We start from the raw sequence: 72,089 nt of genomic DNA on the forward strand, positions 1-72,089 counted from the left end.
CACCAAGCTGCTTACATAGAAGCCTGGCTCTAAGTATGAACTGGTATCAAAAATTTCTTTCCAAACTTGGCAAACCACTTCAGCCTTCTGTTTCTGTTGAACTATATTAAGTTAGAATATTTGGATGGGTATCCAAGTGTACTCTTAATTGCTTCCAAGAGCTCTCAACCAATAGGACACAAATGTCAGGTTGTACTTGGAGAGGAACAAAGCTAAAGCCATGAGGCTAAAGTTTAGGGAAAATGGACTTTTTTGCAACTCCCAGGCTCACTGTTCTGAGCGATGAGCTCATTCTAACATTAGTTAGTCCTAGAATTCATCACCTTCCAAATGCTAAAATAAATCAGGGAAATGTCATCAAGTTGTTAACCATTATTATCTATAAAGTAGCACTGCCGAAGATGGGAAATCGCCTAATAAAACCAATCTTTCTTCTTATATCACCTAGAACTGTCAGGACTCCAATAGATTATAACGGGCCCAACTTAAAACCAATGACCTGCATATTATACATGGAAAATCCCTCTTATCTAGCAAGTTATCAACACCAGGCTTGTCAATTAGGATAGAAGAATGTCAAGTTTAAATGTTTCTCAAAGCTTCTGATGTCTACCTTTCAAGGTGGAACCACTTGAGATACCTGTTTATTGACTCTTGGCAAAGACATTGCTCTATTTCCAGGGGAAAAAAGATGGATTTGATAGAGCTCTTAGAGAATATAGCAGTGCAGTGTTATTAGGTTAAATGATTTATAAACTGAAGCATATTAGGGAAAATAAATCCTTTCTAGAGGCTCCAAAGTGACCCCATTTTTTTTGGCACTCAGTTTCTTTTTTATTTTATTTTATTTTATTTTTTTACTTTACAATATTGTATTGGTTTTGCCATACATCAACATGCATCCGCCACAGGTGTACACGTGTTCCCCATCCTGAACCCCCTCCCACCTCCTCCCCATACCCTCCCTCTGGGTCATCCCAGTGCACCAGCCCCAAGCTTCCTGTATCTGCATCGAACCTGGACTGGCGATTTGTTTCCTATATTATACATGTTTTAATGCCATTCTCCAAATCATACCCCCCCTCTCCCACAGAGTCCAAAAGTGACCCCATTTTAAGGAGTGAAATCTCTGGCAATTTTCCTCTCCAAGTCTGTTACTTTGTCTCAAAAATATGGATAATAATAATTTTCAGAAATTATTATATTGAAATTAAATTGAGGTAATATATATTAAAGTATCTGAAAATAACAAATGATGAATAAATCAAAGATATTATTGGTAATATTATTTTGTTGTTATTGTTTATCCACTAGGTTGCATCTAACTCTCTTTGTGACTCCATGGACTGTAGCCCTCCAGGCTCCTCTGTCCATGGATTTCCCAGGCAAAAATGCTAGAGTGGGTTGCCATTTCCTTCTCGAGAGTATCTTCTCAACCCAGAGATCGCAACCCACCTGTCCTGAGCCTCCTGCACTGGCAGGCAGATTCTTTACCACTGAGCCGCCAGGAAGGCCCAGTATTATTTTACACAATTCATTAATTTATTTAACACATATTTAGTGAAGAGTGATTTTACATGGGCTTTAAGGTAGATGTTGGGAATTTAATGATAAAGAGGACTGTTCTTACTCTGAAGGAATCTGCTGTTAGGTGGTAAGTAGAGACAACTGAACAGGAAATTATAATAGTGTTATTTTATAGGAGAAATATGAGGTTTAATGGATGTACAAGCAGAGACACCTAATATGCAGTGGTCTGCTAGGTTTGAAAATTCAGGGAAGGCTACCTAAAGGAATGAACTCCAAAATGACATTTTGAATTTCTGCTAATCAGCAGAAATAAACTGAGCTAAATGGTGATGGAAAATGGTCACAGCAGGGGGCAGAGAGAGTGCAAAATCGTGGGGAAAGGAAAACATGGTGCCTATTGACACCTTAGAATAATTCACAATGGGTGGAACCTCGGGCTGGAGGAAACAGTGAGGGTAGCCTTTCTTGTCTGCATCTGGTTATATTCCTGGAAAGCTTCGGTTGGGAGCAACGTGGAGAAGCAGAGAGGACCCTATTGCCTTTTGTGCTCAAGCTGTCTCCAGAAAATGTTACATCAAGGGCATCGAGCAGTGCACTTGCTGTCTTTGGTAGTTGAAATGGGAAAATTTAACAACGGATTAAAGAGAAAAATACAGCAGTTTGGGGACTGTAGTAAAGACCTGAAATATGTGAAAGGAGCAGTAGAAGCTCAATCACATTTCAAACTAAAGACCCATCTGCTGTCTTTGCTCATGCCCAGGATACCCTGCCCCCTTCTTCCTTCCAGTGGACTCATACTGATAGCTGGACGTGGCATAAAAGAGGAGTCCTTATTGAAGCTTTCTCACCGCTAGCAAGCAGAGCTACTCTCCCTTCCAGTCCGTTTCCATAGAAAACTATTATCTTAGTTGAAGTACTTTCCTTTTATTTTATTATTATCTATTGATATGAATTTCCCCCACAAAATGAGCTTTCTGAGGACAGAATAAAATCATTATTTGCTTATATATCTCTGGCATGATTATGAACGTAGTCTTTGGTAATATTAACTTAATAACATGCTCTTGGATTCCCACCTATGGTCAGCACAACACGGTATTAGCAGACTTCCCCTTTTGTCTATATTGATCAGATTTCAGAGTTGGAATGAGCACGTTTCCTGACTCAAAAGATAGGAAGCATGGTGCTCTCCGTGACATGACAAATGGATGGAATGTTTAAAACTCAGGGATTTTCTGTTTGCAGTGAATCTTCAGAAAAGGTGCCAGGATAGGGAATGAGATGGAGAAAGGTGATAAAAGCAGGAGGAAAAGTGGCAGGGCCCACACTACGGGATGAGAACGCCTGCTGTGTCAGAGCCCAGCCTAACAGGTTGCTCACGTTTGAGGAAGGTTTGTCCCCAGGGTGGAAATGACAACTGTGCCTTCCAGCAGAGGGAGCAGCCTTCTAGGCATTGGTACCCAGACCTTACAGCCGTTGGCTTCCCTGGGCAGACAGCTCCCTTTGTCCCTTGGCAGCCATAGTGGGGGCTCCAATGATGACACCTGGGAGCTTCTATGTAAGGTGCAGAAATGGCACCAGCTATTTGTCTACATAAGTAGAAAGCTTTGTGACATCACAGACTGTAGCCCACCAGTCTTCTCTGTCCATGGAATTCTCCAGGCAACAATACTGGATTGGTTGCCATTTCCTTCTCCAGGGGAGCGTCCCCATCCAGGGATTAAACTCAGGTCTCCCTAAGTTCAGGCAATTTCTTTACCATGTGAGCCACCAGGGAAGCCCAGAAAACTCACAAAAGAAGTATTATTGAGAGCATCTAACATTTCTTTAAATATGTTCCTAATTATTTTCTCTCTTGAATTTGAAAATATGTTTACTTCTTTCATTTTATATTTCTTTTTTTCCAGGTAACTCTCTCCCACAGGACATCTGCTGTATGGCAGCTGATGGGAGATTAGTCTTTGCTGCTTATGGGAATGTTTTCTCTGCATTCGCCCGTAATAAAGAGGTTTGTATCATTGAACTGTTTTGTCTTTTGCAGTCAGTGATTGATTGTCATGGTAGTGAGAGGGAACTTTAATGTTGCTCTTCATCTGAGACACTCTCGACGTATTTTTTTTGTTTTTTTAATGTATATTCACTTTGCTGGAGGAAGAGAAAGTTGATTTCATCAAATTTTCATAACCAGTTAAAAGTGATGCTTTGGTTTGGTTTTCTTTGCCTGGGATCAACCTTAGAATCATCTGGGCAGCTAGCTGCTACAGCTTGTTTGTTTCCAACCAGGTCCCATCTCTGGAGTTTTCTACTTTATTTGGTTGGGGTAGGATTCAGTCAAGAGTATTTTGAAAATATTTTCCTAAGAGATTCACATCTGTCCCACTGCTTTATGTGGATTGATTTTTTCGTTACGAACATCGTAGCCCATGACTCATTTTCTAAGACCCAGGTGCTTGTTGCCTACATAGAAAAAGCTAGATCTTCTGCTCTCTCTACTAAGGGAGGATCTTTTCTTGTCTTAATCTACTCGTATGTTTCTAAGTTTGTCCTGAGATGACTAATTTGAGAGATGACTGGCACTAGTGGTCCAGAATGAAAGGGAATGTAGCCATGGGGATGGCTAGATAGCCAGGTGATGGAATTACTGTACTTCTCAAAGTCTGACTCAGGCTACGGATGTTTGTTCCCAGTGTTTTCCATCATCTCTACCGTGGCAGAGGAAGGCAACTTAAAGTTCTTTAATGGGAGTTTTTGTTTTGAGAGGCAGTAAAAGTTTTTTTTTTCTTTTTAGAGAGTCAGGGTCCTTTTTTTGTTCAAAATATTGCAGTTTGTGGTTTTTCCTGAGAGATAAATGTACAGATGAGGAGTAGAAAGCTATCAGAGACTATGAACTGTAGGAAACTGTTACCATCCATAGGGCCTGAGGGAGAAGGAGAAGAAATAGCCCTCCTGGAGCCTGGTGAGAACTGAAACCGTGGGGGAGGGACTGTAATGAGTGAGGTGCAGGGACTGCTGTCAGGGTCAGAATGTCTGTGTCCAGCAGAAAGCTGGAGGGAAGAAGTGTCCTATATCGCCCTCCCTTGTCTTCTGTGGAAGCCAGCTGGTGGTGGCTATAGAGGTCAGCCTTCTGGAACATCCCACTTTTCCAGAATGCATGGAGTTGTGCTGGTTGGCTTGGCTGAGGGACCCAGCTCTTTGCATGCCTTCTCCCTAAGCTTAGTTGAAAAGCTGAGCCTCAAAGATCTCATTTCCATGTTCCTAGCCCATGTTTCCTAATTGGACTCGCTGGGGAAGCAGGTGAAAATGTGTGATTCCTTGCTGTTTGTTGATCTAACCTTGGGTAATTGAAAGTTGGGCATTCTTAATGTGAGCATCTTCAGGATTTGTGTGGTTTTTTTGGTTAATATGAATAATACTACATGATGAATGAATAACATGAAATTCTTTAATTTTGACGTTGCAGGTAGTGCATACCTTTAAGGGTCATAAGGCAGAAATCCATCTTTTGCAGCCCTTTGGGGACCACGTTATCTCTGTTGATACTGACAGCGTTCTTATTATTTGGCACATATATTCAGAAGGTAAGAATTAACCCATTTACTGCTTTATTTTGGAATAGTATGTGTCTAGCTAAAATATCTCTGTAAGGATGACTTCTATACCAGAGGTTTCACATGTAGGCAGTAAAAAAGTTTTTAAGGAATCCTTTAATGTGTATAAGGCAAAAGGGCTTCTAAAGGTAAAGAAAAATTTGCTAAAGGCAGGTTTTAAGTTAGCTGTTGAACTGTTCATAATGGCTTTGGCATTATAGTTCTTCCACAGTTTAATGACGTGATATTTTCCTCTGTGGGGAGAATTTTGGTGTAACTTACACCTGAGTAATACATTGGTTTGCTTTTTCAATTGTTCGTAACGTGAGATTGTATATAACTTTAAGATCCAGTCATCTGAAGGAAAATAAATACCGCTTTTTTCTAAAGAATATGATCAGTGGTCACTTTAAAATTGGTGAGTTTTCTTAAACAGTGTCACTCGTGCTATGTTTATAGTGGTCATGTTATCTACCAAAAGGTTAGGAATTTATCACCAGAATACCCGCAGGCTTTCGTCAGGTAAAAGACTCTGGGGTCTGACATGAATTAAAGCTTTTAAGTTTTTTGATCTGTGTGCATTTTTAGTGTTTGTTACCTCTTGATAACTCATTTTTTGAGGTAGTATGTTTATTTTTTAGTAGAAGTCTTAGGGAGTTGCCCTCCTGGCAGTCATTCCATGTTCTTGTTCAGGTTAGCCACTCTTGTTTTTTCTTTGCTCAAGTGGAGGGACAGAATTTCAACCATAGTCCATATGCAGATGACTATTAAAAGGCCTTTATGAAGTTAGAGAATCTGACTCTTAAGTTCAGCCAGCTTTCTTTTGATACTGGTACCTAGCTTTTTGTTCCTCTTGCAGCAGCATGGTGTCTTCAGGGAGCTCTTTGTAGTGATCTTAAGTAAGACTGCTAGTTACAAATAGAGGCGAGGATCTTTTAAAGTAATATTTAAGTAAAGGATTTTATAATTCTTGTCTGTTATCTATGCTCCTTAAACTGCGATACACATACTCCTGGAGTATGCAGCAGCCAGATAGAATGAAACTAAAGTTTAATAGAAGTGTTCGTTCTCTGATACTCAAGTTCATTGGGAAAATTAAGTGAGAAAGTGTTTTCATTATGGATGAACTGTGAAGTAGAAAACTAAATTCAATGTAGGAATTTTAAGCATGTGATGTTTCAAAAAATGTTTTGAGCTTGCAGCCAGAAGACAGCAGGCTGTGCCATTTTCCACTCAGGGCTGCAAGTTCTTTCCTCTCCTCCGTTTGAGGATCTCCTGTGTAACTGTGAGAAGGCTTGTTTCTGATTTCATTTAAGTTTGCCTCTGACTTTTTACATGTTTGAGGAGCTAATCAAAACTCTTTAGATATTTGCTCCTTCCCTCCCATGCACTTGATTCGGAACCTTAGCTGCCTCTTGATCAAATTATAAAACTACTAAGTCTGATTCCCTTAGTGTCTTTTTTTTTTTTGAACTCTTATTTTCATCCCGTAAACCAGTTTGGCAGTGAGTCAAATTTTAAGTAGGGATTGACATTAGAACTTTTAGAAAATTCTTGACAATCTAAGTAAATTTGCAAGTTGCCCCTATCACATTTGTTTAATTTCTCAGGGAATGTTTATAAGTTAGTATATGTCTTTGATTTATATTAGTACATAAATCTTTGATATGGTAGATTTTAAGTGCTAAATATATGGGTGTATGAAAAATATTTTAAACTGTTTTATGTATTATTTATAACCTTTACTTTTGTAGAAGAATACCTGCAATTGCCTTTCGATAAATCAGTATTTAAAATTTCTGCAATTCTGCACCCAAGTACCTACTTGAATAAAATACTTCTTGGCAGTGAACAAGGAAGCCTCCAGTTATGGAATGTAAAATCCAAGTAAGCTCTCTGTTTGCAGCATAAGTGATTCCTACCTTATCCTCATCTATTACTCCCTAAAGCATTCTTGAAGGCTCTCAATTCTTCTTTCCTTTATATCTTTTTTGGAGAGTTTTCAGTAAATATACCTGTTCCTGGGGTTGTTACTCATGGAATCACATATGTGAAAGCTGGAATATGGTCCTGGAACATGGTAGGCAGCTTCATAAATGCTCATTAAAAACTATATTCTAATATCCTTAGGCACTGTAAAGAATTCATAAAACTGTAATGAAGTCTTTAGTACACAAGATCAGAAAAATAATTGAGGTCGTCACTGAACAGCTTCTAGTTCTCAATAAACTAAAACATTAGATGGAGACACAAATCAGTGTTTATTTAGTGCTGGCATTTAGGTATGGTTTTCACAGTAGAAGAATATTCATCTTCAAGCATAAACATGATGAATGTCTGTAATATTGTTAGTATAGCTGCTGCTGGCTAGATAAATGATGGTGAATATCTCTGCCTGTTATTTGTACATTTATCCAGAGAAAAGAGTGGCAGCTCAGTTTTCTTTCTTTTTTTTTTTTTTTTCAGTTTTCTTTATAATCATTAAAAGAGCAGTGAGAAATATTTGATCATCCAGATTTTCCTTTCCAAAGCCCCTACAAATTCAAAAGGGAAAGTAAGATTTTCAGAGGTTTAATGTATATCCTATTAATTATTAGTTTTAAATAAGTGTTTCTGTTCAACTTAACAAATATCATTGAGTACCTATTCTGTAATAGGCTAGGAAATAATGATGGAAATATTCTCTGCCCCAAGGTTATCTCTGTAGGTTTTGTGTGAGAGTGACCTAATCTGTGCCTAAAGAATTTAATATATGAATAAGTATTTTATTGTCATAACAATCTCAGGTATCTCTGCTCTATAAACTACCATTCGTGGCTTGATTCTGAAATGCAGAGCAGCATCACTGCTGTCACATGACAGTCATGTAACATACAAGTAGTGTTGTCAGTTCAGTTCAGTCGCTCAGTCGTGTCCGAGTCTTTGCAACCCCATGAACCTCAGCACACCAGGCCTCCGTGTCCATCACCAAGTAGTGTTCCTTTTTTGTGTTAGGTTTCCGGTATCACATTGCGGTAAAAAGTGAGATCTAAGATTTTATTTTAAATTGTATCTGTCACATAAAATAGTTTTTACTTATGTATTTTTTTTTTCCTTTCTCTTTTAATTTCTCCAAGAGGCTGCATGGTATCGTAGTTCTTAGCAGCTTAGGCTCTGAGTCTGGGCTCTGTCAGTATTAGCCTTGTAATCTTAGCTTAATTTTTTCATGTAATTAAGTTTCTTAGTTTCTTAATCTGAAAAAAGGTGCTATTTACATCATAGCATTATTTTAAGTATTAAATAGATTAATATATCTACTTAGAACAATGTGGGGCAGAGTAAGAACTTAATAAATAGTTACTATATCATTATTTAATATGCAGTTAATTTTGGTTTTTTATCCCCCAAAAAATAGCTTTCAACTATTTTTCCTTTTGTAGTAAACTTCTATATACATTTGCGGGATGGAAAGTTGGAGTGACAGCGCTTCAGCAGGTTAGTATTTTTCTGTTAAGTTAGATAAGAAATGAAGGCAATGGTAGGATCTTTCAGTTTCAGGGGCCAACCATGTATGTGGACCTAAAGACAAAATAATGTGTAGTCTAGTTTTTTATAAATATTACCCTAAAAAACAGTGTTTTGGAAGTAGAATTGAAAACAGTGCCTTTGTCTATAAATATTTGTGGAAACCTTTTTGCTTGGAATTAGTCTCTTAATTCTGTGGTTGGTGTGGCTCCATGTTTACCAATCATTTGATAAACATAGAGAGTCCAGTGCCTTGGTCAGAGTGGAGATGAGGTTTTTTTCAGTGAAGCAAGTGAGTTTGTAGGTCATGCAGAGAACTTTGTCAGTGTGTTGAGATTTGTAGCTTGAGCTAATGGGTCTGTTCAGTTCAGTTCAGTCGCTCAGTTGTGTCCGACTCTTTGTGACCCTGTGGACCACAGCACGCCAGGCCTCCCTGTCCATCATCAACTCCTGGAGTTTACTCAAACTCATCTCCATTGAGTCAGTGATGCCATCCAGCCATCTCATCCTCTGTCATCCCCTTCTCCTCCTACCTTCAATCAGTGTCCAGTATTAATTGTTTGTTAGATGCTGGACCCTTCCGGATAAAACTGCTTTTTGTCTTTGAGTTTGTAGAACTGTATGTCTGAATGGCTGTATTGCTGCAGAGAACCTTACATGTTGGACACGTATACAGGCCATGTACCTTGTCTTTCCAAATATCCATTCCTTACACCTGCTCGGTTTATACACATTCCTCATTGTCTCACTTCCATCACCTTGCTTTGCTTTTACCTACCCAGAATATCCCACAGGTGATGATTAGGTTCTTTGAGAGCCAGCCGTCGTATTTGTTTTAGTATCCTCAGCTTCTACACAGGATCTCATGCATAGTAGTTACTTGATGGCAAATTAATTACATGTTTAGCCTGATTTCATTTTGTAATGGTATTGGACATTGATCTTCTGTTCTTAAATACGGAAACATAGTATAGAGTCTGTATGTAATACTATTGTATAAAATGAAGATTAAAATCATAGACTATTAGAGCTGGAACAGACTAATTGTATAACCTATTTGCCTTTAACATGGGTTATAGGTTTTTCTTGTATTCTTTGGATAGACCACTTCACTTCCTTTGTAGTTGGCCTTTTATGTCGCCATGCATATGGCGAGCCTTTATATGTTTTCTGATGGCTCAGAGGTTAAAGCATCTGCCTCCAATGTGGGAGACCCGGGTTCAATCCTTGGGTTGGGAAGATCCCCTGGAGAAGGAAATGGCAACCCACTCCAGTATTCTTGCCTGGAGAATCCCATGGATGGAAGAGCCTGGTAGGCTATAGTCTGCAGGGTTGCAAAGAGTCGGACACGACTGAGTGACTTCACTTTCACTTTATATGTTTTCTAAGAGTTGTCTTTTTTTATTTTTAATTTTATATTACAGGCAATAATGATCTGTATTGATTTCACGTATCAGCTTCTTTTGTATTATGGCTATTTTCTTAGCAAGTTTACTATGTTTGTGGGTGGGGAAGTGATAATGACTACCAGACTGAAGCTGGGAAGTAATTGGAAAAATCATTCCTAAATACTTCCATGCTGCTACTGCTGCTAAGTTGCTTCAGTCATGTCCAACTCTGTGCGACCCCATAGACAGAAGCCCACCAGATTCCCCCGTCCTTGGGATTCTCCAGGCAAGAACACTGAAGTGGGTTGCCATTTCCTTCTCCAATGCATGAAAGTGAAAAGTGAAAGGGAAGTCGCTCAGTCCTGTCCGACTCTTCACTACCCCATGGACTGCAGCCTACCAGGCTCCTCCATTCATGGAATTTTCCAAGCAAGAGTACTGGAGTGGGGTGCCATTGCCTTTTCCAAAATATTTCCATGCCAGATATCAATTAAAGTATGCCAGAATGACAGTATTCATTGTTTTTGTCATCTCCAGAAATATATTCCATTATTAATACTTATTTTGGTAACATCAGTATTATTAAAGCTATTTGATTAAGAAAATAAGAAGTTGAGTCATTTAATTTTCAGGCACCAGCTGTGGATGTTGTGGCTGTTGGTCTCATGTCGGGTCAGGTTATCATTCACAACATTAAATTTGATGAAACGTTAATGAAGTTTCGTCAAGACTGGGGACCTATTACTTCGATTTCATTTCGCACAGGTAACTCTCAACTTGTTTATGGATGAAAATTAAGAAAACTTCAGGTGTATTACTTTGAAGTTCATAGAAATTTTCTTAATATTTGTTTATAATTTAATCTAACAAATGAATGAAATACTGGAATATAAAGAGCCAAAGGAATATTGGTAGATTATTGGTCTATAGTCTTTTATTTTAAATTTATATTTATGGATTAAAAGAGTGGAGAGAAGCATTGTTAAGTTTAGTTGTTTGATGGTGCATGTTTTTCTTAGTGTATTCTATCTAACAACAGATGGTCACCCAGTAATGGCAGCTGGAAGCCCATGTGGCCATATTGGACTCTGGGATCTAGAAGACAAAAAGTTAATCAATCAAATGAGAAATGCACATTCTACAGCGATTGCCGGACTGACGTTTCTCCACAGAGAGCCGCTTCTGGTCACAAACGGTGCTGACAACGCTCTCAGGGTACTGTGCTTATTACTGCCTTCCTTTGGGTTATTACAAGCCTGCTTTAATGTATCAGCGTGAACCTAGCAGGTGAAAGGAATACGGGATAAGACATTGATACAGATGAAATAAAAGGCATAGCAGATTGCCTGAATTTCATGAAGTGAGAAAGTTGTGCTGTGCTCAGTTGCTCAGTCGTGTTCAACTCTTTGTGACCCTGTGAACTGTCACTCGCCAGGCTATGTCCATGGGATTTTCCAGGCAAGATTATTGGAGTTGGAGAAATTTAGACAGCTTATCTTTTCCCTAACCTGTACTCCAGGATCAGTGGTCTGCAGGCATTACCCAATGCCAGTAGATTTATGTAGAAGATAGTTTGACTGCTTGCAGATCACTTGTGGGAGAGCTTTACTTTTATTCATTTCTTGGCAGATATGGATATTTGATGGTCCCGCAGGTGAAGGCCGGCTTCTGAGATTCAGAATGGGACATAGTGCTCCTCTTACCAGAATAAGATATTATGGGACAAAATGGACAACACATTCTTAGTGCAAGTGAGTTTCTGCTTTGTGCTATTAGTTTAATTCAGCAAGTAATGAAAACAAAGTGTTTTATATCTATTAGGTTTGGTATTTATACATTTTTAGATTCAGATTCCCTTTGAGTGACTGGAAAATCTGGGTAAAATGAGGTGATTGTTTTTGAATACTTCAGGAAACACTAGCTGATATTACTTTTATTTGGAACATCATTCTATTTAGTAATCGTTGGAGTCAGAATGGACAAATTCCAGAAATGTGGCCCTTGCCTATCCAGATAATCTGCTGGAATTTATTAGCACCTCATTTTATCCTTTGTTTTTACAAAATGGCATTCCATGGGCAGTTGAATATTATGAATGAGGTAGTTACAATCAGCTTCCTTTTAAAGTGCTGCCAGCTAACTTCATGCTTTTTATAGAATATAATTTTATAAGCGTCATGATTCAAATGGTCCATTGTTTTGATGAAGCTTGATTAGACATTTTCTGTGTATATCAACAGGTCAGGATGGAACACTTCAGTCATTTTCCACGGTACACGAAAAATTTAACAAGAGCTTGGGACATGGTAGGTCTTTGCAAAATGGAAAAAAAGCTACTGGTCATAAAAAAATTCATCTCAAAGAGTCTGGGAGATAACCAAAGGAGGTTTCATTATTAAATTTCCTCTTTCTTAGGATAAAATGAAATTCCCTTATATGAAAGAGCAGTAATAAGATTTGTAACTCAGTATTGCTGTAGAAGTGGTTCAGGTGCTACTGTAAGATTGAAGAGTTAGGTATCTTAGGTGGGGAAAACATAATGCTACCACTCAAAAGACATTGATAATGCAACTGGAGCCATCTGCTCAGTTCAGTTCAGTTGCTCAGTCGTGTCTGACTCTGCGACCCCACGGATGGCAGCACGCCAGGCCTCCCTGTCCATCACCAACTCCCGCAGTCCACCCAAACCCATGTCCATTGAGTTAGTGATGCCATCCAACCATCTCATCCTCTGTTGTCCCCTTTTTCTCCCACCTTCAGTCTTTCCCAGCATTAGGGTCTTTTCCAATGAGTCAGTTCTTCTCATCAGGTGGCCAAAGTATTGGAGTTTTAGCTTTAACATCAGTCCTTCCAATGAACACTCAGGACTGATCTCCTTTAGGATGGACCGGTTGGATCTCCTTGCAGTCCAAGGGACTCTCAAGAGTCTTCTCCAACACCACAGTTCAAAAGCATCAGTTCTTTGGCACTCAGCTTTCTTTATAGTCCAACTCTCACATCCATACATGAGCACTAGAAAAACCATAGCCTTGACTAGACGGACCTTTGTTGGCAAAATAATGTCTCTTGCTTTTTAATATGCTGTCTAGGTTGGTCATAACTTTGCTTCCAAGGAATAAGCGTCTTTTAATTTCATGGCTGCAGTCACCATCTTCAGTGATTTTGGAGCCCCCCAAAATAAAGTCCTCCACTTTTTCCACTGTTTTCTCATCTATTTGCCATGAAGTGATGGGACCACCTGCCATGATCTTAGTTTTCTGAATGTTGAGCTGTAAGCCAACTTTTCACTCTCCTCTTTGACTTTCATCAAGAGGTTCTTTAATTCTTCTTCACTTTCTGCCATAAGTGTGGTGTCATCTGTGGAATGCAGAATTTAAAGATGGAAAGGAGCTTACAGGAAGCATCCAAGTAAGAAGAGTCCCATCTTTTTGCCAGAAGAGATTTTTTAATTCTCTATTCATGCCCATGGTTTTTATCATATGAAAGATTTGTTTGTTAAACAACAATATTCAGGCTTATTTATAATTAAACTTCTTTGGAAGTTAATATCCTGGCTATTCATACATGTATATACTTCCAGATGAATTTCAGAATCAATTTTAAATCAACATCCACAATTATAATTCTTAGGATCAAATTGGAGAGATTTGATAATCTTTAAGAATTGTCTCATCTAGGAATATGATATATCCCCATTCGAGTTGTCTTTAATGTTCCTCAATGAAGGTTTTTAGTTTTTCTCTTATTGGTCCTGCATATTTAAGATTATTCAGTGGTATTTTATATATTTTAATATAATTTGCTATTTTTTTTGCTAATATTGTAAGTGCAGTCTCTTCATTTATATTATAATGCAATTTTCAATACCACTAAGATAGTGGTAATAACATAATCTTTATATTAAAGATTTTTAAATGGGAATATCTTGAACTTTACATAAAAAGTTCAACGAATTAGCTTTTCTCTTATATACATTTTCATCATACATTCATAGCTATATTCCCCTCTCACCTAACCCCAGGATTAATAAATAAAAAGAGAGTCAAACGTAAAGGACTTCAGAACACCATGTCTGTGAGACTCCCACCCGTCACAGAGTTCGCAGCTGGTAAGAAGCTTCGTGTTGTGTTTCGAGTTCTGCCCTGTCATTTATTTCCTTCTGTGTGTTTCTTATTTTCTCCATTTTAGTAAATGTTTTTACAAATACTAAAAAGCATCTGGAGGGTCACTTGAATATATTTCTTTATTTCTTCCATTTTAATAAATGTTTTGGCAAACAATAGTAAGAATCCAGGATGCATCCCAAATGCATGCAAGTCTTGTGTGAAGACCAAAAATGACTTACTTATAATCGGAACTTGTTATCTATTAATTCTAGGCTTTGTTCTCCCTAAACTATAATAAACATATTTGCTATTCTATTTTGTAAGTCTTCTAATTTATTCTCTCATAAGCCTGGTATAAGAAAGTCACTAATGTAGAAGGTGAGAACTGATAATATGGAGCTTTGGCTAACTTAATTAAGATATGAACACACGGTGGTCTTAGTGAACTGTGTCGTTGGAGCAGTGCATCATTCCAAGAAACAATTTTAAGAAAAATGTAGATAGATGAGAAGACTGTTGAGTGAAAACTGTCATAGAAATAATTGTTTATCACCATTTCCGTTTATAGCAACCTGAGTAATATTTTTTTTTTTTTACTTTAAGTACCTCCTGTCATATGCTCAAAGATCTTAATTACCCCTTAATTACCTTTTTGGATGGAATCTGCTCTTCTTAACATGGCTTTTAAGACTGTTGGTAATGTGGACCAGTGGCTTTGCCCTTCTCCCACCCCTCAGGAAAATACTGCATTTACTTTCTGTGCCTAATTTTGTTCGAGTTACGCTTGGGCCCGTCTGTGTGTGTCTCAATCCACACCCCAATCCATTAATTTCTACCTGTTTTACTTCTTTCAAGGAGCCATTTATTACTCTCCCCAGATCTCTTAGTAAACTCCTCCTGAATACTCTTAAAAAGATACTTAATCTTACTGTAATGTCTTCTAATCAGAATTTCTTGTTCGATTGGAAACTCATTGTTAGCAGGAATTACCTGTTTACCATACTGTGTCTTAATGCTAAATTATAACATAGAGTATTAAATGCTTATTAAATAGGTGAGTGAATGAGCGATTTAAATTATGTTTTAGAGGAAGCTCGTGAAAGTGACTGGGATGGTATCGTTGCTTGCCATCAGGGTAAGCTCTCCTGCTCCACCTGGAACTACCAGAGATCTACCATAGGTGCTCACTTTCTCAGGCCAGCAGGGCTGAAGACAGACAGCACAACTGCGACAGTGAGTGACGTGTTTGCGAGGGCGCTTCCTCCTATAGAACTGTCCTGTGGGTGTCTTATTAAACTCAGTTTTATTACTGGCAATATTCGTTGAAAGAACGAAGAACATGGTTTAACATTTTGAAATTATTCCCTAATAGTGTTAAAGTTTTCCAGCTTGGAGAGAAGCTGGAAATTATATATGAGATTTTATATATATATAAATTTATTATAGATTTTAAGATTTAAAATTATTAGAATTTCAATAAAATTTTATTATTTTATTAAAATCTTTTAAGGTTTTAACTTATATTTTATTTATTTTAAAATAAATGTATTTTATTTAAAACTTATTTTAAAATTTTAAAATCTTTAAGGTTTTAACTTATTATAGATTTAAGTTAAGCTTTGCTAGACTAGATGTAGTATATTGGTCATTTAAATTTTCTGTTTAATATAGGATTACTTAGAATACTCTTTGAGGTGGGTTTCAGCATTTATTAGTATACTTTCTTACCTGAATTATGTTGAGTATATAGTGTTATATTCAATGAATGTGAATCTTAAGGTTTCTTCCTTCCTTTTCTCTTTCAATGTAGGAGTAAGATTCAGGTAAATCTTTAGTTGAGTTAAAGATGTAGAAGTTATTTATTTGTCTGACTGAGTACTGTCTAAGCCTTTTTTAAATATAATTTTCTAAATGCCACTGTTAACTTATAACTTCTTACTCTATTAACATTTTATTTTGTTTTCTTTTGATAATAATGTAAGTCTTCTATTGAGTTCAGATTTTAAGCTATATAGAAATGATGTCAAATTTGGTTTGCAGAATTGTTGCCTCTGCTTTTTCAAAATAAATTTTACTGATATAAAATTACTTACCTTGAAATTCATTCATTTAAAATGTATACTTTAGTGGGTTTTAGTGTATTCATAGAATTTTGCTATTATCACCAAAATCTAATCAGTCTAATTTTAAAACATTCTCATCACTAAAAAAGAAACCCTATACCCACTAACAATAATCCTCATTCTCTCACTTTTCCCCCATCTCCCCAACCCAGGCAACTTCAATACCTATTCTGGGCATTTCACACGGATAGAATCATAATATATGGCCTCCGTGACTGTCTTCCTCACTTAGCATGTTTTAAGGTTCATCCATGTTGTAGGATGTATCAGTACTTTATTCCTTTTATGAATACTATTTTATTCTGTAGATAAAACCACATTTTGTTTAGCCATTGATAGTTGATAGACATTTGTATTGTTTCTAGTTTGGGGGTATTATAAATAATGCTGTACAAGCTTTTGTGTGGACATATGTTTTTGTTCTCTCTGTATTTGTACCTTGTTAGATCACCTAACATAATGTAACTCTGTTTAATGTTTTTAAGGAACTGACAACCTGTTTTCCAAAGTGGCTGCACAATTTTATATTCCCACCAGCAATGTATAAGAGTTTTGTTCCTTTTGATTATTGCTGTCCTTGTTGTTCAGTCATTTAAGTTGTGTCCATCTCTTTGCAACCCCATGGACTGCAGCACGCCAGGCTTCCCCTGTTCATCACCATTTCCCGGAGTTAACTCAAACTCATGTCCATCACGTTGGTGATGCCATCCAACCGTCTCATCCTCGGTCGTCCCTTCTCCTCCTGCCTTCCATCTTTCCCAGCATCAGGGTCTTTTCCAATGAGTCAGCTCTTTACATCCGGGGGCAAAAGTTATTGGAGCTTCAGTTTTGGCATCAGTCCTTCCAGTGAATATTCAGGACTGATTTCCTTTAGGATGGACTGGTTGTATCTCTTTGCAGTTCAAGGAACTCTCAGGAGTCTTCAACACCGCAGTTCAAAAGCGTCAGTTCTTCAGTGCTCAGCTTTCTTTATGGTCCAACTCTCACATCCATACATGACTACTGGAAAACCATAGTTTTGACTATACAGACCTTTTTTGGCAAAGTGATGTCTCTGCTTTTTAATATGCTATCTAGGAAGGAGCAAGCTTCTTAATTTCATGGCTGCAGTCACCATCTGCAGTGATTCTGGAGTTGTCCTAGTAGGTATAAAGTAGTTTATCACTGTGGCTTCTGTTTCATATTTTCCCAGTGATTTAACAGTGTTGAGCATCTTTTCATATGCATTGAGTTGGTGATGCCATCCACCTGTCTCATCCTCTATCACCCCTTTCTCCTCCTGCCCTCAGTCTTTCCCAGCATCAGAGTCTTTTCTCGTACAGTGGCTTACTGGCCACTTCTATGTCTTCGGAGAAATGTCTGTTCATGTTACTTGCCCATTGTCTAATGGAGTTATTTATTTTTTTACTCTTGAATTGTAATAGCTCCTTATATATTTGGGATACAGGTCCCTTATCAGATATACGATTTGCAAATAGTTTTTCCTGTTCTGTGGGCTGATGCTCAGTGGGTAGAGAATCCACCTGAAGTGCAGGGGATGGAGGAGATGTGGGTTCGAACCTTGGGTTAGAAAGATCCCCTGGAGAAGGAAATGGCAACCCACTCCAGTATTCTTGCCTGGAAAATCCCATGGACAGAGAAGCCTGGCAGACTACAGCCCAGAGGGTCGCAAAAAGAGTCGGACATGACTGAGCGACTAAGCACACACGTTCTGTGGGCTCTCATTTCCTTTTCTTCTTGGCGTCATTTCAGCATAAAGGGGTTTTAATTTTGAAGTCTAGCCATTTTTGTGGTTTTTTGAAAAACATTGCCTTACCCAAGGTCATGAAGATTTACTTTTGTAATTTCTTCTGAGCGTTTCATAATTTTAGCTCTTAAATTTAGATCTGTAACCCTTCTAAGGTTAATTTTTGTGTACGATATCATATAGGGGTCCAAGTTCATGCTTTTGCCTTTGGATGTCTAGTTATGTCAGTGTTATTTGCCCAAAGCACTATTCTTTCCACATTGAATGGTCTTGGTACCTTTGCCAAAAATTGTTTGACATGCATGAGGGCTTTTTTCTATTCACAGGTCTCTTCGATTGTTCTGTTGAGTGAGTCTTTGTCTTTTTTATGCCGGTATGACACTGTCTTGAGTATGGTCACTCTGTAGTAAAGTTTTTTAAAATCAGGATAATTGAATCTTCTAATTTTTTGTTCTTCAAGATTGTTTTGGCTATTCTGGTCTATTGAATTTCAGTATGATCAGCTTGTCAGTTTTTGCAAAGAAAGCAGCTGGGATTTTGATAGAGATCTTATTGATTATACACCTCAATTTGAGGAGTGTTACCATCTTAATATTACTTCTGATCCATAAACATGAGATGGCTTTGCATTTAATTAGATTTTTAATTTCTATTACCAGTGTTTTATAGTTGTCAGTGTACCAGTCTCCTACGTTTTTGGTTAAACTTTTCCTAGTATTTTATTCTTTTCAGTGCTACTGTAAATAGATTTCTTAATTTCATTTTGGATTGTTTTTGCTAGTGTATGGAAATATAATTACTTTGATCCTATTTTGTACGGGTTTTTTTGGTCAGTGTGTATGCTCTGTTCTCCATAGTACAAAACTCCACTCTTAAACTTTGATTTCTAAGCCATAGAGATTCTATCTTAAACTTCTCAAGTTTACCTGAACAGTTGAGTAGCTATTAAAATAATAGTAGTGTAAATAACAGTTACAGCTAACATTTTTTGTGTGCTTACTTTGTTCCAGGCTCTCTGCCTGGCACATGCTATTTTATCTTATTCTCACAACAGTCCTATGATGTGGAATATTGTTAGCCTCTTTTTATAGATAGTAAAACGGAGGCTGAGGCTTAATATAATGAGTAATATGCCCAAGATGAGTAAAACTAGTACCGAGTGGTAAACTGGGATTTGAACCTCAGACCACTCCTTCTAGAACCTGTATTTTTAACTCTTAGCCTATAGTGATCACCCACAGGACGTTGTGTGTGTGTGTGTACACACAATATATATTCACAGACACAAGCACAGTGATACTTAGCTGGTGCTGCGTCATTTGTCTGGCAGAGTTAGCTGTCTGGAGCAGAGGCGGTAACCAGTATGCAATAAACCAGTGTTTATTAGACAGCCAGTGCACAGAGTACAGTTTTTCACTCACAGGTAACCCTCACCTTATTCATTTTCCCTTTGTTTTGCTGTCTTAAAAAAATAGGTTAGAAGCCATCCTGTTAACAACAATAAAGCCTATTAAAATAAACTCAGGTTCCAAAAAGTACAGCAGTACCCCCATCCATGGTTTCAGTTATTCAACTTCAGTCTGAAAATTCTGAATAGAAAATTCCAGAAGTACACAATGTATAAATTTTAAATTGTATGCCATCTGAATAGCACTGTCCCAGTCTAATATCATCTTTTTATCTAACATGTCCGTGCTGTATACACTGCTTGCCCATTAGTATAGGGAGAAGCCTGTACGTGTAGGACTTGGTGCTGCCCGCCATTAAAGGCATCCACTGAGGGTCTTGTCACGTATTCTCTGGATATGGGGGACTAGGGTATAATAGTGCCTTCAGGACCGTCATTACTTACAGGCTGTGACTGAAGGGTAAAGAATCCGCCTGCCTGATGCAAGAGACGTGAATTCAGTCCCTGGGTCAAGAAGATCCCCTGGAGAAGGAAATGGCAACCCATCCCAGTGTTCTTGCCTGGAGAATCGCATGGACTGAGGAACCTGGTGGACTGCTGTCTGTGGGGTCGCAAAGAGACACGACATAGCGACTAAACAATCTCAGCAATATAGCCTAGTATCTTCATTAGTTCCTAAGAGCATAACTGTACAACGCAGCATAAATTTCTGAGTTATTCAAAATAGGTAAAATTATGTTAGTTTTCTATTTAGGAAGACAGAATACTTTTTTAAGCTTTTAGTCCATAATTTCTTATATAAAAACATTTTCTAAGAAATACGCTATAATTATCTAGAAAAATATATATAAGTTGAACACAGTTAAATGTGGATGCTATGTAAATATATCTTGACTCAGTGGTGCATCAGTCTTACTGTTTGGAACAGATATCCTGTAGTAAGCATTCTCTTTTGGGTCTTAGAAGTCATCTCTTTCTTTCGGCATAAGCCAGCAGTCTTTGAATGGACTCCCAGGTGGGTGGCATCTGACTAACACACAGTGGTAGGGAAGGCTTTCTCTGGCCGTGACCCCCATGTAGCCAGTCTCATGTGTTTAACAGAAAGAAAAGGCATCTTTTTAGTATAACATTGCTTCTCTAAGTGTTAAATAGGAGTTTGTTTTACAGACACTTGATAAACTGGATGTTTTCCACGTGTTATCTTGTGTGTTCTGTGTGCTCAGTTGTGTCCAGCTCTTTGCGACCCCATGGACTGAAGCCCACCAGGCTCCCCATCCATGGAGTGTTCCAGGCAAGAAGACTGGAGTGGATTGCCATTTCCTTCTCTAGTTACCTTGTATATTTCCTTCCTTAAAAAAAACGAAGTTGTAATTAAAATACTTGGGACTTTTCCCTTGAACTGAAACTAATATGGTTTCACTTTTGTATCTGCTATAGAAGCAATTACAAAAGTAAAGTAAGGTAGTAAGAAATCAGGCAATGGAATGCTTTGACTTTAGCACTGTTGTGAATAAAATAAAAATCAAATACCAGTTGATATGTCATTTAAATTTCAATGAAGTTAATTTTGGTTATATTTTGCCATCTTGGAAGTATGGATTTCTCGATACTTAGAGAAGGGAGGCAGAATCAAGCAGATATTTTTAATACACCCCAAAATAATTATGTTTAAGAAAATTAATGAAGTAATGCATTTACTATCTTTTTTAAAAAATGAGACAATTGATAAATACTTTGGAAAACGTAAAGTACAATAACAATATTAGTTACTTTCTGTGTCTTTTGTGTTAATTTTGTTTTTCCTAAGGCAGTAGATATAACTTCCTGTGGAAACTTTGCTGTGATTGGTCTCTCATCGGGAGCTGTTGATGTGTATAACATGCAGTCTGGTATACACCGGGGGAGTTTCGGCAGGGATCAAGGTATCAGCCTTTTTTTTCTTTTTCTTATTTTTTTAAAAAAGTATTATAGATAGATAAAAGGCTAATAACTGTCACTGGCATTTATTAAATTCTTGAGTTCCAGGCATTTTGCTAAAGTTGCATATGGGTTATCGTCAACCCTATGTGGCAGAACACCTCATTGAAGTACTCAAAGAGAATGAAATCATAGTTGTATTAAGGGAAAGTGGCTATTATAGAAATTAAAGTGTTTGGTTCCTTCTCCTTGTATTAAACAGAATATCTTAACTATTTTTTGAAACCTTCCATGGCATCAACCTGATGGTAGATTTTGTTATTACTCATGTAGTAGAATAATTTTCCCTCCGTTCCTAAAATCCACATTAAAGATTTTAGGGAAGTTGAATAGTGGGAACTTAGATATTCAAATAAAGTAATCACTCTTTGTGTAGTGTTTGGAGAGGCCATTGCAATTCTTATTTCTTCTTTCTTTTAACATATGCTTTAAAGCCCATAAAGGATCTGTTAGAGGTGTTGCAGTGGATGGATTAAACCAGTTGACAATTACAGCTGGTAGTGAAGGAGTACTCAAGTTCTGGAACTTTAAAAACAAAGTTTTAATTCATTCTGTGAGCCTCGATTCATCTCCAAATTTGATGCTGCTACATAGAGACAGGTAAAGTTTTTCTTCTAATGATGATGGATTTTCTTCTTGATGTTTTTAGAAAAAGTTCTTAATTTAAGTAAGGTACAGTAGTCTCTTGAACATCACAAGTTTGGACTGTGCGGGTCCACTTACGCACAGCTTTTTTTCACTAAATACTTCAGGATAGCAGTACATAATCCATTGTTGGTTGAATCCACAGATGCAGAGCCGTGGACGGGGAGGGCCAACTGTAAAATTATATGCAGACTTTTGACTGTAGAGGGTTAGTGCCCTAACCCTCTTGTAAAGTGGTCAGCTGTATATAATTTAACAAAAACCAAACTTTTCATATGAAAGAACATTTTGTTTAACTTACCCCAAAGGTATACTTGATTAACAAAACTTGACTGTGAGATTTTAGTTTCAAGAGGTTGTTTTTGTTCGTTTGTTAAAACTAATGCATTTGTCTTGCTAGTGGCATTCTGGGACTTGCCTTGGACGACTTCTCCATTAGTGTTTTGGACATAGAAACTAGGAAGATTGTCAGAGAGTTTTCTGGACACCAAGGCCAAATAAATGACATGGTAAAACAGACTTTAGATGTTAAAATAAAACTTGATTAATTTCTATTTCTATTTAGGTTAAAAATGTCCTAATAATTGAAACTGCTATCTTTTAATGGCATTAAACTCATCATATGAGATGTTCAAAGTAAATAATTTGGAGACTAATTTTCAAAGCAGGTTTTTTTTAAGGAAAATTTAGAATGAAAAGAAGTTTTAATATTTCTCAGGAGGATAATGCCATTAGATTAAAATGTATATCCAAGAGTTCATTTTTTCTCTTTAACTCTAAACAAGGCCAGAATGATTCATTGAAACATAGGTATCATTTTTGACTTAGTATTAAACTAAGCTGAGAGAACTCATTTTTGTTTTCTGCATGCATAATGAATTAATAGTAGGAGACCTGGCATATCTAATACTTGGTTTATTCTAGTTTAGTGTGATTTCTAATGTTTATCTTAATTTCAAAAGAGTTTAATTAGTGAATATGTATTTTATCTTACTGTTATGTTCTTATGGTGGGAAATATGGTAAGAAGTACTCAGTATAAGCAGTGTATGTTGAAGACTTTACATCAGTTGCAGGTATCTTGATTTACTTGAAACAGAAATAAAACAAATTTCTAGCTCTTTAGTGGCACCCCCCCAAGCTGTATTCACTTATCAGGTCTCACACCAAAAATCTGAATTTACAATGTGTACCCATTTCCTTAAAAATAGGGGTGAAATGGCCAGGAAATTACTTTGTTCTGTAGATAAGAAATTGGCATAACTACTCATCAGCAGAATTTGTTGTGACAGCAACTATAGCAGTGAGGGTGGGAGTGAAGTAATTTTAATGAAGTTTCATTTTTGAAAACATCTGTCAGAGCCAACTTGTTCTTCCTGTTTCTTTCCTTTTGAGTTATGTGTGGAGTTTCTCCTAGTCAAGAATAAATTACTCCTCTTCAATTAAATCTGTGAGCCTTTATAACATGACTTTAGCTGTCAGAGTCATTTTCCCATTCCTCATTATCTACACTATCCTTCTGTAAATTGAGTTCTCTATACTTTCAGGTTTAAGTTTCCATAGTATCATTGCAGCCCGATGACCAAGTTGGAGTTCACTTATTCCAGTTATCATTTGCTAATATGAATGGTCATAATCCCAAAACCAATGGTCATAATCCCTGTGGTGTGTTTAGTCTCTTGGATGAACAATTACTTCAATATAAACTTAAAAGTTTTTCCTTTTCGGTCTTTCTTCACATTTGACCTGGTTTAAACCTCATGTTATTCTTCCATTTTTATCTTATAGAGAAGATACAACTTGTAGAGAAGATACAACTTCTTTATGGTGTCATAAGTAGTTTATTGTTTAAATTTTATTTTGAAAATATTATTGTGGTTTTAAATTATATTTAAAACATCATTAAGGAAGAAAAGATTTTTAGCTGAATCTACAAGAACAACTTCTTCAGTAACTTCTCTACATTAAGAGAATTTGCATTCTTTAAAATCATTTTGGAATAGACTCTTCTTGGAAATGTGGCTTTGTTCAAAGCTTCATTGATACTTTATAAATGAAATTAGGCTAATAAAATATTTCTAATTGAATGTTGTCAGCACAGATTTATGTTAAAAACAGTAGTCAAACATTTGTTAATTGTCTATAAATAGATTATGGAGTAAAAATTATGTACTACTATTCATTTTTAAAAGTTTTATAATTCATGTAAAAGCCTAATCCTTAGCAGTATCCTCAGGGGTATATAAGAAATGGTATTTTCTTTTATATAAGATGAGGTGGTCTACATTTTATGCATCAAACATTTTTTAATCAAGTGTGCATTATCTTTTCATTTCTTACATTCTTTGTTAAATATACAGATACAAATATACATAGACACATCCATACATGTGTACACACCTCTAATATTTATGTTTTTCTTTCAATTTAAAGACTTTCAGCCCTGATGGTCGTTGGTTAATAAGTGCTTCAATGGATTGCTCTATTAGAACTTGGGACCTTCCGTCTGGGTGGTGAGTTGTTAAATCCCTAACCTTAGCAGAAGTTTTCTTAGTCATTGTCTTCACATGTGACTTTTACCTGTTGTTAACAGATTATGTACTTTTTGACTGTGACTGTATTTGGAGATTTTTCTAACCTGACTTATATTTTATCCTTGAAGTGTGTTTGATCTCAAACTAAGAGATTAGTGCTGAAAGAAATGATAGTGAGGAAATTCCAATCTCTTAGGTTCGCTATTCCTGCAAAATTGAGAAGTAGAAGTGAGTTGCATAAACTCACTTAAGAAAGCTCATCTGGCCTTTTTAATACTCCAGACTAGAGATCATACTTTAGGACTGCAAACTTATTCTGAGCATTTTTTTGTATTTTGTTGTTGTTGTTGATATTGAATTAAGAGGTCAGAACCCTTAACTTTGTGTATATTATATATTTTCTGTCTCTAACATAATTCTTGAAAGAAGACATTTAGATACCTTAACATAATGGAAATGTGTGTCTTAAGATTTGGATAAAACCCAACAGTGTTAAGAAACCTGTCATAGGTTGAAACTTGCTACTAAATCGGCACTTGAAGAGAAAACATTAATTCTGTTAAATAATTTGATCAGTAGAAACCTACAGAGAGTAATTTGTTGCTAAAAATTATGTAGGAGTACACACAACTTGCAGTCATATCACTCACCAAAGAATTCCTTAGGTGGAGTGTGAAAGGAGTGATGGGAAAGGAACGTACAATGAGGAAAGAGAGAGGTGAGAAAGATGAGTGGGAAGGTAGTTCGGTCTTCAGGAATATTGCTCAGTTAAGATCTGTCCAGTTCTGCTCCTCTTGTTTCTCAGGAATTAGATAAGCTCATACCTGAAAGCAGTTTGACCTTTAGAAAGGAAAAACCCTCGTGTCCTTACTTCCCTTCAAGTTTGATTCAGGAATGAGACACAGCCGTCCACAGCCTGTGTACAGGGCTTGGCGTAGACAGCAGAAGTGCCACCGATGGTCCAGCTCTAACAACTGGGCAGCTTTGTCCACAGTGTGTCTCTCTTTTACTTAAAGTCGAGTCAAGCAAAATAAATAATCAGTTGACTATCCTCCAGCTTCAAAAAGTTCAGTCAAGTTAGTACTTTCTTAATTAAAATAAAATAAAACTTTTTTTTAAGGTACCATTAGGAATTTTGATTAGTCTTTTGCTTCTTGGACTTCTGTTCTTCTGTTTTCTAAAATTAAACATGATTTGAATTGCTTTGTAGTAGGAAAGTTGTATAGGAAATAGAGTTGACACTTTGCCCTTTTCATTTTCCTTTTTAGTAGTTTTAGTTCACATCAGATGAGAGAGGGAGGTTAATGTTGAATAGTACTAAATAGTCAGAACGTTTTTTAAAAATGGTAAGTTTTTTGGGGGTTGGAAAAATTAGGATCCAAAAGTAGCATTCAGAGCCACCAGTCTTTGATTCAGCATAAGGCTTTTTGCTGAATTTCTTATTTTAGTAAAAAGATGAACACATTTAAATCTGACATGTTTTCAACTCTGGTATCTTATTTTTCAGTGAACACAGACAGTTTTAAGTGAATACAGGGAAACTAAGCTGGGGGAACGCAAGAGCGAGAGATGAGTCACATAGGATTGTTAAAAGATAATAATATCTACACTGATTGGACCAAAGTATGTTTTTAATAAAGACACAAATAACTACCTCTTTGGTTAAGATCTGAAGTGGAGCAGATGAGAAGGCTGAAAAGCAGTTTCCCACAATTGCTGCTGCCCTGTTGCAGTCGACTTTTTCCATGGACTTCTGGGCACTTTAGTGCTTTTAGTTTTCATCTTGTCTCATATTCTGTTAGAGAGGTACTGGTTTTAGTCCCGTTTCACAAATGAGAAAATGGAGGCTCAGAAGTTAAGTGATTTGCCCGAGGCAGCATAGTTTGTCAGTGAGATTTTGCTGTAGTTAGCATAAGAGATGGAGAAGGCATTGGCACCCCACTCCAGTACTCTTGCCTGGAAAATCCCATGGGCAGAGGAGCCTGGTAGTCTGCAGTCCATGGGGTTGGCTTAGAGTCGGACACGGCTGAGCGACTTCACTGTCACTTTTCACTTTCACGCATTGGAGAAGGAAATGGCAGCCCACCCTAGTACTCTTGCCTAGAGAATCCCAGGGACGGGGGAGCTGGTGGGCTGCTGTCTATGGGTTCACACAGAGTCGGACACGACTGAAGCGACTTAGCAGCAGCAACAGCATAAGAGAAAGATTTCCCAGCAGTCGTGGTACCAGCCTTGCTTGGGTATGTACTAAGGATGATTTGGTTTTCTCGATGTAGAAGATACAGTAAGGACCATACAGTTGTAGGTAATCATTGACTTTTTAAATTTCATTTCTTTTCTTAAACATAATTAGTAACGCAAGCTTTGGGGATTCCTAGTTTTTTCTTCAGTAAGCAGTTTTATCATTTACATAACATGTTAAATATGTAAAGAGTGAGTACACTCATTACAAAGGCTACACTGTGAAGCCGTGTGTAAGTGGACCTTTGGTGTGGTAATATGCAGATGCAGCCATCTGGGATTAATTGTGTCTATCTGAAACAAAGGCATGGTACTGAACTGTTCCCTGTAAAGTGGTTTCTTTGTTTTAAGTGTGGAAAATTTTCTTCTGTTTCTAGGGTTTTCAGAGAAATGAGGTTGAAATTTTTGTCCCTGAAATTTTCTGTCATCTGCTACCACCTTTTATTTATGGTTAATTTTAATCTCTTAAGAGTTAAACACTTTTCAGGGTGAGAAAAATATAAAATTAAATAGTTTTAATAGAATTTTGCATTTTGTTCTATCTCATCCACCCAATCCCTGCTTTCTGAGGGGCATTACGTGAGAACAATTGGAATAGAATTTTGTTTTGCATTTCCCACTGAGGCAAAACTATCCATTTGTTCTGTTCTTTGAGGATTCCATCACTTTGGAGATTGAACATCTAGACATTGTCTGCACTGGTTTAGAATATAATCAGAAGTGAGTTAATGTTACCTGTATGCATGGGACTCTGTGCTTAAAAATCTGACCCCTTACAATGAGGATTTTTTTTAACATTTTCTCAAAAAGCTTATAATTTACCTGGAACTTTTCATTTTGTAGGATTAGCAGGTGACAATATGGTAGTTAGGTCTGGGATTAAACCTTTACACTTAGGCTCTATGAGCAACTGTGGCCATGTAAAACATGCTGTTTATGTGAAAACCACTTCTTTGATTTGATGCTTTTACATAATGGAGGGCCAGTCTACCCACACACAACAGCTGTGGAAACCATGTTGCACAGTGAATTTGCCAAAATAATTATAGTATCAAGTAAAATAAATTTGCTCAAGCAGTAGATTCCTCTTTAACAGATAGATTCTGAACGTGTCAGGTAGTTTCATCCCTCACACACACTTTAGTGAGCAGTTAGATGGTGAGTTCTAAAATTCCTGAGTTTAGGCTTAGTCATCAGTGTACATTGAGATAGTGGTTCTTCTCTGGGTTGTTTGTATTAAATGAATTAAATAATTTGACAGTCTCTGGTATATAATAAGTGTTTAGCAAATGTCCTTTTCCCCAATTTGTTTGATCCCCCAAGCAGCTGTGTTTATGAGTTTCCAAGGAATGGTTGAACAGAAATCAGACAGATTATTAATCACATTTTTTTCCCATAAGTGAGAATTTAAACATCAGTCATTGTCCTGAGCCCACTTTAGTTTGTTTGTGGTGCTGCTAATTTTAGTCTTGTCCTACTATTTTGTATTCATTAGTTAAGGTTTGTAATTGTTAATCACTCTGAACAGATTGAGAAAGATTTTGTATGGGTCCTTTAATCATGGCCTCCATGTGACATTTGAGCGGCTCATAGTGTTTCCGTGAGTCACGCTGTAGTCATCTTCTGGGTGTGTGCTCTGTCGGCTGCTGTACCTTTAGTTTCAGTAGTGGTGTTCCTGAGCTTTTGGTGATTAAGTGTGCAGACTTCTTGGTGACAGGTATGTCTCTGTCACTTTCTACCTTGAGCAAGTATGACTGGGCCTCATTTTTCTAACGGGCATAGTAAGGATGGATCTGCCTCATGGGGTTGTGAGGATTTAATTAATAGTCACAAGTGCTCAGAATACTTCCTAGCATGGAACACTGAAAAAAGTGTTAACTCCTGTTATTTTATTTATTGAAATAATGTAATTACCAAAGATTCTGAACTTCAGTCGTTTTGCCATGCCTTCTCATGGATAATGTAATGGCTTCAGTGAATAAAGTAGTTTTTGAAACAGCTCTTACTAAAACCAGCATACTCCTCTTAAGGTGCACAGAGTACTCGCACTCTCAGCCAGCCTAGGGAGCCTCGTCTGCAACGTGCCCGTGTGTTAGGCCTTTCTGTTTGCTCCTTAAATTCGCCTCATTTCGCTTCCCGCTGCCACTATCCTAGTTCAGATCTTCCCTGCTTGTTAGATGACTGCTGCCATAATCTCACTGTTCTTCCTGTTCAAATATATTCTACATTCTGCTGCCAGATTTTCTTATGAAAGTAGAAATTATACTGCTATCTGCTCAAAAGCCTGTAGTGGCTTTCCATTGATTAAAAGATAAACTCAGATGTTTGGTATTCAAGACCAAACTGCGTTCCTCACTGGACACGGTTCCCCTTGCCTTGCCTTCCACATTCCTTCTCCCAGAAGGTGCTTTCTTGACCATCGGCATCTGTTGAAGTCCTGCCCGTCTGTAAGGTTCATGTTCATCGCACACACTGCTCTCTGAGGAGCCTGCTGTGCGTCGTCTTCTGGAGTGCCATCGCTCCCTTTTCCTCCCCAGCTTTTCACAGCCCCTGCTTGCAGCTGTCCGAAGTGTCCGTGTGGACGAGCACCGTGAACTGCTTTACGGTGATGCTGCACAGACTGAGTTTCCTGCTTGCTGTGTAGCACATGGTCACCTGTTTGAAAAACAGAATTGCCCGAACTTTTTTTCCCCACTGCCATTCTCCCATGGCCATTTTTATTACTTTCTTCTGTTGCCTACCCCTTTTGTTATTTTCACTGGCATAACAAATACAGGAGAGTGCTGATAAATTATTTTAAATGTGTGATCTTTAGAATTGTTTCCGAACCTACCAAAATGGCATTCCAGAAAAACAGCATTGTCTCCTGTATTCTCCCTTTTATTGAAACTCTCTCTCAAATTAATTGATCTGTTTAGTGTTCTGGGTCTCTCTCATTGAGGAGATTATTTTCCCATCGTAGCTTAGTTGACAAAGCTCTTTGTTAGTGATGACTTTTTGGTGTTGGTGATTTAAAAGTAAAAAGCAAACATTTTCTTCATCTCTTACCCTTTGTTCTTTTAGCAAAATGATATTTTGTGAATTGTGTCCTTTTTAGTAGAGTTGAAGGACTGTAACGTCTTGGTTCTTTCTGTAGTCTTATAGACAGCTTCTTGTTGGACTCGGCTCCTCTTAATGTCACTATGTCCCCGACTGGAGACTTTCTGGCCACCTCCCATGTCGACCACCTTGGAGTTTATCTGTGGTAAGTTCTCTCATACAGTTCTTTCTGGGGTAAGAAGAAAAAGGAAGATGATATTGTCAGACAGTCATAGTTGCTAACATTGCCCTTCAGTTTTTTGGGGTTTTTTAACTTATAAAATGGAAGTGTCACATAGTTCACCTTAAATCTACAGTTAAGTCAACTTCTGCTTAATAATTTAGGTAGCGCACCCCACTCCAGTACTCTTGGCTGGAAAATCCCATAGACGAAGGAGCCTGGTAGGCTGTAGTCCATGGGGTCGCTAAGAGTCGGACACGACTGAGCGACCTCACTTTCACTTTTCACTTTCATGCATTGGAGAAGGAAATGGCAGCCCGCTCCAGTGTTCTTGCCTGGAGAATCCCAGGGATGCTGGAGCCTGATGGGCTGCTGTCTATGGGGTTGCACAGAGTCAGACACGACTGAAGCAACTTAACAGCAGCAGCAGCTCAAGTGTATATTCTAAGCTACACATGTTTGATTTTTATCTGTTAGCCACAGATTTTTATCTGTGACTTTTATTTGCAGAAAGGATAGTAATATAGGGTTTCCCTGTAGCTCAGTTGGTAAAGAATCTGCCCACAGTGCAGGAGACCCTGGTTTAATTCCTGGGCCAGGAAGATCCCCTGGAGAAGGGAAAGGCTACCCACTCCAGTATTCTGGCCTGGAAAATTCCATGGACTGTATAGTTCATGGGGTCGCAAAGAGTTGAACATGTTTGATTTTTATTTGTTACCCTATTTGACTTCTATTTGCAGAAAGGATAAGTGAGTTTAAAATTTAACTCTTATTATTGAGGAAGAGAAAAAAATGAATTCCTTTTCTACTTACAAGGTTTTCTAATTGACTTTTTAGGATGTGAAAATAAATTTAATATATAATAGAAATAGACTCTGGTCACCTTAGTAAGCAGAATGGAGTATCTCCTGGAATCTTTGAGGCTTGAACAGTCAAGATAAGAGAAGAATGGTGTTGTGGTACCTCAGCAACAGAGTATATAGTACAGCTGTTAATATAACTCAGAACCTGGAATTCCCATTCCAGATTCATTATGTACAGGAAACAATATGATTAGCCCACTTTGGGACAGATATTCACATCTTGATTAGTCAGATGTGGATCAGATTAGTCAGTCAGATCCAAAGTCATGACGCAGGGTCAAGTAGCACTTAAAGGACCATTCTAGAGACAGGGGAACCCATGACTGTTCAGCACCCCCAAGGATCTGATCCGTGTAATCACCGTCTGACGTAATGCTCTGAGTCCATCTTTCCTTCAGTTGTAATTTCCTTAGATGAAGGTTGCCATTTGTCAAAGCAGTATAAATAAATGGGTGTTACGTTACCTTATAAAAATATTATCCATAAAAATACTATCCACTACTAATCTCTCAAGTACTTTTTTGTGCTACATTAAAAATAAAGACTCTGTTCATAATACTTATAGGCAGCTTTCTTGTGATGACATCTGTGATATGAGTCAAAGCATTTTGAAATTAATACTGTCTATTTTTGAGTTTTTTTTTTTTACAAGTGATTGGAATTTATAGCCAAATTCAAGATCGTGGAGATTGTTACCAGTAATCGAAGCTTCTCTGAAAATATTTTTAATAAATTTTGTGATATTGCTTATGTTTTTTATGTCTCAGGTCCAATATTTCCCTGTATTCAGTTGTTTCATTACGGCCACTTCCTACAGATTATGTTCCTTCAGTAGTGATGCTTCCTGGTACTTGTCAAACCCAAGGTAATCAAAAACTAGTAAAGTAATTTTTGAAGAGTAATATAATAAACCTAACCTGTAGGATATTGCCACTGAAGGCAGTTTAATGCATTCAATCATAGTATTTTTTTATCTTAATGAAGTATTTTGAATGACTTCATGAATCTTTGTATAAACAAAGACATAATTGATGGAGTATTCATGTAAAACAGTGGAGAAATGTTTTGAGTCTGGTGATGGAAATTGTACTTAATATGAGAAAATAAAATGAATAGAGTTTACAAGTTATATTGAGTTATACTGAGTGAACATGTTGTGAAATACTAATGGATTTGAAGTTAATTAAGTTGCTTTTATATGATAAAAATTACATTCAGCATTAATTTGTTATACTTGAAAATTTTTTGTTTTAAGATGTAGAATTATCAGAAGAAACTGTAGAACCAAGTGAGGAAATGATAGAGTATGACTCCCCAGAACAGTTGAATGAGCAGTTGGTAACTCTGTCACTCCTTCCTGAATCCCGGTGGAAAAACCTTCTTAATCTTGATGTTATTAAGGTAATACTGGCGTGCTGCGGTTCATGGGGTCGCAAAGAGTCGGACACGACTGAGCGACTGATCTGATCTGATCTGATAGTACACTTAATATTGGCCCCTGAAGACATATTCCAAAAGTATTTTCTTTAGTAAAGATAGCTTCCCTTTCTTGGAGGTCTTTAGGTGGAGTAGTTAATGCCTAAGATAGTACAGCAGATACCATTTAGCTGAATGCTATTTAATCTAATATTATTACAAGACTTTCTCCATGTATATATATCTACTTTGAGAGCACTCAAGGACCTTCAAATACAGCAGTAGTATAGCCTGCAACTACAGAGCTATTAGAAATTGTTTTAAGCCTAGCCTAATCTCACTTAACTTATGAAATGAGGGGGGGAAGTCATCATAATGTGTGATGTTTCTGTTTCTAGACATCTGGGGACTAGAATACTTTCACTGGTCTTTTTAAAAGTAAACTTCAGTCACTCTTTACCATACCACACCCTGCTCTGTCTGCTACAGGAAGGTTTGCTTTTAGGTTCAGGCACATAAATTAGTGTGAACTAGGTAGTAGGTAGCATCCTGAGATAATAGCAGTGGCAAATAACTTGGCCCTTTGTCCTTGAGGAGTTTACAGTTTTACATGACAAATGGACAGTTATGGCATGAATTAACGTGTTTCAAAGCATGTTGCATGACCCCTATTTGTGAGTATCAAAAGCAACTGAAACATACAGACTAGAAAATTTCAGAGATTATCTTCTGAGAATTAGGGTGTTTTGTTTTATGAAACTCAACTTGGTTAGATATATACATACAGTCAGGCATCCTTGGTAGCTCAGCTGATAATGAAGCTCCCTGCAATCTGGTTCGATTCCTGGGTTGGGAAGATCCCCTGGATGAGAGATAGGCTACCCACTTGAGTAATTATGGTCTTCCCTGGTGGTTCAGATGGTAAAGAATCCGCCTGCAATGCGGGAGACCTGGGTTCAATCCCTAGGTTGGGAAGATCCCCTGGGGGAGGGCATGGCAACCCACTTGGGTATTCTTGCCTGGAGAATCTCATGGACAGAGGAGCCTGGCAGGCTACAGTCCATATGGTCGCAGAGTTGGACACGACTGAGAGACTAAGCACAGCACTGAGCATACATACAGTCACTAGAGTTTATGTGTGTACTAAGGCACATTATGGGCTGGCATAAAAAAAGTGTAAGGAACACTGACAGATAGCTATGACATGCCATCCTAACTATTTTTGTAGCTAGTAAATTGGCACCAGAAAAGACATACATGTCTCGGCTAAGAAAAGAGAGTTTTCACATGTTCATTTGACTCAAAATTTGAAAGTGCTCCTTTTTATTGCTCACCTTTTGAAAGATTGGGCCTCAGTATAAAGGTATGTTGTTTAGGTACATAGTTGTATTGTCTAATCTATCAACTGTAAAGGAAGTAGTTTATGGAATGGCTTTAAAAGCAATACATTCAAAAGAACAAGTAGGTGAGTATGAGGGACCAATTAGAATAATGCCCAATTAATTGAGCTACATTTGGTGGGCACTCTTCTTGCTAAGATGCAGTTTGTTCTGCATAAAAATATAGAGAAATTGTGAATGAATGCTCTTTATAACACCTCCAATATTAATTTCCTTCTGAATGAAAGAAATTAGAATTTTTATTTTTGTCCTGTGGTTAACTTTTATACTCACCGTTTCCTTTATGAAATTAGGTAATTTCCAGAACCCTGTGGAACTTCTCCAAAGCCTTTTGTTTTTATTTACAACTCAGTGACTGCCTTCTAACTCAAGAACAGTCAGTTAGGAAGGGTAACTGACTCTTACTACATTACTACAGTTTCCCTATCACAAAGAAGGCTGTGCTTACATTGCTATGGGCTGTACTTTGTTCGACTTTGTTTTATGCTGTGGCTCCAAGAGGCCACAAATATCCCTGACTTTCTTTCAAAAAGCAAATCTCCCCTCAGTTCCTAAAGAATGGAAGAGGAGTAGTGTAAGGTAAAATTGTGAGACTTCTTAAGAGTCCATCAAATTCTCTTGAGATAGTGATATGTAACAATGTCACCAAAATTGAATTCTGTCAGTGGGAATTCCAGTGGAATTTTTGTGATAGAATTTTGCTGACACTTGAAATAGTTTATGAAGGAACAATAGTATTCTATTGCTTTTTAAAAACACAAAGTACTAAGGAAAAATAAAAATTCCAATAAAATAGAAGAATTAGGGGAATGCTTCACACATACACACAAAATTTACTAAATTACTTTTAATGGTAGAGACTGCCTCTGGCTCCAGATTTCTTTTGAAGAAGAGAAATTTGAAAAACTGTTGAGCATTTATGTAAATTTTGCTTTCTAGCCCATCTTGTATTTCAGTGTAAAAGAAGTTCAAAATTGCTTGTTACTTCTTCACCTAAATATTCACGTTTCAGGAAAATGAGCTATTTTTGCCTCAGAGCTTCTCCTGAACCCTATCATTTTCCTTTTGCCTTATCAGCAAGAGTACTAGAGGTTTGCACTGCGAAGCCCAATTTAAGGATATCTGTGGTATATTGGTTGTTTGGGATTTCATTTCAGTATCCTAATCTAAATTTAATTCTTTTCATTTTTTTTACTTTTGGGGATTTTTAAAAATTAAGTGGGAATTAACTGTTAGAAACTGTTGGCAAGATAATTACTAGTCTTTTTTTCCTTTTCTCGTTTTTCTTAATTAGAAAAAGAATAAACCAAAGGAACCACCCAAAGTACCCAAATCAGCACCATTTTTTATTCCAACTATTCCTGGTCTTGTACCCAGATATGCTGCACCTGAACAGAATAATGATCCTCAGCAGGTGAGAGCCCAGTTAGAGGAGCATCTGGGCACACGGGGCGTGCATGGTATGCTGTACATTTGTAGTTTTAACCAAGACCCAGTTTTACAGATACAGAGTAAATTAATGCTAGCTTTTAATTATAAACTACAAATTTTTTGTTATAATTGTGGTTTTTGAATAATGTGTATTTGTTTTTGTTTAAGTCTAAAGTGGTAAATCTTGGAATTTTGGCTCAAAAATCAGATTTCTGCTTGAAACTTGAGGAAGGACTGGTAAATAATAAATGTAAGTTAAATTATAAAATATTTTACCATTTATATTTATAATTTATATTTATAATATTTATAAAATTATTCAGCTTACTATGTTACTTTATATGACGAGAATTGAGTGAAATATTAGCAGATTTCTCAGTAGTTGAAAGTAAAAGCCAAAAGGATTGAAATCTTGGTTTTAATCTGAAGTAATTTTTGCTTTGTTTACAGTAGATGAGTGATGCTACACTCAGGTGTTAAGATGATAATCTTTTGAGAACCTCTCTTTCTTTCTGTATGGAAAATTGGAATTTTTTTCTTTTTTGCTCTTCTTTTTATTTACAAGTGCGTTTTGCAGTGTAGTTTGCAATAGACTTTTGTTTTAGGTAATTTCGGACATTACCAAATTATCACACAAAAAGACTTTTTTAAAAAATTGAGTGTCGTAAATTTTGAAAGCTACAATCTATAGCTAATAATGATCATGAGAGCTGTAAGCAATGAACAGAATTACAGTCATTCTCCCGTTTGACTTACCCTCTTGTCTTCTGACCCAGTTGTTTTGTGTTTTCATGCCAGTATCACTCCATTGGCAAAAGTCAAAGAATGGTACTTGCACTGATAGCTAAAGAGTAGCAGGATTATAAAAGGAGTAACTTGTTACATTTATGGGGGAGCAAAGAGGAGAGGCACTATTATTTAATATCTACTGAAAAACAAAATGTATTAGACTCTTGTCAGTGGTATTGTTCTTTTGCAAAAACCTAAAAGCATAGTCATTGCCATTGTAATATCAAATGCTTGTATAAGTGTATAGACTATGTTTTGGAGAAGGCAATGGCACCCCACTCCAGTACCCTTGCCTGGAAAATCCCATGGATGGAGGAGTCTGTGGGGTCGCTCAGAGTCGGACACGACTGAGCGACTTCACTTTCACTTTTCACTTTCATGCATTGGAGAAGGAAATGGCAACCCACTCCAGTGTTCTTGCCTGGAGAATGCCAGGGATGGGGGAGCCTGGTGGGCTGCCGTCTCTGGGGTTGCACAGAGTCGGACACAACTGAAGTGACTTAGCAGCAGCAGAGTATGTTTTCATGGGATGTATATGAAACAAGAGTGCTTACTTCTAGGGAAAAGTAGATTTGCAGTGAATAAGGTGGAGTCTTTCCCCACATATATTTCTGTAGTATTAATGTTTGTTAATGGTCAAGTGATACTTTTATAACTTTTATAAACAATACAAAAATAAATTCCCTCACCTCATCTTATTCTCACTAGCAAATACTATTAATAACTTGGTGTATATACTTCTGTAGCCTTCTTATATTGAATTTGTTCTGACTGATTTATAAGCATGTTAAAATGTCTGGTGCTAAATGTTAATTAGATTTTTAACAACCTTAATAGAAAGAAATTGCTAAAAATGCAAATTTAAATACATGTTGAGTTTGAAATGAAAACTAGTTTCTTAAATGATTGTTGGTAATAACTGGATTCTTATTAAAACAATGTAGATGAAGCTGCTGTTAACCTTCTGAAAGAATTAGGCCCGTCAGGAATTGAAACAGAGCTTCGAAGTTTGTCTCCTGATTGTGGTGGTTCAGTAGGCATTATGAAGAGCTTCTTGAAGATGATTGGGACAATGTTGGACAGAAAGCGGGATTTTGAGTTAGCCCAGGCATACCTCGCCCTGTTTCTGAAGGTAAGTCTAAGATGTGAGACAGCACTTCACAGCTTGCCCTCCTCCACAGTAGCGTTGTCTGACAGAAATGTCTGCAGAGATGGAAACATTCTGTATCCATACTTCACTGCATCTGGCTACTGAGCACCTGAATCGTGGCTGATGTGACTAAGAACCTGAGTTTCTCATTTTATAGAAATTTAATTAATTTCAACAGCTTTCTGTGCCTAGTGACTACCATACTGGATAGCTGGATGGGGCAGCAGCTTGTAAATGTTCTTTGTTGACTTCTGTTTTTTAGCTCAGCACAATTTTGACTCAACCCCCTGACTTCTATATCATCCATAGACATAATTAACCTATTAGCGTTTTTATTTAGTTACATTTTGGCAGGTTTTTTTTTAATGATCATGAAAAAAGTAAGGTTTACTTCTGTCCTGGTTGAAGGAGTTTCAAACGATTTGACAGTAACAGAGTTGCTTTTATGACGAATATAATGGAGAACTCATTTTTATCTCACTGCTATAACATATTGAAGGAGGTAGATGATGCTGATTTTCAGTAATAGTAGATAGATTATTTATCTCATAAATATCTAAAAGTTTTCACTTGACTTAATTATTTGAAATTATTTAAAAAGTAAATTTATAGATGGTAGTGTGTAGGATAAAAAATTAGAAATGCTGCAGATTGTTCCTGTATTTTTTCCAAAATTTACCACAGTTGTAAATTTAGAACTAGGACTTTGTTTCTTCATGTGTATCGGGACTCTCCTTAAACAGAGGAGAGTCATTACTTCAGTTTTACTGAGAGAGTGACAGAACCATGAAGACTCATAATAGAGGAGAGGGAGATGTGAGATTGTAATAAACCAGCCTTTAAGAAAAAAAATCAAGAGTAGTGTCTTCTGAGGTTCCTTGTAAAACAGTTAAATCCAGCATAAACAAAATTTTACTTTTCTTAAATTAAATGTTCAGCTATCATTTTTCTTTTCAGTTGCACCTGAAAACGCTTCCTTCAGAGCCAGTACTTCTGGAAGAAATGACAAAGTTGTCGTCACAGTTGGAAGAAAACTGGATCCATTTACAGTTACTCTTTAATCAAAGCCTGTGTGTTTTAAATTACATTAAAAGTGCTTTGTTATAAAAATAAAGTTAGGTAGCTAAATCAAAGACTTTTCTATTAAAGAGGTTGAATTTAACTCATACCCTTGTTTTCCAAGTTTCAGTGTGAAAGGAAAATAAATGCCAGCACTACTGACTAGTCAGTCACTGTGACTCCACTTTACATGCTGAATACTTTTCTTGAAATAAAATTATAACTATCTTTTGTTTTAAAGATGTAAAGAGCCTTCTCAAATGATCTATTTTCTGAGTTTCTTCATCAGTTACTTGGATATGACTTCTTTTGAATTGTCATCACCAAGCTTGTGTTTTTTGAATGTTTGTAACATACTGAGGTATGCTGGGTCTCTCATGTAAAGTATTACCAAGTTAAACTGAAGTTAAAAGTGATATATGTTTAAAAAGTGCCTTCATGTTATGCGGTAAAAAGACATGTGTCTTTCCTTGGTGGCCTTTGATGAAAACATAGTTATAACACTGACCTAGTCCTCTCTCCATTGTACCCTCTCTCCATTGTACTACACTGTACATTGTAGAATGTCCTCTCTCCGTTGTACATTCTAAAGGAACTTACTTTTTTTAATATGAGAGGTGCTTTCACAAGGCAACTTGCTATAGGAGTCAGTTGAACAGATACCTGGAATGGGTGAGGGAAATTCCAAATTCCATTGAAGATAGCCTTCAAAGGTCTTTCTTCCCCACTGAAGACCTTTTTATTTGGAAAGAAACTGCTGACTACATTTTTGTTTTGTTTTGTTTTGTTTTCTGACTACATTTTTGTATCATAACCATTGTGAAACCAGGCAGCTCTGGCACTTTTCCCTTTTTTCATCATTGTTGTTTCTGTGGTTCAAGACTTCAGCAATAAGTGAATTAATAAAGTTCAAATTTTTTATAGTCGAAAGTAGTGTTATTCATAAAATTCAGCTGGTTGTATCTGAATGCCAGTGCCATTCTAATTAGGATATAGTTTTACAGAATAATCTCCAAAGGAATAGTCTTCACAAGAAGCTGATCAATGATAACTTTAATTATCAAAGTTTTTTGTTTAATGGTGAAGTGTTTTTGTTAAAGGTAGAATTATTAATAGTAAACTGCTAAAGAAATAAGCCAGTATTGTTTTGTACTTTGTTCTTTTAGAAATGTATATAAACTTAATAAAGCCATTGACTTAAATGTTAGTAATGACTTAAGCTCTAACTTTAAAAACTGTATTTCCCCTTGCCCCAAATACTATATTATAAAGATATGGCAAAATTTCAGTGTACAGTTATGTACAGTGTGAAGATTGTACAGCTCTCCTGCACTGCAGGGGGATTCTTTATTGTCTAAGCTACCAGGGAAACCCAAGAAAACTGGAGTGGGTAGCCTATCCCTCCTCCAGGGGATCTTCTTGACCCAGGGATTGAACTGGGGTTTCCTGCATTGCAGGCAGACTCTTTACCAGCTGAGCTACCAGGGAAGCCCTAATTATCACTTAAGTTCTAACTTTAAAAACTGTTTCCCCTTGCCCCAAATACTATATCTAAAGATACGGCAAATTTCAGTATACAGTTCTGTACAATGTGAACATTGTAAATATCTAAAACAATAAGAGTGCTAAACTGAAATTGTATTACTGTGACAAATCTGGAACTTTTTTTTCAAATGAAAATACAGGAGTTCAGTATATTATTTTTATTGGAGATAGCTTTAGATAGTATTAAAGCATCATTTTGGCAGGTAACCTTCCAGTATTTTTCCTGTATGTTCACCATCAAAGGAAAATTTTTTGTGTATATTTTTTCTTAAAATGTTATCAGTTTGTGCATGCTGCTTTTTCTTTACCTTTTAAATTGCAAATGTAGTATATGACTGCATTTAAAACATCAGTCTATTTTTGATTAACAATCCCAATACCTTCCCTAGAAGTAACAATTGTTAACTTTCCATTTAGTCACTTCCATGTTTTCTGTGAATGTATATATATGTAATTGCTACAAGAAATGTATAGCTTCAGTTTTTACATAGATATATGTATATCATTCTGCAACTTTTCTCCGTGGTCTCTTTGAATATAATCTCACCTAATCTGACCTGTTGATTTTTGTATAGTGTTCTACAACCTACTTAGCCTATAATGGACACTAGGGTAGTTTACTGCTTTTTTTTTCAAACAGTGCTAAAAGAGTATCATCTTGTATGATTGTACGGGCATAAGGATTTATTGTATGCTTAAGCTTTGACTTGCTGAGCCAGAGTTAGGCAGTTTTAAAGAGATACTTCATTGCTTAAATTTTTTTAATTTATAGGTGAAAAATTGTCATTTTTATTGTTCATGTTTAGGAAAAACCTTTACTAGTAGGTAAAGGTAAAGATGGACATCTTTTCATATATTTGCTTTAGACATGTGAATTGCCTTTTGCCAACACTGCTCATTTTTCTGTGAATGATTTGTCTTTTTATCTCATGAATTAGTTAGGAGTTTTTCATGTAGTTTGGATATAGATATTAGTCTTTTACATCTGTTTCAGTGTTTTCTCCCAGTTGGTCGCTTGTCTTTAGTTTTACTTTTGGTATCTTTTTTAAACAGATGTTTTATATTTATATATAGTTAAATTGATAAATATTTTTAGGACTTTTATTTCAAAATATAGATAGAGCATGTTCTGTATTTTTTTCTAAGTTAATTATGTATGCATCTCGATCTCCATTTGGAATTAATTTCTGTGAAGAGTGCAAGGTACAGAGCTACTTTTATTCAAAAGTCCAAAAACTATTTGTTGAAATCCATTCTTCCTGATTTGGGGTGGTGTTTTATTATGTGTTAAATTCTCTAAGGCATTTAGTTTTCCTAATAAATAATGAATTGTTTACAGTTTTCTGGTATGTTTTCAGAAATGGTTGGAGTGATGCATTCCTAATGTTTTTCAGAAATTTCTTGGCTGTTAGTGAGCATTTTTGAGGTTTTGATTTTAGTTAGAGTACATTCATGGTACTGATTTGAAGAGAATTACAGTTGACTCTTAAGCAGGAGGTTAGGGGTGCCACCTTTCATGCAGTCAAATCTGAGTATAATTTATAGTTGGCTCTCCATACTTGTGGTTCCTCCATATCCATGGTTCTGCATCTGTACTATATGATCTGAATTCAACTAACTGCAGACTATACATACCTGAAAAAAAAAGTATAAATGGACCACACAGTTCAAACCTGTGTTGTGCTATTCAAGGATCAACCCTGCAATAGTATTTCTCTACTGTTTCTCTACTGTTTCAGGGTTGGCCCTTAAAAAACTCAGGTTTGAACTGTGTGGTCCACTTATTCTTGGGCTTTTGTTGTGGCTCAACTGGTAAAGAATCCGCCTGCAATGTGGGAGATCTGGGTTAGATCCCTGGGTTCGGAAGATCTCCTGGAGAAGGGAAAGGCTACCTACTCCAGTATTCTGACCTGGAGAATTATGTGGACTGTATAGTCCATGGGGTCACAAAGAGTCGGACACGACTGAGCGACTTTCACTTTTCACTTGAAAACAATCTGTATTTTCATTAAACCAGAAGTGGTATTCTCTTCATTTAATAAGATTTCATTATATAATTATACATTTTTTGACAGATTTAATTCTGGGGATTTTATTTTCATTGCTATAGTGAAATATGTCTTTTTCAAATAAAGTTTATAATTGATTATTGCTGTCCTGGTAAAAGCAATTTGCTTTTTATACAGTGATCTTTTCTGACACTGAAAAACTCTTAAAAGTTTGTCAGTTTAGATTTAGGAAATCCAAGAGAATCCCATCTTCTGCAATTGATGAGCCTTTGTTTTTTTATCCAGTATTCATATTTCAGGGCTTGCCAGGTGGTAAAGTGATGAAGAATTTGCTTGCCAATGCAGGAGATGCAAGAAACATGGGTTCCATCCCTGTGTCAGGAAGATCCCCTGGTGTAGCAAATGGTAACCTGCTCCAGTATTCTTGCCTGGAAAATTCCACAGGTAGAGGAGCCTGGTGGGCTACAGTCCATGGGATCACAAAGAGTGCAACATGACTGAGCACACACAAACATTCATATTTCACTGTTGAGGTCCTTTAATGGACCGGAACCTGGTGGTCGGGAGTTGACCGATAAGAAAGTAAAAGGGAGAGAAAGAGGCTGATATTCCTTGGTTTATGCAGAAAGCCAATGAAGCCCCTGCATGGGGCTTGCTCTGTTCACAAAGGCCTCAGGCACCCTTTTGATGAGGTAAAGGCTCAGAGTGCCTTCTCAAGAGGGTCTTAGAAGCCTGGGCAGGAAAGTGAACTCAGAGAGCCTCTACTCCAGGGAAGCAGCCTGAAAAAGAGGGAGAGAGAGAGAGAGAAAAAGAAAGACACGGGGACCAGAGCTCTGATGGAGCAAAGGTGTTTTAATCAACATGGTGTGGGCATATATACTGTCTTACAAGGTAGCACTCAGCAAAGATAAAGATTAAAATTCCAGACTTAACAAAACATAGGCGATCCATATTAGAGTTGTAAACAATCACTTTTACCTTATTGTTCACAAGAAGGAAGAGGGTACTTACCACTGTATAAAAAAACTAATGAAGGAAATGCCTGGATTCCTCAGCCCCCTGGAGAGGCTTGCCTCTATAAGGAACAGAATTCCTGACAGATCCAAAAGAGCACACAGGAAGCCTCCTATTAAATGCTTCCTGACATTTCACATAGTTGTTGTTAGTTAGAATTGCTGTAGCAATCCAGCACAGAATGTTGGATACTAGCAGTGTTTAGAGATTTTTGTGTTTGTGTAGTTATTGACAAGTGGAAATGCTTTTAGTGTTCCACCATTAAGGATAATGTATGCTCTGAATTTCTGGTAGATAGCCTTGGTTAAGTTCTGCTACTTAAAAATATTTAGAGGTAAATATTATATGATTATACAGTAGAAATGACAGATTCAAGGGATTAAATATGATACAGTGCCTGAAGAACTATGGACAGAGGTTCGTGACATTGTACCCAAGGCAGTGATCAAGACCATCCCCAAGCAAAAGAAATGCAAAAAGGCAAAATGGTTGTCTGAGGAGGCCGTACAAATAGCTGAGAAGAGAAGCTGAAGGCAAAGGAGAAAAGGAAAGATAAACCCACAAGGAGAGATAAGAAAGCCTTCTTCAGTGATCAATGCAAAGAAATAGTGGAAAATAATAGAATGGGAAAGACTAGATATCTCTTTAAGAAAATTAGAGATACAAAGGGAATATTTCATGCAAAGATCGGCTCAATAAAGGACAGAAATGGTAGGGACCTAACAGAAGCAGAAAATACTAAGAAGAGGTGACAAGAATACACAGAACTGTACAAAAAAGATCAAGACCCAGATAATCATCATGGTGTGCTCACTCACCTAGAGCCAGACATCCTGGAATGTGAAGTCAAGTGGGCCTGAGGAAGCATCACTACGAACAAAGCTAGTGGAGGTGATGGAATTCCAGTTGAGCTATTCAAATCGTAAAAGACGATGCTGTGAAAGTGCTGCACTCAATATTCTAGCAAATTTGGAAAACTCAGCAGTGGCCACAGGACTGGAAAAGGTCAGTTTTCATTCCAATCCCAAAGAAAGGCAATGCCAAAGAATGCTCAAACTACCACACAATTGCTCTCATGTCAAACGCTAGCAAAGTAATGCTCAAAATTGTCCAAGCCAAGCTTCAACAGTATGTGAACTGAGAACTTTCAGATGTTCAAGCTGGATTTAGAAACAGCAGAGGAACCAGAGATTGAAAAGCCAACATCAGTTGGATCATAGAAAAAGGAAGAGAAACATCTCCTTTTTTGACTTCTGTTCCAAAGCCTTTGTGTGGACCACAACAAAGTGTGGAAAATTCTTCAAGAGATGGAAATACCAGACCATCGTACCTGCTTCATGAGAAATCTGTAGTCAGGTCAAGAAGCAACTGTTAGATTTGGACATGGAACAGCAGACTGGTTCCAAATTGGGAAAGGAGTACATCAAGGCTGTACATTGTCATCCTGCTTATTTAACTTATATGCAGAGTACATCATGAGAAATGCTGGGCTGGAGGAAGCACAAGCTGGAAGCAAGGTTGCCAGGAGAAATATCAATAACCTCAGATAAGCAAATAGCACCACCCTTATAGCAGAAAGCGAAGAGGAACTAAAGAGCTTCTTGAGGGTGAAAGAAGAGAGTGAAAAGGCTTGCCTAAAACTCAACATTCAAAAAACTAAGATCATGGCATCTGGTCCCATCACTTTATGACAAATAGATGGGGAAACAGTGGAAACAGCGACAGATTTTTTCTTGGGCTCCAAAATCACTGCAGATGGTGACTGCAGCCATGAAATTATAAGACACTTGTCCCTTGGAAGAAAAGTTATGCCAACCTAGACAGCATATTCAAAAGCAGAGACATTACTTTGCCAACAAAGGTCCATCTAGTCAAGGCTATGGTTTTTCCAGGAGTCATGTATGGATGTGAGAGTTGGACTATAAAGAAAGCTGAGCACAGAAGAATTGATGCTTTTGAACTGTGGTGTTGGAGAAGACTCTTGAGAGTCCCTTGGACTGCAAGGAGATCCAACCAGTCCATTCTGAAGGAGATCAGCCCCTGGGAATTTCTTTGGAAGGAATGATGCTAAAGCTGAAACTCCAGTACTTTGGCCACCTCATGCGAAGAGTTCAGATCTTCGTTTTCTGAATGTTGAGCTCTAAGCCAACTTTTTCACTCTCCACTTTCACTTTCATCAAGAGGCTTTTTAGTTCCTCTTCACTTTCTGCCATAAGGGTGGTGTCATCTGCATATCTGAGGTTATTGATATTTCTCCCGGCAATCTTGATGCCAGCTTGTGTTTTCTTCCAGTCCAGCGTTTCTCATGAGGTACTCTGCATAGAAGTTAAATAAGCAGGGTGACAATATACAGCCTTGACTTACTCCTTTTCCTATTTGGAAACAGTCTGTTGTTCCATGTCCAGTTCTAACTGTTGCTTCCTGACCTGCATATAGATTTCTCAAAGGCAGATCAGGTGGTCTGGTATTCCCATCTCTTTCAGAATTTTCCACAGTTGATTGTGATCCACACAGTCAAAGGCTTTGCATAGTCAATAAAGCAGAAATAGATGTTTTTCTGGAACTCTCTTGCTTTTTCCATGATCCAGCGGATGTTGGCAATTTGATCTCTGGTTCCTCTGCCGTTTCTAAAACCAGCTTGAACCTCAGGAAGTTCATGGTTCACATATTGCTGAAGCCTGGCTTGGAGAATTTGAGCATTACTTTACTAGCGTGTGAGATGAGTGCAATTGTGCGGTAGTTTGAGCATTTGGCATTGCCTTTCTTGGGATTGGAATGAAAACTGACCCTTTCCAGTCCTGTGGCCACTGCTGAGTTTCCAAATTTGCTGGCATATTGAGTGCAGCACTTTCACAGCATTATCTTTCAGGATTGGAATAGCTCAACTGGAATTCCATCACCTCCACTAGCTTTGTTCGTAGTGATGCTTTCTAAGGCCCGCTTGACTTAGTGCCAAAAAATTGATGCTTTTGAACTGTGGTGTTGGAGAAGACTCTTTGAGAGTCCCTTGGACTGCAAGGACATCAAAACCAGTCAATTGTAACAGAAATCAGTCCTGAATTTTCATTGGGAGGACTGAGGCTGAAGCTGAAACTCCAATATTTTGGCTACCTGATGTGAAGAACTGACTCATTGGAAAAGACTCTGATGCTGGGAAAGATTTAAGGCAGGAGGAGAAGGGGACAACAGAGGATGAGATTGTTGGATGGCATCACTGACTCAATGGACATGAGTTTGAGCCAATTTGGGGAGGTGTTGATGGACCGGGAAGCCTGGTCTGCAGTCCATGGGGTCGAAAAGAGTTGGAGATGACTGAGAGACTGAACCGAACTGATAGAATTTTATCAAGTGATGGTTTTCAGCATATATTAGAAAATCAATATCTTGGTGTAATTGGTGAATTTTATTCAAAGATTTCTAACACTGAGTCACTTTGATTTCTGTAGTAGCACTTTTTGTGAGGTGAAACTGGCATACTTTTGTCTCATGAAATTCATTTATCTTTGATACATTTTTTGAACTTGTCTATTTAAGGGGATAAAAGGCTTACATAAAGTCTTTATTACATGGTGATTTTTAACTACTTAATTTTTTTCTATTGTTACTGAAGTAATTGGAAATTCTGTCTCTTCTCAGTCCAATGTTGGTAAACTCTGTTTTCCTTACAAATTATGACTTTGTAAATCTAAATTTTGGAATTTGTTAAATTATATTAGGATTATGCCTTTTTTTTAATTGCTAGGTTGTAAGTGACCAAAACCTAACCCAAATATATGAGTATCTACAATGTCCAGGAATAAAAATTGGCTTTATCTACTGCTAGATCCATGGATTCCACAAGAATTCGTCCTTTTCTCCATCTCCATTCTGTTCTCATTTTTAGTTATCTGTTCAGTCACAATCTCTCCTCATTCTCTGAGTTGTCAGATATTTATTGAGAACTTACTATGTGCCAGCATCTTATTTGTGTTGGGAGTCTAAGTGATCAAAACTTGAAACAATACAGGTGTCAGCCTCTCTGAATTTATGTATTTTCCGCATAAACTGAACGATAGTGAGGGTCACTGGTGATATATTTGGGCAGAAGGAGAGGCCTGTGACAGCTCAGTTTTCCATGACTGTGGTGACATTTGGAGAGCTGAATTTTCCACCGGCTTCATTAGGGCAACTAAGGAGAGCTGAGAGTATACTGTTCAAAGGCTGGCTGCCAAGCCACTGTGACAAAGTGAGCCATGACTCCATGGCAGTGTGTGACTGCACCATCCTAGCCCACAGCTCAGTTGGAAGGCTGAGGCACGTGCTAAATGGAATGGTGGTGGTGGGTGAAGGGAGGAGGAGAGAAGGATCTGGCAACAGAGAAGGCTTTCTGTTATCCATATGCAATCTTGGAAAAAAGGGAGTGAATTGAACCACTAAGAAAGAAATAGACTTGGGAGAAAATCTGAACATGTAATTCCACTGAACATGTATTCAAAAGAGCCTAATGCAAAAGAGACCGAGATACTTTTTATTTGGTAAATTTGTTTCCCCTATCCCCCAAATCAGTGGCATGAGAGTTTAGGATGATTTTAGTCCGTTATATAAAAAAATTCTGTAGGGATTTTTTTCAGTGTCTGTACTGTAGGCTGAATTTCCAATTCCAATTATGCTAATTTCCAATTCCAGCTGAATTCTACTAGACATCTCTAAAGAAGTACACAGGATATTCAGTATTTCGTTTTCATCTACACCAAAGACATGCAGATAGCTGATTTAATGCTCAAGGGGAAAAATAATGGTATAAATCTTAGACAATTGTTAGCAATATCATCTATTTGCAATTGCAGCCAGGAATGTATATTTCAAATCAAAAGGTTTTGTTACCGTTTTAGTTTTTTCCACTGTCTCTGACTAACCGGTCTTTACAACTTACTTATTTTGGCTATTTTTCCCTATCTGAACTTTACAAGTCTGGCCTCTATCCCTAACTCAGGCTTTGTTTCCTCATTTGTGACCACACCCTGCTCTCTATAGAGGAAATATGCAAGGGCAGTGGCCGAATTAGTGGCAGGTGTGAGCATTTTCCAGCCTGAATTCAGTTCACCGTCTGAATTGAGTCTCTAAGCAGTATAATACACGAAAAGGTGACAGCCTCCCATCCAGCAGTGTTTCACTCCTTTCTCCAGTTACTGACTTAACTAATTCTGCTTCATCGAATGCTACTTAGTGCCTACGCTCTGAGGTGCTGTTTTATGCTCTTGAAATACTATAGAAAACGAAACATACATGGACTCTTGTGGAGCTGTTTTAAAACTCTTCCTTTCATACTCTGTTAGTGGCCATTTTCTTTTGCTCTTGTTTAGTGCAAACACACGAGACCGTTTCTACACCCCAGGCTTCGCAAAACCAGTAGCTACGGATTTGTTTTGAATGCGCATGTGCATGCGTGCCCGCTGCCTATGCGCCTGCGTGCCTGCCCGCGGCCGCTGCGTATGTGCCTGCGACAGCAGGTCTCTGCTGCTGCTGCTATTCACTTCAGTCATGTCCGACTCTGTGCGACCCGATAGACGGCAGCCCACCAGGCTCCCCTGTCCCTGGGATTCTCCAGGCAAGACCACTGGAGTGGGTTGCCATTTCCTTCTCCAATGCATGAAAGTGAAAACTGAAAAAAAGTGAAGTCGCTCAGTCGTGTCCGACCCTTAGCATGGACTGCAGCCTACCAGGCTCCTCCGTCCATGGGATTCTCCAGGCAGGAGTACTGGAGTGGGGTGCCATTGCCTTCTCCAGGAGGTCTCTAGTACCTTCTAAACGTGTGCCGTACCCGCATGAGAGGAAGTACGACACGAGGAAGCGCATGCTTGTTGTTTGGCTGCCATTCTTTTCTGAGAGAATTTGGTTATAACTTAGAAGAGCAAGACAACGTGAGAGAAAAATAACTTAAAAAACAACAACAACAACACTTTTTTTTCCTCAGAAGCCACCACCTGTAGGTTCTCTGAAGGGAGGCAACAGGTTGGTGCTAGATGACGACCTTTGGGGGAATAGAAGAGAGGCGTCAGCCAGACCGTGCCTGTGTGACGGGGCTCCTGGATCTGAAGGCCGGGCTCCAGGGGTTGTGGTGCCCGCGCCAGCTCCTGGCACAGTGAACACGTTCCGCCTGACGGGAAGGCAGACGCGGGGAAGGAGGTGAGGTGACGGTCGCTGCGACAGCCGGGGCTGTAACCAGCGAGGAGACAGACACACATTGGCCCGTGTGCTTCCCTCAGTCCACCCCTGTACCCTGTCCTCGGTGGTTCTTACAGAATCCTGTGTGGGGTTTGACAGAGTGTTGGGGATACCAACGCAAACAAGACAAGGTGCCCGACCCCAAAACGCCGACGAGATGAGCCACACAGGAGGAGCGCCTCTGCGTCTATGGAGCCAGGAGAGACTGCGTTGAGAGGACAGCTGTCGGGAGAGCTCTAAAGACAGGTGGGTGGCCAGGGGGTGGTGGGTAGAGAGAGGCAAGAATTCAGGAACCCGGGGCAGAGAAAAAGGCAGGGGAAAGTCAGGGGTGACTGAATGCATGCTCTGTGTTACTCCAGGGAGTGTGGACGCCACTGGTCCTTCGGTGTAAAGGAAGCGAAGTTTTTTGTGATGTTTTATGTATTTAACTTAAAATTAGACAAAATCGGATAAAAAATTAACTTGATTCTGCATATTGGTTTGTTTGCATTTCAGTATTCTTTATATTTAGGTTTTTGTTTTTTTATTCCTTTTTACTTTTCATTTAGTTTTTCAAATAAAATTTATATATACACACACACATATTTGCACACACACATATAGATAGACAGCTTGTCACCCATCCGTCCAAACGTGCATACATCCTATTACGTGCATATATCCTATGTGACTGGCCAGAATTGCATTTCATTCTGGAAGCGACCCTTGTAGCTACAGCTGTGCTTTCTGCCCAAGCATTGGACCGTCCTCCAAACCTCCAAACTTGACTGATGACACTTGCTTGAGGAATGAAAGTCTCTAGCATTGGCTCTTTGAGAGGAAGTGATACTCTCCAGGTCCCGTCTTCTCCTACACTTGGCTAACAAGAGCTGAGGTGTAGCAGACCTGTGGAAATGGCCATGACTCACTTGGCGCTGGCTGAGCCTGGAGCTCTTTCAGGAAGTGGTGGGAAGGGCAACTAAGATCCTCACACAAAGATCCTTACCTAATAAGTGGTGTAGTGTATGCCTCAAATTTCCCAGGAAGCTTGAGGAATATTGGCATGGAGAGTTTCACTCTCTTTCAGTGATAAGGAGAAACAACTCACTTGATTCCTCATGAACTAAATGGCAAAAAAGACACAGTATCATATTAGCTTATCTCTTTGCCCTTTACCAGAGCCCACAAGGAAATTACCATTACCTTTCCTGCTGGGAAATGACAATCTCTCCACAAATATACCATACCTAGTCATTGGAAAAGACCCTGATGCTGGGAAAAATTGACGGCAAGGGGAGAAGGGGGAGACAGAGGATGAGATGGTTGGATGGCATCGCTGACTGAATGGACTTCAGTTTGAGCAAACTCAGGGAGATAGTGAAGGACAGGGAAGCCCAGCGTGCTGCAGTTCATGGGATTGCAAAGAGTTGGACATGACTTAGCGACTGAACAACAAACTAATTTTAAACTAATTGAAACTAATTAGTTTCAGTAACTAATTTGAAACTAATTTTATCTTTAAAAAATACTGAGCCTTAAAAAGATTATTCTTTTTTGAAACAAAAGGGTTTTTTTCTTACAGTTCTTATGTAGCAAGACCACTGAACAAATAACATTGCCCAGAGACACTTAGGGTAAATTTAGATCTTATGGGAAAGTGTCTCTCATTGTTTTCCCTTATCTTCAGAGTGTTCCACCTGGTTGGTTTCCTCCTCTTCTTCTCACATGCAAGTCCTGTTCTCATGGCTCTGCCTCTGTTTGTGCTGTTGCCTTCAGCTGAACTTCCAAATTTGGTATAAAGTCTATTTCAGTGTTGTGCACACAACAGGTGTACAGTAAATACCTAATTCCATGCTTTTTGTAGAGTGATAGAGTTGCCTGGGGATTCCTGAACTCTTTTCAGAGGATCAGCAAAATATTATGAAAAACTATTTTCATAATAAGAAAGTTAATTGACTCTTTTTGATCTCAGCATTTCAAATACAGGAAATATTAATAGATATGATCTGCATAACCAAATCCTAGGGTGGGGCTTAATAATTTTTCAGAGTGAAGAAGTCCTGAAACCAAAAATGCTGAAAATTACTGCCCTAATTAATTGGCTAAAGAAATACATAATCTCACCAAGAGGTGCTAGCATATCCTATGCAATAAGCTATGCTCATATCTGAAAATGCCTTAAAACCTGAGTTTCCAAGATACGGAATATAAGTCAGTACTACTCTTAGATATTTGGAAAGGGCCAGTGGGGCCAGGGTGGCACTTACATTTTGAGGGCCCGTTTAGTGTCAGATTTAGTTGGAATCAGTGGTCTGTTGAGTTCAGTGAGGACTAGATGGCAGACTTTAGGCTAAGATGAAGAAGTGATAAATCAAGAATGCTTAAACTGTTAAATGAAATGTATCAGTCCAGGTGTTTAGAATCAGTTTCAGCTGTTTTCAATAGAAAATCTTTACAAATCTTATGTGGCCTTTGTGGTTAAGAAGATGTCCAAATAACCCCAAGTCACTTGCATGGCCAGCCCTGGGTGTTGGGTGTCTCTGGCACCACTGAAGACTCGAATCTTGGCCATCACTCTTACTGAAATGGCTTCTGTACAGTACCTCCTCCACAGCAGTGACTTACAATTCATATTGTAGGCACATACTGTGTGGGCACATCCAGTTGGAACAGTCTAAAGCTCATGCCTGTACCCAAGTCACAAGAGAGGCCAAGAGAGTGAGGTTTTGGAGTCTGTGTTGGGAATGCAGAGACTTTTAAGTGAGAAATCTTTCAAACATAGAGTTTTCAGGCAATGATTGGAGTGAAAAGTAGGAGTGATATTCCCATAGTTCTTCCCTTGGCTGTCCAACACACACCCTTATTCTTAGCAACAATAACAAAATACTGTCTTTCATGCAGATAAAAACACTCTCATCCTTTCCCCTAAATAGAGAAATAATTATCTATCAGTTAAAAATGACTTTAGGATTAAGCAACAGAAAATCCCAACTAACCATGATTTGGAACAAATGGGGACTTACTTTTGTCATACATCAAAATGTCTAGAGATAGGCAATTTTCCCACATTGGTTCAATTATTCAGTGATGCTGTAAAGGATATAATTTTTTCCCCTAATATCAAGCTCTCAACATTTAATAGAATGAATATACAGAAAAATAGAAGGATATCTGAGGGCTTCCCTGGTGGCTCAGGCAGTAAAGAATTCGCCTGCAATGTGGGAGACCTGGGTTCGATCCCTGGGTTGGGAAGATACCCTGGAGGAGGGCATGGCAACCCCCTCCAGTTTCTTGCCTGGAGAATCCTCATAGACAGAGAAGCCTGGCAGCTACAGTCCATGAGGTTGCACAGTCAGACACAACTGAGCAACTAAGCACAGCACACAGTAGAAGTGAAAGGCACTTTGAACCAATTCAACATAATTAAGATTTATACAATTTTCACAGAACAGTAGGATACAAATTCTATTCGAAGTTCCCATAGACTATAAACCAGGAGACACTGGAGTATAGGCAGGGACATAAAACAAGGTGCAAAAATTCATGGTCTAAAAGTATTGAAATCATATGGTGTCTATTTTCTTATCACTATGGAATTATGTTAGAAATCAATATCAAAAGACATATTTTCAAGTGCAGTGTGACATTTACCAAGAGAAATATTTGACTATTGAAAGACAATAAAGCTAGAAGACGGGGGGAAAAAAAATCCACTGAGGGTGATTGCAGAGAAGAAATTTAAATGAGAAATTAATATTAAACATACTTTAAAAACCCCAAGGACATAGGGATTTCCCCCGCCCCTGCTTTTCCTGTTTCATTTTAAAGTTCCTCATGTCTTCATTTTGTGGTTTCAAGGTGGCTGCCAACAACTGTAGACATCAGACATTACCAAGTGTGAAAGAAGGAAGATAAGCAAAATTATTTATCCTTTTGAGGTTTTGTTCTTTTAATAGGAAACACCCTAATCACACCACTCAAATAGATTCTCCCTAAGTATCACTGGATAGAACTGGCTCGCATAACTACCACTTGGCCCATCACTGATAAAGAGAAATGATTAACTTAGACTAAACATGATTTGGGCTTCCCCAGTGGCTCAGTGGTAAAAAATCTGCCTGTAGTGCAGGAGCCATGGGTTAGATCCCTGAGTCAGGAGGATACTCTGGAGGAGGACACAACAATCCACTCCGGTATTCTTGCCTGAAAAATCTCATGAACAGAGGAGCCTAGGAGGCTACAGTCCATAAAATCTCAAAGGATTGGACATGACTGAAGCGACTTAGCATGCATGCAGCACACAAACATGATTCATCCCCAAGGGCTGGGAAAGAGAGCAGTGAGCACTATATAAACATGAAATTGGGATCCTATTAGAAGGGAAGAAATGGCAGGCATTGCTGTTATATTGGCAGTATATACCGTCTTTGGTTCATAATACCAAAACCAAACAAAACCTACATCACTTTCTACTGGAGATTGTTTTTATTGAGTTGTAGGATATTCAGATACACAGAATACACCACACGTACGGCAGAAAGCGAAGAGAAACCAAAGAGCCTCCTGATGAAGGTGAAAGGAGGATGAAAAGATTGGCTTAAAACTCAACATTCAGAAAATGAAGATCATGGCATCCGGTCCCGTCACTTCATGGCAAATGGATGGGGAAACAGTGGAAACAGTGACACACTGTTATTTTCTTGGGCTCCCAAATCACTGTGGACAGTGACTAAAGCCATGAAATTAAAAGACACTTGCTCCTTGGAAGAAAAGCTATGACCAACCTAGACAGCATATTAAAAAGCAGAGACATTGCTTTGCCTACAAAAGTCTGTCTAGTCAAAGCTATGGTTTTTCCAATTGTCATGTATGGATGTGAGAGCTGGACAATAAAAAAGGCTGAGCACTGAAGAGTTTTGATGCCTTCAAACTGTGGTGTTGGAGAAGACTCTTGAGAGTCCCTTGGACAGCAAGGAGATCAAACCAGTCAATCCTAAAGGAAATCAGTCCTGAATATTCATTGGAAGGACTAATGTGGAAGCTGAAGCTCCAATACTTTTGCCACTGGATGTGAAGAGCTGACTTGTTGGAAAAGACCCTGATGCTGGGAAAGATTGAAGGCAGGAGGAGAAGGGGATGACAGAGGATGAGATGGTTGGATGGCATCATTGTCTCAGTGGACATGAGACTCCTGGAAATAGTGAAGGACAGGGAAGCCTTTTGTGCTGCAGTCCTCGGGGTCACAAAGAGTTGGACGTGACTGAACATCAACAATGGGTTAAATAGGATTTAAATGAAAGACATCCAGTGTATAATTTAACTGTGGTCAAATATTTCAATATGAAATGAAAGTTAATGGATGTTAAGAGATGAAAATGGTCCAAATAAGTCCCACTTATTCTCCCTTGTGAGCCTGACTCACCATTTCTGAGTAGCTATGAGTGATGAACACAATATTTCTAGAACTGGCAGCAGTATGGCTCTTAGAAAACAGTCTAGAAGGGAAGATTTAAAGCCAAAGGTGACACTTGTGCCAAGACCTGACCATGTTTTCTTGTATAAATTTGCATTTTAATCAGATCAGATCAGTCGCTCAGTCATGTCCAACTCTTTGCGACCCCATGAATCGCAGCACGCCAGGCCTCCCTGTCCATCACCAACTCCCAGAGTTCACTCAGACTCACGTCCATTGAGTCAGTGATGCCATCCAGCCATCTCATCCTCTGTTGTCCCCTTCTCCTCTTGCCCCCAATCCCTCCCAGCATCAGAGTCTTTTCCAATGAGTCAACTCATCGCATGAGGTGGCCAAAGTACTGGAGTTTCAGCTTTAGCATCAGTCCTTCCAAAGAAATCCCAGGGCTGATCTCCTTCAGAATGGACTGGTTGGATCTGCTTGGAGTCCAAGGGACACTCAAGAGTCTTCTCCAACACCACAGTTCAAAAGCATCAATTCTTCCACGCTCAGCCTTCTTCACAGTCCAACTCTCACATCCATACATGACCACAGGAAAAACCATAGCCTTGACCAGACGAACTTTTGTTGGCAAAGTAATGTCTCTGCTTTTGAATATGCTATCTAGATCGGTCATAACTTTCCTTCCAAGGAGTAAGCATCTTTTAATTTCATGGCTGCAGTCACCATCTGCAGTGATTTTGGAGCCCAAAAAAATAAAGTCTGACACTGTTTCCCCATCTATTTCCCATGAAGTGATGGGACCAGATGCCATGATCTTCGTTTTCTGAATGTTGAGCTTTAAGCCAACTTTTTCACTCTCCTCTTTCACCTTCATCAAGAGGCTTTTAGCCTCTTTTTAGTCCTCAAGAGGACTTCACTTTCTGCCATAAGGGTGGTGTCATCTGCATATCTGAGGTTATTGATATTTCTCCCGGCAGTCTTGATTCCAGCTTGTGTTTCTTCCAGTCCAGCGTTTCTCATGATGTACTCTGCATATAAGTTAAATAAGCAGGGTGACAATATACAGCATTTTAATAGCAACCCTTAATTCCAGACTTCCTTCAGATTAAGGTCTGGTGTGAGGTGATGTCATTATTCTGTTTCCCCATCCCCCTCATGTCCTCACTCCACTAGGTTATTGAGTAGAGTAGCTGCTCATATGATTATTTTTTACTGAGGTTTAATTGATATGGGCTTCCCAGGTGGCTCAGTGGTAAAGAATCCACCTGCAATACAGGAGGTTCGGGTTCAATCCCTGGGTCAGAAAGATTCTCTGGAGAAGGAAATGGCAACCCACTCCAGCATTCTTGCCTGGGAAATCCCATGGACAGAGGAGCCTAGAGGGTTACAGTCCATGGGGTTACTAAAGAGTCAGACATGACTTAGTTACTCAACAACAGCAACAATAATTGATATAAAAATTGTGTGTAATGTATATACTTGAATGAGTTTGGTGCACACTCAGAGAGCCGTGATGGCATCACCACACCTTGGCTGGATCAGAGTGCCCTCTGCTGATGCCTGGAGTCCCTTGCTCAATCAGCACTAAGGCAGGTCTAGTCCAGTGTGTGTGGGCAAAGCGCTGATGAGTCAGTCTTCTCAGCACCTCATCTGTAAGCAGCAACACCTTGTGAAAATTAAGGATTGAAAGGACATTTCAGTCAAGGTATGGGAAATAGAGCTGGTTCTATCTCATCTAAAAATGTTAGGTAACAATATCAGAAAGAAGATGCTAGGGAATATTTTAGAACATTTTCCAAGGGTTTATATTGAATTCAAAACCATCTCAATAGCAGCTGTTTGACAATATTCTGTATTCAGAAAAAAGAATGTTTACTTTTAAAAATAAAGACATTTCTATTAGTATGAATTTTACTTTCCATTAAGAAGTGACAAAAAGGGAAATGACATGTTTTAAGGGGAGAAAACATGCCATGTTACTTTCCAAGAACAACTGATGCTACATTTTTAAGTCAATTCTAAAGAAAACAAATGTAAATAACATAGAGTATTCCATGTTTCATTAAACTTATCATAGCAACTTACAAATTTATGTCTTCCTTCTCCTTCCTTCAAAAACCAGAAAACTACCTGCTTAAAAATTCACATCATTTGGCATTTTTCAGTGGCCAGAAAATAGTTGTCTGTGCAAAACTGGATTGCCAGTTGTAGTTAGTACTCCACTCATAGGGTTTCTGGCTGGCCTGAGAATTAAACTGACATAAAACCAGTTAACAGAAGAAAAGCATACAGATTTATTCCATGGAACTTTTATGTGTCATGGGAATCCTCATAAGAAAATGAAAACCCAAAGAAGTGGCAAAACCTAAATGTTTTCATATTAGGTTGAACAAAGAAAGGCAATTGTGGGACAGTAACTAAATATATGAAGAGGCTAAAGGAAGATGAGAAGTATTTTAACAAGGTTTGCTTGTGCAGAACTCTCTCAGCCTTGACTCCCAGATGGTGATAGCATTTCTTTCCTCCAGAATAAGAAGGACATAATTCATGTGGGAGTTTTATTGCCTGCTTTCAAGGTGAAAAGCTTTCTTGTACCTGCTGTCAAGTCTTTAGCTCAAAATAATCTTGATGCCCAAATAGCGTAACTGGGCCATGCTTCAGTGACTAAACTCTCTCCACTTTGAGCTTACAGCTGGGCACACAGCATGGCATTAGGAGACTTTGGAGACAGACGCACCTGGCTTCCAGCTCTGCCACTTGCCAGCTGGGAAAGCTTAGTTTCTTTGAGTCTCAACTTCCTCATCGGTAGAGTGAGGATAAAAATAATTCTGCCTCATAAGGTTATTTTGAGAGTTTATTCCATGTGAAATTCTGGGCTCTGATAGGCCTAATCCTCCTGGATTGGGGAGCAATCTGAGAAATAGGTGATCTCAATTGCTGAATGAGTCACACTGGCATCGCTGAGTGAGGCTTCCCCTTTTTCCAGAGAGAGAGAAACAGCAAGTCTGCAATGCCCCAAAAGTTACCCAACGTACAAGACTGGATTTACCGAGTTTCTCACAATTGTAAACCCCCTCTTACTTTGGTTCTTATTTCACCCAGGTGCCTACCTAATGCCTCCCTCAAGGCGGTCTTCCCACCAGAGGCCCCAATGAGCTGTGTGCACCTGCCCCTTTCGTGCGCACTCTGTGCCTCTGCCTCTGAGAGCATCTGTCTTTATGACGTGTAGGGGAGTCTGGTATCTTAGTCTTTGTTGAATCTGCACTGTCTTTCCTTGGAGTTATTTTTACTTATTCTTGATACTCTATTCATTGGAGACCAACCACATTACTTTTTTGTCACATACAAAGAACCAGAGATTTTCCTTCCATTATGCCCTAGATATAGACACCAGTCACCAACACCAGTTTATCTGCTTGTTTTTTGTCAGTCCTTGACCTTTTTTTCTTGTTTGTTTGTTTTGTGCAGAACTTTATCCTCAGGTTGTCTACTTATTTCTAAAAATACCGCTTAATTTGAACACATGAACAAGTATTTTCAGCTAATTTAATTCATTTTTTCCCCCAGCAATGAAAATTTTGTGTAAAAAGTCTGAAATAGCATATAACATGGGGATCTGATGCAAAGGTCGGCCCTTAACATCTGAGAGGTTTGGATGGAAACAGACTTTAGAAAATACTATTCATTATTAGAGGCTTCCTTAGGTGTGTTTATACTGAAAAAGCAACTACGGACAAGCAATTCAGTCTGAGTCTATTCAGCAGTTCTCCACTTGTAGGAACAGAGAAACAGGGAGGAAAGATTGAAATTATTAAAACTGAGAAGCCTGAAGCAGAGGCCTCAAGGAGCAGGGATTCGTAGAGCTCTGAGGCGTGCTTCCTGGACCTGGAATTTAGAGCTCTGAGGACAGCGGTGCAACCTCACTGATGTTTGTGCCTCAGGAACAAGGCACTGGAGGATTGCTAAACAGAGATAAAATGGATCTCTAAGGAAGCTGCATTGGCCAACTGTTGCTGGCACCTCTGAATGAGTCCTATGAGGCCATGAGGTCCTGCTGCTGCTGCTGCTAAGTTGCTTCAGTTGTGTCCAACTCTGTGCGACCCCATAGACAGCAGCCCACCAGGCTCCCCCGTCCCTGGGGTTTTCCAGGCAAGAACACTGGAGTGGGTTGCCATTGCCTTCTCCAATCATGAGGTCCTAGTGGTCTGGAAAAACTGCCAGCTGGAATCCTCCTTGCCTCTGGAGTAAATTGATGGATCAGAGGGGCGTTGCTGGAGGACTACTGACTAGAGCAGCAGGCAGCAAGAGCATGTCTCTTCTTGCACTGCAGCTCGTCGTCCTGCAGTCTTCCTTCAGCAGCCCCGTGCTAGGGGACCCTGACAGGACTCGGGAGAGAATATCAGTTCTTCCTACTCCCTAGAAATTAGCAGCAATGTCATTTCCCTGTGCAGAGAAGGCAGTGGCACCCCACTCCAGTGTTCTTGCCTGGAAAATCCCATGGACGGAGGAGCCTGGTGGGCTGCAGTCCATGGGGTTGCTAAGAGTCGGACATGCCTGAGCGACTTCACTTTCTCTTTTCACTTTCATGCATTGGAGAAGGAAATGGCAACCCACTCCAGTGTTCTTGCCTAGAGAATCCCAGGGACGGTGGAGCTTGGTGGGCTGCTGTCTGTGGGGTCGCACAGAGTCGGACATGACTGAAGTGACCTAGCAGCAGCAGCAGCAGCAGCAGCAGCAACTTCCCTGTGACAATCAGAAGTCACCCGGACAGTAGAGCATCTCCTTTCTCTCCTTTTACCTGTTTGTTCCTCAGTTTCCAATTCAGTTTGCTTTGTTCCCTGGTGAAAGCATTCCTCCCTTAAGAACCAAGATTTCCAAACCAGAAATGCCCAAAGTTGAGGGGAAGGGAACCAAGCACTCTGAGAGAGCGTTATTCAACGTAATAGGTTACTCCCACTTCCACCACTTAATTATCACATTCAGGCATTCTGAGTATGAGAGAATCAGTACCGTGTATTGGCTGTTGAATCAAAACATGTACTGCCTTTTGGACAATAACACCTGTCCTTTGATCGCGTTCTCTCTCAACTGTCGTCATAATGCAGTCTTCAGTAAGCTGTCTTACTGGTCTATCAGGACATGGCCTTCTGGAGTTTCAGGGTCGTGGTAAGACCAGTGAATTTCATAAGCACAAGCCCTTTGGTGTACTTCTTTTGCCATGGCATGAGTTTCTTGATCCAAAATAATGTTGTGGGAATGCCATGGTGGTGAGTAAGGCGCTCCTTAAGTTCATACATGGTGGTGCTGGCAGAGGTATTAAAAGCAAGGAACACAAATGCATGAGGACAAATTGCTGTCCTCTCCATGATGGAAGAAGTCCAGTTAATTAACCTGCCGCTGGGTGGCTGGCTGGATCTCAGGAAACATGCATATAGGGGCTCAGCACTTGTCTCTGCTGGGCGCAGCCCCAGCATGCAGCAGCAGCAGTCCCCTCAGCCTGTGCGTGTTTGGAAGCCGGGCACCGCCTTCATCCCTGCCACCTTGGCCATTGCCCACGGGCACTTTAAACAGACACTTGGGTAGCTTGGGGAGGAGGCACACTGACATCCCCAGAATGTGTCGTCTTGTCCGCTGGATTATTGAAAGCTCCCTCACCAAAGGAGATGCCCTTTGGTGATATCCACGTAGGACGCAAAATCCCTTTACTTTTACCCACTCTGAGAGTCATGGCTCTCAAGTTGTGCAGGTGGCTAAAATTCACATATATTGTCTGGATAGAAGAGCCCAACACACTAATTAGCCAAATGGATTAAACCCAGGGGAGTTCTTGTTTGGGCGTAGATGGAGTAGCCCTTGAGCATTGCTTTAGCTATTTTATTCATCCAGAGTGATGCTTCATAATTTTTTTATGAGTTTTATCAACTGATATCAGCACAGAGGAAGCTCGGATCATCATATTCTATCAGAGACCTCAGCTTTCACATGTATGAAATCCTTGACAGGAGCTAACAGATAATGCAGTCTAGGAACCTGTCATCCTAAAGGTATCTCAGATCTGCTAACATGTCCCACTTTCTCCTCCACCAGTCACCTAATGTCATGATCTTGTCTCTACCCTTGTAGCCCAAGGACCCCTTAGGTATGCAACCACTCTCCGCCCACCTCCCTTTACCCCCTCAGTACTTCAAAAGGACTATATGTCAGTACTGCCATTAGTCAAGAGTTATAAACTTCTAAAAAGGATGGAGGGGAACCTCAGTAGTAATTAAGAATCATCCTCCTGATTGACTTCCTTATTCTTCCCTAATGCTTACAAATACTTTGATATTTTCTATAGCAATTATAGTACCTCAGAAGCAAGTGGCCTAATAAAACGATGGACTAGCTTATTAAAGGCTGTGTTTCTGAGGAAGTGTTTTTCTCAAAAGGAAGTCAAGTTACGTATGTGTCATGCAGATTTCTGAGAGGAGGCTGAGAAGGACTCTCATCTCAGTTTATGATTATTGACCTCATTTGATCATCCAAATAAATCATCCTGTTTCACCCTCCTGGTACCTGCTCATTTGAAGTCGTTTGGCCAAGATCACTCTATAGTTAGAAAGCCTCAGTCTCCACAGCCTAGTCCATTTAAGGAAACTGGTACAATGTCATTAAGATTGAATAGAGTATTTCTGCACATCCCATAAATCCTGGGGTGTCCTGGCTTGGATTAATTGGTGCTGGCAACCTCCTCCTCTTTACCTTGGAGAAAGAACTGTGCTTGTGCCGATATTTAAAAAATGATCTATTGATTTTATTATCAACCGCAGAACCATTTTGCTGATCTGGTACCTGAATAGATGTGAAAACTTCATACCCAACAGCCCTCTAGATCTGTTTGAATGGGAAGTAGATCAGAAAGGCACCCTGGCTAATAAAGAGCTGCTGCTGCTAAGTTGCTTCAGTCGTGTCCAACTCTGTGCGACCCCACAGACGGCAGCCCATCAGGCTCCCCCATCCTTGGGATTCTCCAGGCAAGAACACTGAAGTGGGTTGCCATTTCCTTCTCCAATGCATGAAAGTGAAAAGTGAAAGTGAAGTCGCTCAGTAGTGTCCGACTCTTAGTGACCCCATGAACTGCAGCCTACCAGGCTCCTCTGTCCATGGGATTTGCCAGGCAAGAGTACTGGAGTGGGGTGCCATTGCCTTCTCCGTAATAAAGAGCAGACCTCATTAATTACTGGTTTTGGTCCCCTTCAGAGCCTAGCACACCTTGGAGTATGGAATTATCTGGAAACTGACTTCCTGACTTTACCTGTACAGGTGAAGCTGACTATTTACAGAGGAGGAAAAAGTACAGCCAGCCAGAACACGGTTTTTTGTTCAGCTATAATCTTCTCTGCTTTCAAGAAAGCAGTTGAAACTTCAGGGTCCTTGGTTTATTGAAAGTGCTGGCAAGGCTGTTGGCAGTATCTGTGACAGCCCTGTATTTTCTTTTCTGAGTTTTTATTTACATAAATTCAAATGCATAGGTATTAAGTACTTGGTTCAGTAAATTTTGACAATTATACAAATTCACAAAACTACTAAACAAAATAAAATATAGAACATTTCCCTCACCCCAGAAACGTGATCTTTTGTCCCTTTGCAGTCAGTTCCCTTCTCCTCTACACACTCACCTCATAAACAATTACTGTTTTGATTTCTGTAACTATAGATTACTGTTACTTATTCTTAGATTTCATGGACATAAAATCAGGTATTGTGTGCTTTTTTATGTCTGGCTTTCACTAAACTAATGTGTTGAGATTTATCTGTGTTTCTGTGTTTATCAGTAGTTTTTTCTTTCTATTGCTGATATTCCTTCATATGAATCTACTAACAATTTATTTTTCCATTTATAGACTTTCTGGTTGTTTCTAGTTTGGGCTTGTTTAGATTTTCTTTTTTAAAAAGATTCAGATTATCTGGGATAGATTTCACGCAAAATTGTGAAAATATGTTTTGCAAAGAGGAGATTTCTCTAACAAAGCTTCATTCCTTTTCTGAAGAGAAAATAGAATTGCATTTGTTTTGGAGCAGAGAGGATTTCACATGGACTTCTAAATATTCTCAGCTTTAAGATTTGAGGGACATGGAATTCTCTTCCAAGAGATCATGTGGCATCTCCTTTACCGAAGGACCTTAATGATACTCATTCTGATTGATGTGGGATAATTTGGATGAAATTCAGAAGCACAGGGAAGGAGCAAATCAGTATATTTCAGATGTTATTTTTATCTCCAAGCTGATTTAGCCACCATTCTTTCAAAAAACTACTTCATTAACTGCCATGGTGCAGAAATGTGCTTTGCTATTTGACTGCTGCTGCTGCTGCTACTGCTTAGTCGCTTCAGTCCTGTCTGACTTTGTGCGACCCCATAGACGGCAACCCACCAGGCTCCCCCGTCCCTGGGATTTTCCAGGCAAGAACACTGGAGTGGGTTGCCGTTTCCTTCTCCAATGCATGAAAGTGAAAAGTGAAAGTGAAGTCACTCAGTCGTGTCTGACTCTTCACAACCCCATGGTCTGCAGGCCGCCAGAATCCTCCATCCATGGGATTTTCCAGGCAAGAGTACTGGAGTGGGGTGCCATTGCCTTCTCCGACTAGACTCTCTATTTTACTTGTAAGAAAAACTTCAGCTTCCCTTGATATGTTGAAATAGCACCCTGTACCTCATTATTCAGTCATTTGTTCATTTAACACATTCCTGTGTACCAACTTTGCTTGAAGTTAAAGTTGAATAAAACTTACTTCTTTTGATATTATATGAATTGGTTGATGTCTCTTATAAGGCCCAATATAAAAGTGTTCTGTGTTATTGCTTGGTTTATAGTTAAGATGCTAAACATGCGGGGAGCAGTCACTTGATTCGTTACGGCAAAGACCCGGCCTGTGCTTTTCTCCAGACTGGAGGGTTACTCCATTTCCCGGAAGAGCAGGGAGATCAGACGTCCTGAGTTGCGGCAGCAGTGGTTTAACTTTCTGTCCTCATTTCTGGCCTCTTTTCTCCTGCTCTTTACCTCCTCCCCGGGGAAGGGTGAATGCCTTCCTTGGTTGATGGATATGGGAGGAAAGACTGTGCACATTCAGCTCAGCTTTTCTTTCCATTCCTCAGCCGATAGAGGGTGTTATTATCTACAGTCTGCCACATGGTGAAAATGACCTGCCTCTGAAGAGCTGAGACAGAGGGCTGAAGCTGTACAGTTCTGCCAGGAAGTGCATGAACAAGTGAGTTAAATTCACGAGTGAAATGCTGACAAGACTTTTTGACTTCAGCTCTAAAGCTATGTTATACAGGCAAATTTTCCAGTAGAGAAAGTAGATATTTTGAGTGTATTATCTTTAAGTATATCCGTTTCACTAAACTTTTATGTTTTTATTTGTGGTAGGGTGGGGAAGAGGATATGGCAAAATATAATTTTAAAATATATGTAATTCATACAAATATGTGATGAGTACACATGAAAGATGCAGTTCACTTTACAGGAAAGTCAAGCTGGTTCAAAGAGGATATAAGAGACTGAAAGAAAGTGAAAGACAGCTAAGACCAATTCCTCAGCTAGATACAAAACTAGTTAATGTTCTATAGAGCAATAAATTTCAAACTTCGGAATATCATTTATGCTAAAAAGAAATTATTTGCATCTCTACTGGACAAAAAAAAATGTAACTTATCTTTTCTAAGTAAATAAATAGCTTTACAGAATCAGGGCCTTAATCAAAAGTAGATAACATGTCCAAGTCATCTTTCCATATATCAGATGACCCTTGTTAGATATCATAGCTTCTTAACAGAAAGCTCTAGTGTGGCTTTCAAAAGGCATGAAGTGATTTTTTTTTTTTTGGCTTTATTTGCAAGTGTGGGTACTCTTCTTAACAGTTGTTATTTATCAGGACACCAAAAATCCTAAAAACACAAGCACCCATTCAATAGAAAAGAAAACACTCTGGCCTGAAATATGGCCAGCTGAAGTCAGTTGTCACTAACTGGGCACCTTCATGTGACACCATGAATAACATTCCTAAAGCCAACCCACACCCTAGAGCATCTGCTATGGACTGAATAGTTGTCTTTCCCCCAAATTCATGTGATGAAATCCGAAATCATCCCCACACATACCTCCCCCAGTGTGATGGTGTCAGGGAATGGAGCCTTAAATGATTCAGTTCAGTTCAGTCGCTCAGTTGTGTCCAACTCTGCAACCCCATGGACCGCACCACACCAGGCCTCCCTGTCCATCACCAGCTCCTGGAGTTTACCCAAACTCACGTCCATTGAGTCGGTGATGCCATCCAGCCATCTCATCCTCTGTCATCCCCTTCTCCTCTTGCCCTCAATCTTTCCCAGCATCAGGGTCTTTTCAAATCAGTCAGTTCTTCGCATCAGGTGATCAAAGTATTGGAGCTTCAGCCTCAGCATCAGTCCTTCCAATGAACATCCAGGACTGATCTCCTTTAGGATGGATTGAATTGATCTCCTTGTAGTCCAAGGGACTCTCAAGAGTCTTCTCCAACACCACAGTTCAAAAGCATCGATTCTTCTGCACTCAGCTTTTTTTATAGTCCAACTCTCACATCCATACATGACTACTGGAAAAACCATAGCTTTCACTAGATGAACCTTTGTTGACAAAGTAATGTCTCTTGCTTTTTAATATGCTGTCTAGGTTGGTCATAACTTTCTTTTCAAGGAGTAAGCGTCTTTTAATTTCATGGCTGCAGTCACCATCTGCAGTGATTTGGGAGCTCAAAAAAATAAAGTCAGCCACCATTTCCCCATCTACTTGCCATAAAGTGATGGGACCAGATGCCATGATCTTAGTTTTCTGAATGTTGAGCTTTAAGCCAACTTTTTCACTCTCCACTTTCACTTTCATCAAGAGGCTCTTTAGTTCTTCACTTTCTGCCATAAGGGTGGTGTCATCTGCATGTAGGAGGTTATTGATATTTCTCCCAGCAATCTTGATTCCAGCTTCTGCTTCATCCAGCCAAGCGTTTCTCCTGGTGTACTCTGCATATAGGTTAAATAAGCAGGGTGACAATATACAGCCCTGACGTACTTCTTTTCCTATTTGGAACCAGTCTGTTGTTCCATTTCCAGTTCTAACTGTTGCTTCCTGACCTGCATACAAATTTGTAAGAAGACAGGTCAGATGGTCTGGTATTCCCATCTCTTTCAGAATTTTCCACAGTTTATTGTGATCTACATAGTCAAAGGCTTTGGCATAGTCAATAAAGCAGAAAGAGATGGTTTTCTGAAACTCTCTTGCTTTTTCAATGATCCAGTGGATGTTGGCAATTTGATCTCTGGTTCCTCTACCTATTCTAAAACCAGCTTGAACATCTGGAAGTTCACGGTTCACGTATTGCTGAAGCCTGGCTTGGAGAATTTTGAGCATTAGTTTACTAACGTGTGAGATGAGTGCAATTGTGTGGTAGTCTGAGCACTCTTTGGCATTGCCTTTCTTTGGGATTGGAATGAAAACTGACCTTTTCCAGTCCTGTGGCCACTGCTGAGTTTTCCCAATTTCCTGGCATATTGAGTGCAGCACTTTCACAGCATCATCTTTCAGGTTTTGAAATAGGTCAACTGGAATTTCATCACCTCCACTAGCTTTGTTCATAGTGGTGCTTCCTAAGGCCCACTTGACTTCAAACTCCAGGATGTCTGGCTCTAGGTGAGTGATCACATCATCGTGATTATCTGGGTTGTGAAAATCTTTTTTGTACAGTTCTTCTGTGTATTCTTGCCACCTCTTAATATCTTCTGCTTCTGTTAGGTCCATACCATTTCTATCCTTTATCGAGCCCATCTTTGCATGAAATGTTCCCTTGGTATCTCTAATTTTCTTGAAGAGATCTCTAGTCTTTCCCATTCTATTGTTTTCCTCTATTTCTTTGCACTGATCACTGAGCCCTCTTAATGGGATTAGTCTCTAAGAAGAGACATGAGAGAGCTAGTTTCCTCTCTTTACTCTCTGCCAGGGTGGATATAAGGGAAGATGGCCACCTGTGAAAAAGGGAGAGAGTCTTCACCAGATACCAGATCTGCTGGCTCTACCTTGGACTTCCAGCCTATAGCACTGTGAGGAATAAATGACTGTTATTAAGCCACCCCATCTATGATATTCTATTAATAGCAACCCAGATTAAGACCGCATCTATGCAGTGGTTGATTTTGGATAGAAGTCTTTACCTTTTAGATGAGTAAATTATCAAATGTGCCTTCAGACTGCTGAGTTAATTGACCTGTTTAATAGAGTTCTTTCCTGCCTGGACCATAGCATGTGGTTTACATAGTGTTAGCCTTTCCTTTTATTGCCCATGTGAGTACTAAGTATCTGATATCAGCCATGGTTTTATTGTGAATTATTAATAGTTAGCTCTTCCAACAACAATTGACTGGAAAGTTTGCTTCTTCTTGAAACCACACTTGGTTTCTATGACATAAACATAGAACAGAGCATTTGTCTACTTCTTAGCCATGGCTGGAAGCTAAGAAGCTAGTTCATCTAAAAAATGTGTCATCATTTTAACTAAAGAAAAATGGAACTAGGACATAAAACTGTTCCATGCTGTTTTGTAGTGGAATGTACTCTGTCAACTGCTTAGCCCTAGTAACTGAGAATTACAATCATCTGTAGGAAAACAGAAATTCTGAGGGGAGCAGAAATAACCTGGTATCTATTTATAGATGAAATAGCTTGGCTATCCCATTGTTTCTTTTTATAGGATCAGGAATTGAAAGCAGGGATACAATTAGAAACTGTATTATGATTCAGAACAGTGAAGAAAGACTTAAATAATTATTAACAATTTACTGAATTGTAAAAGTTCAGTTTTTTCCATCCAAGATCATCTTGTACCTTTCATAGAAGAGTCAGTTGAGAAAGTTGGACTGTAGCCATTTGTGTATAAAATTGGTATAGATTTACAAGGAGCTACCTAGAGAAATTCAGTGCTTCTTCTTTGAAAAAAGACAATTTTTGCATAGTGAAATATGTCGAGAAGCCAAATAAAGGTATTGTTGTTGTTGTTTAGTTGCTAAGTGATGTCCAACTCTTTTGCAACCCCGTAGACTGTAGCCCACCAGGCGCCTCTGTCCGTAGGATTTCCCAGGCAAGAACACTGGAGTGAGTTGCCATTTCTTTCTCCAAGGGGATCTTCCCAACCCAGTGATAGAACCAACATCTCCTGAATTACAGGTAGATTCTTTACCACTGAGCCACCAGGAAAGCCCCAAATAAAAGTTTAGATGGGCATTAATGTGTATTCTGCATGCTAGGCTTCTGTTAAAATTGTTTTAGGTACTTATTTTAGTGGGCTGCATTAAGCTAAATTCAAAGCTAGACATTTCCCTCTTTTGATATCAGAATGTAGAAAGGAGTATTGTCAAGATAAAAAAAAATGCCACATGTAATGAGTTTTACCCTTCCATGGAGAATGAGATTAAAAAACTGATGGAAGAAGCTTGTCTTTGTTAAGAAATAAGTAGGTTGGTGACCCATGAGATATGTTAGACAAATAAAGGAAGTAGAAAGTTTGTGTGTGAACACAGAAAGTGAGGGAAGGAACAAGTAGTCACTAAATATTTATCATATGCTAGCTATACTCGGCCTTCCCTGGTAGCTTAGCTGGTAAAGAATCTACCTACAATGCAGGAGACCCCGGTTCAATTTCTGGGTTGGGAAGATCCCCTGGAGAAGGGAAAGGCTACCCACTCCAGTATTCTTGGACTTCCCTGGTGGCTCATCTGGTAAAGAATCTGCCTGCAATGCAGGAGACCTGGGTTCGATCCCTGGGTTGAGAAGACCCCTGGGGGAGGGCATGGCAACCCCCTCCAGCATTCCTGCCTGGAGAATTCCATGGACAGAGGAGTCTGGTGGGCTGCAGTCCATGGGATTGCAAAGAGTCGGACACGACTGAGCGACTAAGCACAGCACAGCACATGGCAGGGCTCTGCGTGGGAACCTCAGTATTTGTGAGAGCCGGAATCAGCTATTCATGAGTGCCATTCATTCTGGCCCTACCTATGCGCTGCCAGATAAAAACCATCGCTGCTCATCACGCTATCACGCTGATTGTTGAGCGACACTGTGGCCACAGGCTCTTGCCTCTGGATAGGCAAGTGTTGCCTCCTGAACACACAGGAACCATTGTCTCAAGGTGATTGCTCACCTGACAACAGGTATTGAGAGAAAAACGTTTCAAAAGCTTGGAACCAGACTCGTACCCCGCAGGCAGTGGGCTTTCTATTGGTATCCCTTTATCACGCCCACCATGGATCAGCCTCTCTGACTCTCACAGTGAGTCGCCGATGGCAGTGGTGGCCACTGTCCCTTCATCCGTCTGGACCCGCACGGCTCCCCTTCACCCGGTCGTGTTTGTCCCGTCTCTCCGCTCTGCCCTCCTTTCTGGCTCCTCTTCCCTGGCTCTCCCTCTCCCTTTCTCACTCTCTGCATAATTTGCCCTTTCTCCTTCCAACCTTCCCTTCCTTCCCCCTTTTCATCTTCCCCTCTCCCTTCCTTTCTTATCTGTTTCCTGTCCTTTCCCTTCTTCTCTTTTCCTCTCTTTCTTTCCCTCTCTTCTTTTTCTGTTTCTCTTGACTCTCCTTGCTGCGGCTTCTGCATGGTTTACTTTAGAAAGATTTTAGGGTGGTTTAATGGGAGAAGACAGAAAGATAGTATTTGTGAAAGTAGGGTGAAAAAGATAAATGGAAATCTTGGGTGGAGATAGAAAGTCAAAGTAGAAATACTGCACTCTGCAGAGCCCTCCTTATTAGACAAGAACCACACATCTGGCTCTGTCTTCCAAAGTTGATGTGAAAGGGGAAACTGATGAGTATTCCCAACTCTTGGGGCATATTGCTAGTGTGAACAGAACTGGGCTCTGTTAGTAAGGAGTGAGGTTATTGAGTAGAAAACTAGACAGTGTCCCTTACACCCTGTTGATGGGAATTGTGTCGTGTGGAGACCCCTAACTGAGGGCATGGAGTGCTAGACGCTGAGCTTTGCAGCTTGGAACTGCCGGGAGCCGGCATATTGCATATTGAGTGCATATTGCATATTGAGTGCAGCACTTTCCACAGCATCATCTTTCAGGATCTGGAATAGCTCAACTAGAATTCTAATCACTGCCGGGAGCCAGTGTGAGGAGCTCCACCCATGACAAAGGTCATAAGGAAGGAGGCTCCGCATACGCAAAGGCGGGATAGAGCCTTAGGAGTCTCCCTGAAAATTCTCGAGCATTTACACCCCAAAACCAGAGTCTGCCTACTTTCTGCTTTGTGCTTTCACCTACACCTCTGACTTTACGGGGGGGCTGTCCTCCACTACCTCTCTGAAAAAAGAGTTAGCTTACAGCTCCAGTTAATAATTCCTGGGTGTGACCAGTGTTTTAACCTACAAACTCCTTTGGAAATCCTCTAGCCTGCCTGAATAGGTTTTTCTGGCCACATGTGATTGTTCAGAGCCTCCCAACTGTGGAGAGGCAGGAGATGTTCTAAACTGTCTAAACACAAGATTCTTTTGAGTAGTTAAAAGATTGATTAGAAATTGTATTGGTGAAGGGATTTTCACTTGTTGGGCCAATGTTTGCTGCTAAGTCTCCATATCCCTTACCTGCTGTGTCCCTGGCAGTGTATTGATTAATAGAATTGGTGTAAGTAGTAGCTTTAATGTTTGTAACCTGGACCCTTGAGTTAATTCTTTTTCTTGTTATAGCCCACCACACCTTTGCTCTGTAGGAATGCAACTTTATCTAATGCTTTTGGAGGGTGGCTCCTGACCAATCACCTTTAGAGAAAAATAAGTTTTCTGAAGAAAGGATCTTAAAATGTTAACAGGCCTCCTGGCCAGAAGATGATGCAAATCACCTAAGCTTTTGCATATGGTAAGTTTGCAGGAAGAAAGCCTGGCTTGCTGCCTGACTCTACCCCTTCGCCCATTATCCTCTATGCATAACTTAAGGTATAAAAACTACTTTGGAAAATAAAGTGCGGCCTTGTTCACCGAAACTTGGTCTCACCATGTCGTTCTTTCTCTTACCTTCTGGCTGAATTATTCAGCCTCTTTTCTCCACTGAATTTCCTCACTGAGCTATCCTTATTCTATTAGTCTTTATATCCTTAATTAAAGTTTAATTAAGCAGTTGTTTCCTGATCCTCGCCGACGCCGTCCCCGCTTCGAATTCCCTGGATCCACCGGGGCTGGACCCCGGCATGGAACAAAGCCGCGGTTCTGATAGTGAGTGAGGACACTGGGAAAGGTGAAGGCAGCACTCAGCGTTTCTTACAGTGTCCTTCCAGGCTGATAGTAACGTTCAAAGCATAATTCAGTGATAATTAAAAAATCAGCAGGACCTCCTAATATATTCTGGATAACTCTTTTATAGTTCAATCTACAGGAAGATATTAAAGTTTTCTCAATAAATATTTTTTAGGTACTGAAGCCTGAGGCCAGCTTCGGATTTTCGTTGCTAGCACTAGCCTCTCCTTGAAAGAACCAGCATGACTTGGAGGTAGCTGAATCTGTGCTTGGGGCCAGAAGAAACAGGTCTTCCCTGAAGTCAGTCACAGAGCCCTTCTGGGAGGGGGCCCTCTTCCTCCACATCGGTTCTTTGTGGAGGGTAACAGCGCCTGTTAAAGACAGAGGGAGTCTCCTCTGGATGCAGGGAATCAGGCGCGATATCACACTTTGCCAGTAGATGGAGACACCTATCTAGCCGGTGGGGATTCCTGACGAGAAATCCCTTAAGTTTGCGCACTGAATAGGAATCAGGATTTTCTGTCATCAGTTGTTATCTTGACCCTTTACTGGGCTTCCCTGGTGGCTTAGAGGTTAAAGGTGCTGCCAGCAAGGCGGGGAGACCTGGGTTCAATCCCTGGGTCGGGAAGATCCCCTAGAGAAGGAAATGGCAAACCACTCCAGTATTCTTGCCTGGAGAATCCCATGTCCGGAGGAGCCTGGTAGGTTACAGTCCACAGGGTTGCAAAGAGTCAGACTATGACTGAGTGACTTCACTGAAGGATCAATGGTTGTCTTGACCCTTTACTAGTCGACTTTAACTTAGAGTGAGATATATATGTTTGAATAGTAATATAAGCATCAGTATTTAGTTGTATATACTCAATTTTAATTAGTGGTAATTAATGCTGCAAGTGAAAGAGGAGAGTGAAAAAGTTGGCTTAAAGCTTAACATTCAGAAAACTAAGATCATGGCATCTGGTCCATCACTTCATGGCAAATAGTTGGGGAAACAGTGGAAACAGTGGCTGACTTTATTTTGGGGGGGCTCCAAAATCACTGCAGATGGGTGATTGCAGCCATGAAATTAAAAGATGCTTACTCATTGGAAAGAAAGTTATGACCAACCTAGATAGCATATTCAAAAGCAGAGACACTACTTTGCCAACAAAGGTCCATCTAGTCAAGGCTATGGTTTTTCCAGTGGTCGTGTATGGATGTGAGAGTTGGACTGGTGAAGAAAACTGAGTGCCAAAGAATTGATGCTTTTGAACTGTGGTGTTGGAGAAGACTCTTGAGAGTCCCTTGGACTGCAAGGAGATCCAACCAGTCCATTCTGAAGGAGATCAGTCCTGGGTGTTTCATTGGTAGGAATGATGCTAAAGCTGAAACTCCAGTACTTTGGCCACCTCATGCAAAGAGTTGACTCATTGGAAAGACCCTGATGCTGGAGGGATTGGGGCAGGAAGAGAAGGGGACGGCAGAGGATGAGATGGCTGG

General features: G+C 39.3%; 1 protein-coding gene across 1 annotated transcript; it reads left to right on the top strand.

Moving 5' to 3' along the window:
- Positions 1-3,101: 3,101 nt before the first annotated feature.
- On the top strand, positions 3,102-41,039 carry LOC112448582 (WD repeat-containing protein 36-like). The gene is given in 23 exon segments (XM_059890702.1): positions 3,102-3,127; positions 3,403-3,538; positions 4,991-5,108; positions 6,872-7,004; positions 8,537-8,591; positions 10,642-10,774; positions 11,049-11,224; positions 11,639-11,728; positions 11,730-11,760; positions 12,250-12,315; positions 14,031-14,117; positions 15,203-15,348; positions 21,201-21,315; positions 21,805-21,970; positions 22,416-22,524; positions 24,448-24,527; positions 29,926-30,033; positions 31,679-31,776; positions 32,167-32,312; positions 35,022-35,141; positions 35,327-35,408; positions 36,892-37,079; positions 38,055-41,039. Coding segments are annotated over 23 exon segments (2,559 nt in total). The 3' UTR covers positions 38,205-41,039.
- Positions 41,040-72,089: the final 31,050 nt, after the last annotated feature.

The sequence above is a fragment of the Bos taurus genome, chromosome 10, assembly GCF_002263795.3.
Source record: "Bos taurus isolate L1 Dominette 01449 registration number 42190680 breed Hereford chromosome 10, ARS-UCD2.0, whole genome shotgun sequence".
In the NCBI taxonomy this organism is placed as follows: Eukaryota; Metazoa; Chordata; class Mammalia; order Artiodactyla; family Bovidae; genus Bos; species Bos taurus.